The sequence below is a fragment of the Temnothorax americanus genome, unplaced genomic scaffold, assembly GCF_048541705.1.
Source record: "Temnothorax americanus isolate GAGA-0224 unplaced genomic scaffold, ASM4854170v1 Scaffold155, whole genome shotgun sequence".
In the NCBI taxonomy this organism is placed as follows: domain Eukaryota; kingdom Metazoa; phylum Arthropoda; class Insecta; order Hymenoptera; family Formicidae; genus Temnothorax; species Temnothorax americanus.
The window spans coordinates 152582-213867 of NW_027509292.1; the positions used below are offsets into that span (position 1 = coordinate 152582).

The 61286-nt window shown below is 41.0% G+C and overlaps 2 protein-coding genes, 1 long non-coding RNA gene and 1 pseudogene across 9 annotated transcripts in view; all 4 read right to left on the minus strand.

The window, feature by feature from the left end:
* LOC143895366 (uncharacterized) overlaps positions 1-2307 on the minus strand; it is a 3286-nt pseudogene extending 979 nt beyond the window's left edge. The window contains exons 1-2 of the transcript XR_013256294.1: positions 91-2307; position 1 (exon numbers count right to left, since the gene is read on the minus strand). The exon at position 1 is cut by the window's left edge and continues 979 nt beyond it. The product of XR_013256294.1 is annotated as an uncharacterized LOC143895366 (transcript). The remainder of the gene's footprint in view (positions 2-90) is intronic.
* An 8516-nt stretch (positions 2308-10823) lies between these two features.
* On the minus strand, positions 10824-14114 carry LOC143895370 (uncharacterized). Its single transcript, XM_077402434.1, has 4 exons — positions 13312-14114; positions 11597-11888; positions 11304-11508; positions 10824-11236 (listed from the first exon to the last, which is right to left on the minus strand). The coding sequence occupies exons 2-4, from the start codon at positions 11615-11617 to the stop codon at positions 11115-11117; spliced, it is 348 nt and encodes a 115-aa protein (XP_077258560.1). The 5' UTR covers positions 11618-11888; positions 13312-14114; the 3' UTR covers positions 10824-11114.
* A 208-nt stretch (positions 14115-14322) lies between these two features.
* On the minus strand, positions 14323-56513 carry LOC143895367 (uncharacterized). 5 transcript variants are annotated; one of them, XR_013256297.1, is made up of 2 exons: positions 55638-56513; positions 14323-14576 (listed from the first exon to the last, which is right to left on the minus strand). It is a non-coding gene; the product is annotated as an uncharacterized LOC143895367 (long non-coding RNA). The 5 variants fall into 5 exon arrangements; XR_013256298.1 differs by lacking the exon at positions 55638-56513 and adding an exon at positions 22861-22936; XR_013256299.1 differs by lacking the exon at positions 55638-56513 and adding an exon at positions 14705-15352.
* LOC143895371 (uncharacterized) lies at positions 47880-50317 on the minus strand. 2 transcript variants are annotated; one of them, XM_077402435.1, is made up of 2 exons: positions 49778-50317; positions 47880-48784 (listed from the first exon to the last, which is right to left on the minus strand). In XM_077402435.1, the coding sequence occupies exons 1-2, from the start codon at positions 49839-49841 to the stop codon at positions 48243-48245; spliced, it is 606 nt and encodes a 201-aa protein (XP_077258561.1). In that variant the 5' UTR covers positions 49842-50317; the 3' UTR covers positions 47880-48242. The 2 variants fall into 2 exon arrangements, with proteins under 2 accessions (XP_077258561.1, XP_077258562.1); XM_077402436.1 differs by having other exon boundaries at positions 47880-48682; positions 49778-50315.
* Positions 56514-61286: the final 4773 nt, after the last annotated feature.

Consider the following 61286-nt stretch of genomic DNA (forward strand, 5'->3'; position numbering starts at 1 on the left):
CCTATTATAACAAATCAACATAACAAATTCTATAAATATATATCTATTGAACATATATTCATTGTATTAAGTATATTAAATGATACTTACTTTTTGGCAAAAAGAAATCCAGTCAACAACCGAGTGCTGAGAAAGTTGTAACTCTGTGCACATAAACATAAGTCTCGGAGGTCTTAACATAATAAAATATGCGGTCATCCTGCATATTGTTTCCAGGCTTAAGTTAGATTTCCTGAACCATGTAACAAATCTAACACTTCCTTTAAATGTGCATTGTTTCTTCACATATTTTTTGTTTATTTTTCTCATATAATACTTTCCGACAACGAAATTAGAAATTATCTCTCTTTACCTTTAATTTTTTATTGCACTTCGGACAATATATTTCGTTGTTTATCACATTATGTTCTATTAAATAATTTATTAATTTGTCTTTATCGTGAGTCACTGCCAAAAACTCGTGCAGCTGCATTTTGACACAATAACTTATGATAAAACAAAAAAATATCATTTCGAATTATGTTACACTTCTGACTTACCAAACAGTTGTCACGCTGCATGCGCGTGCGGCCACTGAGCATGCGCATATGGCCGCAGGGCATGTTCGTAATCGCTACAGCTCGTCGGTATGACAGGTCTCATAACCTGATTCCTGTCAACTTTAACTGTTAAGGGGATTCTATAGTGAAGGCCGAACTTCCTCGATGTCGATAATGTCGAACGTTTTTAATTCCGTTCTAATTCGTTTTCTATCATTTTCTATATTACCGGCCTATATCTGCCCTTGTCTAACGAGAGGCATCTGTCCTTGTTTCAATTGCTGCGCCATCTCTCGCTACACGCAATACTGCTGGTCCGGTGTCATCACGTACATTACGTTCACGTAATCGTACTTTTCGTCTAACTTTTTTGTTTGGAGTCTCAGCCTAATTCTACAAACGGTATAATATTTTTTTATGTTTACTGAATGGACCTGCACCCTCATTTTGTAACATCAAGTTGTAGAATTTTTATACAAAGCACATATTGTTAAAGTGGATTTTTTTTTTATTATCTTATTTACTTATTTTGTTACAAAATCGGTGGTCGTCGACAGAGTAGAGCACATACTTTAATTCTGTGCAAGATTTTTTCAAATCCATAAAGCCAATAAAAAATTAAGCAAAAAGTACGATTGTCGGTATTACAGACGGCTTTAGGATCTCCTTATCTCACTTTGCGGGGCAGAGCGGCACTTTTTTCTGCCAGATTCGATCGTTTTGTGCAAAAACGCGTCGATTAAGCCTAAGTTCAACGAAATCGGTGAGGAGGCCACTATTCTTCAGATTTACCCCATCTCTCCTTCATCATACCTCATCCTCCCAATCATCGTCCTCTACCTTTCCTGCCTTTAGTCCCTTCTAATAACGCTATATTCCTAGCCCGTCTCTTTCACAGCCCTGCGCACAGTCTATACTTTGCGTGCTCCTTGCTATCTTTCTCTTTCACGACTTCCCTGCACTTCCACACGTACTCTCGCTCCTCCACTCTCTCCCTTTCACATGCACATTTCCACCAGTCCTTTCCTACGCTCTCACACACTGCCGAAAAGCACTCGCGTAACCACCACGTGTAACACTCTATCGCACCGGAAACGGAAGTCCAACACGTCCCTTTCTGTACGCCCGCTTTCTTACAAGCTTCTCGAGCGCCAACATTTTGTTTGACCGTTGCGTGAGGCCAACAACGACGCAACCTTTCGGCTTAATGGAATTATGCTCGTTTAATCACGCAAAACTACTCTTTCCGCACACGTATGTACACTCTTTTCGTCTTTGTACACTCGGACGAGCGCAACTCGAATCCTGGTTTGCACGAAACAACCGCGCCTCGTTCAGATCCGGCTCGAAAGACCAATGTTTAGTTAGTTATTGTGGATCTGGTAGGACGAGGAGAGTTTTCGGAAGCACTACACTTCTTGCCAAATACAAAAACTTTATTTGATACAAAAATAGCTGACTGTTTTCGCGAGGCGTACCACGCACATGGCTTGCGTCCGTGTTAATGGTTTGCTTTCTTCTTCTTCTGTGATTGGCCTTCAAGCAGTACTGCTCCGAAAACGGCCAGGACGAACCACTTGTCGAATTTGAGCCGTGAGGCGTGTCTATTTTCAATTGCACTGACGCAAGTATGAGCCGTGAGGCGTGTCTTTTTTCAAATGCACTGACGCGAGTATGTGTAGTTGTGTGTGTATGTCCGCGGTGTCGGGAACTCGGGTTAATGCCGTGGGTTTGTTAGGCCCAAGGAACTGCGCGGATCACTTCCCCCTGCGGCCGTTAATGGTTTGTGTCCAAACTACCCAGCTAAAGGGGATATGCTGGTCGCGGCGGCCGCGCTCGGGCAGCCCTGCGCTCGGCAAGTTTCGAGCGAGGAGAGGAGGACAGACATACGATCTGCTGTCTCAACTGTCTCCTTCTCTCTTCAGTTATGACGTAGCTGCTTTGGCACGCGCCGGTTATGCGACGTTACCACAATGTCACCCCTTTATTATTAACAATTTTTATTAATTCTATTATATTTTTTAGTCTTTTCTACCCCTATTTTATATATAATTTTTTAAAATTTAGTTAATTAGTTCTTGAGTTATAGAAATTTCAGTAAACTTGGTTGTTTTTTTTTAACATAAATCGGTAACCCCTTTATTATTAACAATTTTTATTGATTCTATTACATTCTTCAGTCTTTTCTACCCCTATTTCATATAAAATTCGTTAAGATTTGATTGATTAGTTCTGGAGTTATAGAAATTTCGGTAAATTTGGCACATACACACAAACATACATATACGGACATTTTTTTTTAATGCGATATTTCGACGTTTTAGAACACTCTAAACATATTGACATCAAAAACTTAAAAAACAATCTTTTCTTTAGTTTCTTTCACCCCTATTATATATATATCTTTTAAATTTGGTTGATTAGAGCCAACTTTATACGCAATCAAAGGTTCATATACCAATTTACGAAAACAAAGTTTTCTCTGTGAGGAAGCAATAAAAAGTTCGTGTGCGTGTGCGTGCATGCGTGCGTGTGTGTGTAAATAACGCGCAGCATATAGCGATTAAGAAATAAGAATTTAAAAAAATTAATAAAAAACAAAAAAAACCAAAAAAGACTAAAACGCAAAAAAACAAAAATCCTTTTAATGACAGATTCTTTGACGCGGTAAAAGGGAAGTATTGCTTTATATAATCAGTTGTAATAAAGCAATGTAACAAAATTCTGTTATCTATTTGTCAATTAAATATTACAAACTATGAAAAACATTAAAAAATAAGAATTTATCAAATTTTTACTCATTTTTCTGTAAATCTATTATATATTGTATAATATAAAAACTTCGAGCGAGGAGAGAAGAACAGACATACGATTTACTGTCTCGGTTGTCTCCGTCTATAGGCTCTGACAGACAGGACGCGTCAAGGGTCAAGCAGCGAGCAGCAAGCGCTGAACGCTAGCCTATAAGCATCGTCGCTATTCACACCGAAAGCGACAGCGTCAAGCGTCTGTAACCTAAAAAATTTTGACAACAATTGATTAGACAAAATGAATAATTACGATAAATATTTAGAGCTTTATCCACGACAAAGATTACTATACTATTAACGTTATTATATGTTTATCGTAAACGGCGTGGTAGAAGAAATAGACATTATTGGGTGAGGCCTATAATCCGTGAACGAATTAATCAAGGTGATGGCTACAATCTTATAAATGAAATGCGTCTTGGTGATCAAGATGCACATTTTCAATATTTTCGTAAGAGTGTGGAAAAGTTTAATGCTCTACTACAACGAGTGCAACCGCTAATTAAAAAGCAAGTGACTAATTACAGGGAACCAATTTCTGCTAAGGATCGATTATATATAACTTTTTGGTAAGTCAGTGCTACGTTAGAACAACTTTATGTTAAATCAATTTTATTATAAATCAACTTTATTACAAATCATATTAACTTGTTTAATTCTCCATTGATATAATAGGTTCTTATCATCAGGAGATTTAATGAGCTCCGTGGCTTATGCGTATAGAGTGGGACAGAGTATGGTCTCAATGATTGTACAGAAAACCTGTGAAGCACTATGGAACGTGTTACAGGATAAATTATTTAAACCTTCTAGCTCCAACTGGAAATTGCTGCTGAGTTTGAAGAACAGTGGAACTTTCCACATTGCATTGGCGTAATTGATGGTAAACACGTTGCAATCAAGGTAAATTGTGGACCGAGACACATCATAGATTTTGTAACGATGCACCCCTTACGCCAAGGCATCGTCCCCGGCTACCACCCGACGGGAGCCGCCCGACCGATTCTCCGTCGGGCGACCACAGGGCGCGGTGCGCCCACATTTTTTAAAGATTCGAAACGCGCCGTGTGTGCGGGGAATCCGCCGCACCGGTGCCTTCCCACACGACGCCGACAAGCGCCAAAGCGAGCCGATCTCCGCCGAAGCGAGCCCGCGGGATCGCGCCGCTCCCACCACCGCACCGTCGCCTGACGATCGGCCTCCCCCCTGCCAAAGCTCACCGCGCCGAGCGGTATAAAAAGCCGGCGCGCTCGACGAAAAGACACTTCGTCTTTCCCACGGCTTTCCGCTATTCCTGACGAAGCTACCTTCCGCATCATAGGGCATCACGCACAACGAGGTCCAGAGTTCTGGTTCTTGACTGAGGGTTCTCAGAGTGTTCCCGAGCTCCCTGAACACTACCCCGACGGCCACGGCACCGTGGGGTCGAGCGAGCTTGGCCTCGCCGCGAGGGTTCTTGCGACCGTGATCCCGGGATTCCGCCACCCTTCCGTAGGGCATATACCGCGTCCCGTATGTAATGTACCGCGTTCCGCTGCTGTCACCGGTATTAATTCGGTCCATATAGCCTAGCGCTTGCGTCCTGATACCTGTAGCCGCGTCCCGCATGTACTATACCGCGTCCCGTCTGTAATATACCGCGTTCCGTTATTATCACATGTATTAATTTGGTTCATATAGCCGAGCGCCTGCGTCCGGATACCTGTAGCCGCGTCCCGTATGACATATACCGCGTCCCGTACGTGATATACCGCGTTTCGTTATTATCCTTGTATTAATTCGGTTCACATAGCCTAGCGCTTGCGTCCTGATACCTGTAGCCGCGTTCCGTATGTACTATACCGCGTCCCGTACGTGATATACCGCGTTCCGTTATTATCCTTGTATTAATTCGGTTCACATAGCCTAGCGCTTGCGTCTTGATACCTGTAGCCGCGTTCCGTATGTACTATACCGCGTCCCGTATGTAATATACCGCGTCCCGTTATTATCGCATGTATTAATTTCGGTTCATATAGCCGAGCGCCTGCGACCTGCTGCCTGTAGCCGCGTTCCGTATGTAATATACCGCGTTCCGTATGTAATATATCGCGTCCCATATGTAATATATCGCGTTCCGTCATCACCACCTGTGTTAATGCGGCGCATACAGCCTAGCCCCGCGTTCTGATATCTGTAGCCGCGTTCCGCATCAAGAGACACGGTAGTGTCTCGCGCCAAGTACACGCGGAGCCAGACCGACCGTGACTCTTTTACGCGACGCGACGGGTTGCGAGTACCCGAGATGTTGAGATCTCGATAACGAGTAAACGGATCAAATTCTAAGTAGGCTTGATCGATAGCTTGGGGCCAATTAGGGGGGGGGGGGGTTTCTATCATAATATTCCGCTACGTGCCCTACGAGCGGAGATATTGCGACGCAAAGTCCAAATGCGAAAATTTATTTTTAAGATACGTCGTCTACGTCGACCGCTCTTCTTTATAACATACATGTAACAAATAGAGAACGTCACTTTCACTTTTTCGACACTGGCGGCTAGCGGCGTTTAGTATCGCAGTGCAGTGCAGTGCAGACATGCGTTCGTTTAGAGCGCTATCCTGTCAGTCAGTTCATCATCTGATCAGTTAACCTATCTCGATCGATCGAGATACACGGTAGTACGCGCGGAGCGAGACCGACCGTGTGACTCTTTATTACGTGTCGCGAGGTAAGGTGCGACAACGCGCGCATACGCGCGTACGCGAAACAGCAGTAACACCGTAATCGTGCCGGCAATATACTGAATTGAATTGCTTCGTGCTTATTTAAAGATTTCATATCCCTACATTGGGTGCGTTCAGCCGATACTCCGCTAGCCTAGCAATCGTGAGCAGTCGCTCGTTTTTGCTCGTTTCCTCTCCTTTGACCCAATGGATTAAAAGGAGAGAAAACGAGCGACTGCTCACGATTGCTAGGCTAGCGAAGTATCGGCTGAACGCACCCATCGTGTTACTATTGCTGCCGGAAAAGAAGGTTCTCTACGCTTGGCAGAAAGTGACGACTGACACGTTCGATCTCGACTTCGTTGATCGCAGAAGAGCTGAACTCAAGGTACGTTTCCGATTTGCAATTATAAAAGTATCGTGCGATGAATGTTGTACCCAATTATAACCTCAAATGAAGTTGTGCACGTTGCTGAAAGATATATATATATATATATATATCTTGATATATAGGCTACGGTCAACGCGATACAAATGCTCTGGAGCGTTCTTCTTCTCCTTCTTTCTTCATTGAAAGAAAAGAGAAGAGGAATGCTTCGAAGCATTTGTAGTGTCACGTTGACCCCGTAGCCATAATATATTAATACATTATTTTATTTTTAGATATAGGTCAAGGATTGCCATTTAAAGCTGGTACGTTTGATGGGGCTGTCAGTATTTCTGCGCTTGTGGTTGTGCTATGCAAGCAAAACTTTGCACAATCCTACAAAACGTTTATATCGTTTCTTATCAACGTTGTATGCATGTCTGTCAAGAAGCGCAAGAGCAGTGTTACAATTCTATCCAGAGAACGGTGAACAGGTTGTTGATATTATATATATCTTGATATATAGGCTACGGTCAACGTGATACAAATGCTCTGGAGCGTTCTTCTTCTCCTTCTTTCTTCATTGAAAGAAAAGAGAAGAGGAATGCTTCGAAGCATTTGTAGTGTCACGTTGATTGTAGCCATAATATCATATTGATACATTATTTTATTTTTAGATATAGGTCAAGGATTGCCATTTAAAGCTGGTACGTTTGATGGGGCTGTCAGTATTTCTGCGCTTGTGGTTGTGTTATGCAAGCAAAACTTTGCACAATCCTACAAAACGTTTATATCGTTTCTTATCAACGTTTTATGCATGTCTGTCAAGAAGCGCAAGAGCAGTGTTACAATTCTATCCAGCAGAGAACGGTGAACAGGTTGTTAATATTATATATATCTTGATATATAGGCTACTGTCAACGTTATACAAATGCTCTGGAGCTTTCTTCTTCTCCTTCTTTCTTCATTGAAAGAAAAGAGAAGAGGAATGCTTCGAAGCATTTGTAGTGTCACGTTGATCGTAGCCATAATATCATATTGATACATTATTTTATTTTTAGACGTAGCTGTTGATCCGTACAAAATTACCTTTTTAAAAGAAAGGTAAAAAAGAGCGCCAAGTACACGCATAATAGTGTATATGTATTATGTTGTTACCCTGTTATGTTGTTACCTCGAAAAAAACAAAGTGGTAGTATTATACCTCCAAATAGCTTTATCCTGTACATACTGTTTATACAATGCGTAATATACTACAAAAAGGCGTGATATCCGCACAAAATTACCTTTTTTAAAAAAAGGTAAAAAAAGGCGCCAAGTACACGTATAGTAGTGTATATGTTGTTACCTAAAAAAAAAAGAAAGTGGTAGTATTATACCTCGAAAAAACCTAAGTAACAAGTTTTAGATCTTTATATCTCGAAAAATCTCGAAAAAATCTAAGCAATAGTATCTTTATTTCCGAAAAATTATAACCCAAGTGATACACGTCACGAAATTATGTTACCTTATCAAAAAGAAGAGTCGCGCTTCAAGTGATCTATTACAATTACAAAAAGAAATGATATCTTTTTAAATTATAGCGCTAATTACAGAGAGAACATGTATATTGCCTCAAAAAATAATTGTTGCACTACTTTGAAAAATTTTTACATTGTGTCAATTAGAAAAGAATGTATAATAACAATTTTATAAGATTAAAAAATTTTATTTAAATTTAACAAGGGAATACAAGATATTTAAATACAAAGTTATCTACATGTGTATTTTTTAATAACCACAAAGAATTACAGAGGTAACAGTACAAAATAAAAATATTTTATTAAAATACATAAATTTTTCTTGTAAAAAAACTTGGCGTTGCTAGACCTTTTAAATAAATAAGGACAACAATAAATAAAAATAATTCAGAGAAGAATGTGATGGGAGTAATATTAAATGATTATCAGCGTGGATGTGGCAGTGAGTGATATGGGTGTGCGTGACTACGCGGATAATGCGGCTTATAATTAAGTATAGAATAAGTTTATTTATTTATTTAAAATTTTGAGGTCTAGCAGCGCCAAGTTTTTTTACAAGAAAAATTTATGTATTTTAATAAAATATTTTTATTTTGTACTGTTACCTCTGTAATTCTTTGTGGCCATTAAAAAATACACATGTAAATAACTTTGTATTTAAATATTTTGTATTCCCTTGTTAAATTTAAATAAAATTTTTTAATCTTATAAAATTGTTATTATACATTCTTTTCTAATTGACACAATGTAAAGATTTTTCAAAGTAGTGCAACAATTATTTTTTGAGGCAATATACATGTTCTCTCTGTAATTGGCGCTCTAATTTAAAGAGATATCATTTCTTTTTTGTAATTGTAATAGATCACTTGAAGCGCGACTCTTCTTTTTGATAAGGTAACATAATTTCGTGACGTGTATCACTTGGGTTATAATTTTTCGGAAATATGTAATATACCGCGGCCATCGTGCGTGTAATATCGAATCTTGAATAAAGTGCATGTTACTATTCCATGGCAAATTAATTACTGTCTCTGGGCCTCTCATCGAACTCCCGATCCCGTAAACCAGTCCGCGTTCGATAAAGACTGGCCGTTACAATTTTATGTGCTATTTTATCTTTAATAAATAAGGTTTTTTCAGTGTCCAGGTCATGCGGGTTCTACGTACTACAATTATAAAGGATTTCACAGTATTGTGCTCATGGCTATCGTCTCGGCCTCCTATAGATTCATGCTTATTGATATTGGTGCGCAAAGCCGGCATAGTGATGGCGGAGTTTTTTTGAATTCCGTAATGGCCCAAATGTTTCATCGGGATGAATTGAATGTGCCAATGCCATCAGTATACTCCGTTGACAGACCACCTTTGTCATATATGCTTGTGGCTGATGAAGCATTTCAGCTGAATAAATTTACTTTGAGGCCATATCCTGGAAGAATTCTAACTAAAGAACGGAAAATATTAATTATCGTTTAAGTCGAGCTAGACGAGTGGTAGAAAATGCATTCGGCATCATGGCTGCAAGATTTTGAATTTGCCAAAAACCTATAATTACATCTGTTGAAACAGCAGAAAAAATTATAAAAACAATTGTACTCCATAATTTTCGATTAACAGAGCCTGGATATTGTTCTCCACAATTGTCTGACTCCATATCTGAAAATGGAAACATATTATTGAAGGACAATGGCGACAAATGGAAACTTCCTCGACGTTCCTTAGGATAGGTCGTGCAGGCGCGGTCATGCGCATTCGCGATATGCCGCAAATATTCGCGAAGAATTTAAAAATTATTTTTTACATGAAGGTGCTGTTCCGTGGCAATGGAATCTGTGATAGTTGTAAATATTGTTAAAATGTGACACGCATTTATGTGTGTTAGGGGCGTGAGATCTATGATGATCTTTTGTTACATAGCAACGTACTTCAATTACCTAAGTTTTAGCTTAATTAAGTCATCTTACAGCTATCATGGAAGTCAGACGTATTCTCATATATGAATAAATAATTTACTTCTTTTTAATCAATTGGTGTTCTTATTTTATTACAGTATATATACATTATGTGTACTGAATAATATATATATATATAATTTCATAAGAACGATATAAATGTGTTCTGCTTGTATAAAAATATAAAGATATGTCTTAATTTCGACTTATTCCCTTTGAGTGGATCTCTCCGACGGATGATGACATATGAGATGTCTGTGGACTGAATAGAAAAAGAAACATAATGATAATGTAGCCTATACTATGTACAAAATGTAATTCCTTTTTCTTTCTTTTTACTATATACAATTGTAATTCCTAAATAAGTGATGGAACAGGTATTATTGTCGAGTTTAAAGAAATGAATTTATAAGTAGGTTATTGCTTCTCGAAATTCGATTAGCACACACTTAATGCGTAACACCAAATTTTTAGAATTTGAAAAAAAAACATGATATATATATTCGTTATTAGAGGCAATCGAGAATCCAGCACCGTCCTTACCACTCATGGATGAGGTCGGAGCATTTTGCAAGTTTTTAGAAATGCGTTTGAGAATATAGATATATATCTATATTATGATAAAGAAATTAATAGTCGTCTCCTGCATACTCTGGTAGTTCAGATTCGAGGTCCATAATTGTCTTCATTATGCTATGAGACATTCTGCGATACGTCCGGATGTCCACACTTCTCAAACGCATTTCTAAAAACTTACAAAATGCTCCGACCTCATCTATGAGTGGTAAGGACGGTGCTGGATTCTCGATTGCCTCTAATAACGAATTTTCGAACCCAGTGTCCGAGGATCCAGTGCTGCTCAATCGACGTTTCTTTAATCCTTAAATAGATATGTTAGGTTAATATCTATACTTGCACAACCTTTGGGGAAAAAAAAAAAAAAAAAAAAAAAAAAAATTTTTGCAACCGTCTGCGCTGATTGTATTGACGAGGCATCAGAATGCGGTGTCGAGCATCTAGACTGATGACCGTCATTATTACTATCCATTGCAGACGTATTTGATGAGGAAGGTTGCGGCAAGATTTTATTCGTGGAAGTTCTGAAAAATAGAAAATATGAAAATTTGTAGAGAACATAATAAAAGAAACAAAAAAATGCGTTTATTACTTCCGATAACCGATGGTTGGCTTCAAAAAGTCGAGGGAAGCAAAATATTTCCATTTTACAGTCGACGTCTGAGAAGCACCACTCCCTGATGGAACATACTTTTTTTCCTCTGCCAGTTTGCGTGCATAGACGTCACGCAACGTCTTCCAGCGTTTTTTGCAGTGCCTGGTAAAATGCCTACATAGGAAGATCATTATATGAATATATGAATGTATGGCGGAACAAGAACTTTAAATAAACGTACCTAAAGCCTCGTCGATAGCAGCCCACGATTTTGCGGTTATTGCAGGTGTTCTTAATTTAAGTTCTATTGTAGGATCCCACAGCTCGCGTCTTCTTGACACTTCGCTGATGAGAAGTTCCTCGAAGGATATTTCATCCTCATCTTCTAAAATGGGACATTCACTGCATCTCTCACCTTCCATAACTTTCCCACACATTCCACACACCTGAAATTCAGATCTCTCACATATATTTCTTAATAATTTTTCAAATTTGAAAGAATTATATAAAATTATATAAATCGTATTGATTTACATAATAATCTGATTCTTCCATTTTGCCTTTCGAACCGAAGACGCTTGTTGCTGCTTGCTGCTAGCATCAAAATCTAACAGAGTTGAATTTGGGCGACGCGTCAGCAGTGGCGTAGAACATATCGTGTCGCTGATTGGTTGCTGCTCGCTGCTTGACGCTTGACGCGTCCTGTCTGTCAGAGCCTTATGACGTAGCTGCTTCGCCGGCTATGCGACGTTGCCACGCATTTCGGGTATCGCGTACGGTGTCTCGCCGAGTGCCGAATCTCGAGTTGGCAAATCGACGAGATGCGCTACGTTACATTTATAAATATTTATAAATTATATATATACATATATATATTGTATATATATATATATATATATATTGTCACGACTTTTTGCACTCCCGGACCACTCCGGGACGTGAGCCGGATCAAAAGGACTTAGGAGAGCGGGATGGTTGGCCTCTCCAGTGATTTCCTCGCACCTCCGATACTCCACGAAATATTCCGAAGGTTGGGCGCCAGACGCGTACCTTCGCGTCCACGAGACCGCGAAAACCTAAACCTAAACGAGACGCGAAACGAAGTGTGGAGGTGCGTGGAATCGGCTAGCTTGACCTAATCACGGGCGGGGTTAATGAAGGGCGGCACGGCACTCGGCGGGGTGACACGTTAATTTCATACTCAGTCAGATAACAAAGAATATAATATTTATTGAGTACTGGTTGTCGGGAAAATAACAACGTTTATCCATCCGGCTTCGATCAAACACAAGATAATTTCGATAACTAAATCGAGAATGCCGGTGGCGGGGTGTCGAGATTCCTTTAACAGAACTAATATTACTGCGGACGCGAGACACCCACGGAGTATTAACTGGGTCTCTAATAAACCCGCTGAAGGTTCTATTCTCAAACGATTAATAATATGATATGAATAATATGAATAATAATAAGACGCTTAATATCACTCGCGAGAGTGAGATTCAACACAAAATGTCGCGAAATAAGGGTACGTCACGCTTGGATTGCGTGGAAACCACGTCCGGGACCGTACGAAAACTCTGTCGCAATAATCTTAACTTAACGCGAGATATTCGACTCGGGCGCAACGGGGAGGCGCCGAGTCATTCAACCAAGCGAGTCGCGATATCGCTAATAATGTTGGGCGCCAGGTGTGGAGAAGGCCACACCACCTTTGACTCGAAGTGCTCTTCTAATATCCACGGAACGCCAGGAAGAACTACGCAATTAACATCTAAACGCACGAAGCGTGTGAACGCCGGTAATTTCTTAACGCGAGTATAGGACGCAACGCAAGTAATACCGGACGCAAAGTTTCTCAACGCGAGAGCACAATTATCAACCCGTAATAACGAAATTCGAACACCGATCGATACGCTAACATCGACGCTCGAACATCAGAATTTCCCGACGCGAAGAAACGGAACGCAATTGACGAACTACCGGCCCGTATGCGGCCGTATACCAAGGTCGCGAGGACAACGCAATATACTCGCGATACCGAACTCATTAACGCCTATCGCGATCTCCAGGGATTCGCCACAACGCTTGTACCACGGTTCCGCGGCCACGATACCATCCCGAGGCCCTTCGCTCTCGTTATCGATCGCGAAAGTACACTCAATCTTAACCGACGTTATCCCGAGCGAGAGCGTGTACCGGAGGGCGGTGTCGTGGCTTTACATATCGCGATTTACGGGCAACCTCACCGGGAATACGCCTCCTCCTGGGCTCCTCGCCGTCGCCTTCCACCACGATCCTCGATCCTCCATACGAATATCGAAATACCCGACTCGGGGTGGCTATCGCGTATCTTACAAAACGATTCTCGCCGACGGACGACCAGAGAGTGAGAACGCTAGACCCGCTCGATTGCGGAATCGATAAGGTACCCCTTCCTGAGGGGCGCGCGAGCCAATCGGGCGCGAGCTTGCAAGCCCGCGGTGTCCCGGCGCAGTGCTGTCGATACGAGATCCTTCGGGGGCGTGCAGCGGTCCCTCGGCGGCGTGCGACTCCTCAATTCTGTCCTTAGCAGCGGACGGAATTCGGTTCTCGCCGGTGTGTCTCCGGTTTGACCCTGGGGCGGTGATCAGTCACCCCGTAGGTCGATGTTTTGTAGAGATCCTTTGCTGAAGCCGGGTGTTCACCCATGCGCTTGGGGCCCCGCTATCGGCGGCCTCGTCCGTCGCTGCCGTACGTGCCGCCCGCCTGCCGCGCTGCTCTCGCCAGCCCGCGATCTCTGCTGCTTCCGCGTTTGCCACCCCTCCCGGGTCATCGATCGTCCTTGATTTTCCTCGCCACGTACTCCCTCGAAGGTTTGCCGTGGTGTGGGTGAGGTGCCGCGCGTATTACATTGCAAAAAAAAAGAACGTCATCAGAACGTGGAAACGCAATTAATTACGACCCCTGGAGATCTCGCCGTTGCCTCCCTGGTCCGTCCCTGGGCGCGAAATTCCGCGTCTTGTGACGGCGGCGGGGCGCCGCGACGATGCGGCGAGCCGCAACGTCACAATATATATGTATGTATGTATGTATATATATATATATATATATATATACAATATATAATTATAAATATAAAGATTGTAAATAAAACAAAATAAATATTTACTAACATAAAAATTATTTGTTAACGTAATACTATTTTTATTAATTAAAAAAGAAAAAAATTTTTAGAAGTCAGAGGAACAGCTACGCATAAATAAAATATATTACCTATATGTATATTAATATTGTTATTTTATTTCAAAGTAAATTAAAAGAAGTACGTATGATATAAAAGTTATTTCTCATAATAATGAATTTGAATTCCCGTGACTTTTTTCTCTTCTCCAGCTTCGCCTTTGCCTCTGCCTCTTTCTCTACCTCCACCTCTTTCTCTGCCACTGCCACTGCCACTGCCACCGCCACTGCCTCTGCCTCTCCCTCGCATCGCGTTATATACCGCCCGCACCAACGAGCTTAACGTTTCAGGCTGTAACAAAAAATAAATATTTTAAGTAAAATTACATTTTTGTGTATATATACAGGGTGTTCGAAATAAAAGTAACCACCCGAATAGGGGGGGTAGATTGGGTCAAACTGAAAAAAAAAGTCTCGTACCATTTTGCAAAATTCGCAATACGAGTTATTAAATAAAACGTCTGAGCGAATAAACGCACAAGGAGCGATAGAGGCGGGCCTCGGCGGCTGGCTGGGCTGGCACGGTGCCCGGCGCGCGGTGTGCGGTGGGGGTCGAGAGACGAGCGGCGAGCGGGGCGTGGCGCGGCGCGGCGAACGTCGAGTGACAGATGTTATACACTGCGGCGAAAAAGTATTAGAGCCAGCCCATACTAAACTTACGATAATTCCTTCGCGTAAACGGGATTTTGTAGTAACTTACAATAATTTACTACGCGTAAACGAGTGAATTATCGTAAGTTACTACAGAAGTAACGCGCTCGCGTAAACGTAGTAACAGTAGGTAGCACACGTATTGCATAGGCATTGCCGTAGCGTCTTACGCCTTAGATAATATTAATTAGTTTAGTTTGAATTATGTGTAATAGAAACATTTAATTTTAGTAAATTTAATTATTTTGCATGTCAAAGTTTACGAGGTTTATCACAAGCTTTACTTTAACTTTTGTTTATGTTAGAATAACTTTAATGGTGCGTGTCCACCTGCGAGTAAAACTCTCGAGAGTAGCTCTCGAGATTGATTCTCGCAAATGGACATATTCCTAAAGAGTACCTATAACGGAGAATGAATCGCAGCTCTCGGCGAGCGAACTTTTTAAGACCTACTCGCAAATCGACACGACGTTATTTTACTCTCGGAGATCAGCTCGCCAAACTCGAACGCTGTTCGTATATTTTGAGAGCTACATGATGACACAAAGGAACTTATTGAATAATGCGGAAATCATGAACCATTGTAGAATACTACTGTGACAGAAATAAAAGTTTTTTTAAGTTTTATGTTTTGCAAATAAAGTGCGAAAAATTCATAATTTAAAGAATTAGATAATAATATTTTTAATACATTCTCTTATTAGTTACACTTAATTTTACATACTTTGCACGTTTTAGTTACAGCGTTAAAATTAAATAAATTTTTACATCGCGAATTAAGTACATTAAAAAAAAAAATATTTAATATTTACATGTAAAAATCTAACATCAAGGTATTTTTCAAACAGAAAACTAAATAATAATATCGCACTATGTATTCCATTTCACAATTTGTAAGTCTGTAGAAACTTTTAATTGTTGGGAATCTTCAATCTTAAGCTCTCTAATTTAGAGCAGATCCGACACCTGCGATCAATCCATTGCTTGACCCAAAAGGTCTTTTTGTTGTTATTTAACACCCTTTTTCTTTTTAAAATAATGCTAGCCACTATAGTAGCCGCAAGTCTCTTCGTTTACGAGACATTATAATGTCACCACTCTCAGAAATCGACTAAAAAAGTACGTAAGTGGACACAGTTTTGAGAGAACTCTCCGAAAGAATACTTTCTGGATTCTCACGAGATGCTCGCAAGAGTACAATGTCAGAAAAATTACTCTCAAATGGACAGTGTCAGATTAACTCTCGAGCATCTCGCGAGAATCCGAAGAGTATTCTTTCGGAGAGTTCTCTCAAAACCGTATCCACTTACGTATTTTTTTAGTTGATGTCTGAGAGTGCATGGTGACATCATAATGTCGTGTAAACGAAAAAACTTGCGGCTGCTATAGTGGCTAGCATTATTTTAAAAAGAAAAAGGATGTTAAATAACAACAAAAAGACCTTCTGGGTCAAGCAATGGATTGATCGCAGGTGCCGGATGTGCTCTAAATTAGAGAGCTTAAGATTGAAGACTCCCAACAATTAAAAGTTTCTACAGACTTACAAGTTGTGAAGTGGAATACATAGTGCAATATTATTATTTAGTTTTTAGTTTGCGAAATACCTTGATACTAGATTTTTATATGTAAATATTTATTTCCCTTTTTTTTTTAATGTACTTAATTCGCAATGTAAAAATGTATTTAATTTCAGCACTGTAACTAAAACGTGCAAACAATGTAAAACTAAAGTGTAACTAATTATTGACCAAGTAATTAGAAAATGTATTAAAAATATTCTTACCTAATTCTTTAAATTATGAATTTTTTTCGCATTTTATTCGCAGAACATAAAAATTTAAAATTTTTTTTATTTCTGTCACAGTAGTTATAAAGTATCGTTTTCCACAATAGTTCATGATTTCCGTATTGTTCAATAAATTCCTTTGTGTCATCAAAGGAACAAACTTTTGCCATCTCGATTTTTACTCTCAACATGTAGCTCTCAAAATACGAACACCGTTCGAGCTTGGCGAACTGATCTCCGAGAGTAAAATAACGTCGTGTCAATTTGCAAGTAGGTCTTGACAAGTTCGCTCGCCGAGAGCTGCGATTCATTCTCCGTTAGGTACTCTCCAGGAATATGTTTATTTGCGAGAATCAATCTCGAGAGCTACTCTCGAGAGTTTTACTCGCAGGTGCACGCACCATAAGACGTTATATTTGTTAAAAAATAATTGTATTAAAAGAACTCAAAATAATATTTAATTTCTACATGACATACGCATAAAATGTTAAGTTATCAGTTATCACGTTGACATAAATGTAACATATAAAAATGTTAAGAAAATAATAACATAGTTGTTGTTTGTGTATTTTACATTAAAGTAATAATTAAATTTTGGTAACACAATGAAATTATACACGATTTTTTGCTGCGTACGTGCCGCGTAACGCAACATTCTCGTACGTAATTTCTGTACGTAAGGCGTAAGATACTACGGCAATGTACGTGCGCTGGCTCTTAGCCTCTCGCTTTTTTCGATGGCAGGAAAATGATTCGCTATCATTTCCACACCACCTTGCGGTAGATAGCTTGGTGCGTTTTTTTTATAGTGGTTTTCTCGGTAGACCTAATCCACTCTCATTATTTAATGCAAAAATTGTTCGAAGTGGCGTCCTCTCTCTCGTATGCAGAGTTCGGCCCTTCGTACAATATTGCGCGTCGCACGGTGTGCCATGTCCGGCGTAATAGTATCGAAGGCCGCAACAATAGCTTCACGTACCTCGTTTTTTCCACCATTACGCCGCTGCTCGATTAGACTTTTTATATGACTCCATATAAAAAGTCTAATACATTTAAATCTGGCGACCGTGCCGATCAGGCGATTGGACCACCACAACTCATCCACCTATCCGGAAAACGCGCGTTTAATATTTCGCGCAGTTGACGACTAAAATGAGCCGGAGCTCCGTCGTGCTGAAAAATTAGCTGCGCCCGTACACGAAGTATGGGTATCAATAGCTGATAAACTTTCAGAGCTTGATTATAAAGTACTATTAAAAACTAATATTAGAAATCCTCGGTCTCTATACCGTATATAATATACATTACTGTAAAAATGTCTTTCCAGTCATCTTCATATGAATGTGATGGCTTTGGGCATTTAATTTGTATGGAAATGTAATATCATAAATTTTATCTCATGCACCTCTAGGTATTGATTTTGTCACTTGCCAAGGGTAAATTCTTCTAAATTACACATATTTTTCGATATCTGTTTTATTTATTTCATGCCTCACATTTGAAAGTGCATGCTTATACCCTGTCTAGACCAGAGGATAATCCTACATGTGGCTTGTCCTAGTGAGTAGTGTACATACACTACTCACTAGGAGTACATTTTGTTTCACGCACGATGTGCATAATGCATCATTTATCCTTGTTGTTCACCGAACGTTAAACATGGATAAATGATGCATTATGCATAAAATGGAATGCATCCAAGATGAGCCACAAGTAGTATCATCCTCTGGTCTAGATAGGGCAACATACAGGGTGTACCGTAAGTCGAGGTAAATCGCTCGATAGATAAATGGGGAACCAAAAACAAGAAAAAAAGTTAATACAAACATAGGTCCGAAAATGCGATGTTTTCGAGTTAATCGCCATTTTTATGTTAAAATTTGAAATTGCTTTACTTTTTTTAATTTTGTTGTCGGGTAGGAGGGTTGAAATGAATTCGTAGAGGGGAGAGAAGAGGAGGAGGGCGGTTTGACCAAGGTGCTACGGTGACGGAAGGAGAAAGAGGAAGGAGGGGAGAAGAGGAAGAGAGAGATTGATTGATTGATTGATATATTTATATGCCCGAGCATAAGCTAAAGGGCAAGAACAGTATACAAACTACAAAAAAATATAAGCATTACTTCCGCATACATCACTAAGTGAGTAACATAATGATACTTAAAATTAACTTAAAAAAAAACTAAAAATAAAACTAAAACTAAAACCAACCCTAATACTAAACCCAGCAAGTACGACCCGACCAGTACACGTAACACTCAAATTCAGAAGAGAACAGATGAGCACGAAGAAGACTTTTAAAGATTGAAAACAAAGACGCCGATGTAATTTGAACAGGAAGAGCATGCCAAAAATAAATGGACGAAAGATGGAAGGAGTTCCTGTAGGTAGTTGTTCTATGTAAGGGAATGTGGAAAACATGAGAAGAAGTGGTCAGTCTGTCAGATCTTCTTAGTAGTGGATCAAGTGGGGTGAAAAGTTCACGTAAATACACAGGCGAATTCATGTAAACAATACGATACATTTGACACCCGATAAAATACAGTCTTCTGTTCTCCACTGAAAGCCATCCGAGGCGACGTCGAAACGGCGTTATATGCTCGTCACGCCGCAAGTTGTAGATGAATCTGACACAACAGTTAACCAGTCTCTGCAATTTACTATTCAAATCACCACTCAGGCCATGATAAACCAAACAGCAATAATCAATATGGGGTAGAACCAGAGTCATAACAAGCTTGATCCTCAACTCAGTGGAGAGAGAATTCCGGTTAAATCTTAACTTGTATAAAGCACCATGGACCTTCTGCGAGACAAATAAGATATGTTTTCTCCAAGAAAGATCAGACTCGAAAAAGACTCCCAAGCTCTTCACCTCACTCACATATGGTAAGGGTATCTGATTAACCATTATCGGTGGAAGAAGATTGAGATCTATATTGCTAACATTGGCCCTGCTGCCAAATATAATCACCTTAGACTTAGCAGGATTCAGATTAAGACCATTCTCCTTTGCATAATTAAAGATGGCATTAGCATCCTGAGAGATTAGCTTAAGATTGTGAAGTAGATCGGAGAGTAGACTTAGGCGATATATCTGGATATCATCAGCAAAAATCATATGCTCAGAGTAGTTCAAGACTTTACCAATATCGTTGATGTAGAGGGAGAACAATGGAGGACCAAGTACAGATCCCTGAGGCACACCACTAAGCATCAACAACCAAGCCGAAAGACATCCCGCATCATCCACCACAGACTGAGAACGGCCTGTAAGATATGAATATAACCATAAAAGAACTGAGTCTGAGAATCCTAAGATCTTGAGTTTAATAAGAAGTCGAAGATGCGGGACCGTATCAAACGCCTTACTGAAGTCAAAGAGGATCATGATCACGAGAAGGCCATTGTCGATTGCCTTTTTAATATCATCACAAATACGCAGAAGCGCAGACTGGGTGTTGTGGCCCGAGCGATACGCAGACTGTCTAGGGTTCATAAGATTATATTTGGTTAAGTAAACTGAAATCTGTGAAGCTACAATTCTTTCTAATAATTTAGATAGTTCTGGCAGATTGGCTATCGGTCTGGTATCAGACGGGGACAAAGGGATACGTATCTTAGACAAAGGGCGGATAAGCGCTCGCTTCCACTGGGACGGAAACGAAGAAGTCTCTAATGAGCGATTGAATAAAGCTGTTAGACACAATGATATAATAGGCCAAGCCATATGAAGAATATAAAGTGGTATGCCATCAGACCCTGATGAATAAGAATGACGAGGTTGCTCAGAAATAAGCCGAAGGACAATGTCAGGTGTTATAGCAGAGAATACAAACTCAGGATAATGTGAGGGACGAGTAACCGAATTAATAGCAGAGATAAAGTCATCATATGAGCTGGGTGACTGAGTTTCAGAAACTGATACATAAAATAAGTTTAATTGATCAGGAGTGAAAAAGTGAAGTGGAGAAACCAAAGTAGATTTGACAAGACCAAGTAAAGCAAGTTCTCTCCAAAGTTTCGCGGGGTCTGCGATGTTTTTAAGAATGTCAAAATGAAATTGACTTTTGGCTCGTTTGATATCTACGTTCAGCTGATTACGAAAAAGTCTGTAAGTAGCATAGTCAAGAAGATTATTTGATCTTTTTGCCTGCTTAAATAGCTGATTTCGAGTATGGATACGAGTTTTAATATCAGTAGTAAGCCACCGTACTGGAGGCCTTTTAATGACTAACACACGATTAGGAGCAAATTTGTCGAGTGCCTCAAGTAAGCCTCCAGACAAAACATCACAGAATCCGTCGACGTTAACCTCAGATCCATCACCAATAGCAGTCTGCACCACACCAGCAATGGTCCTGAGGTAATCCAAGAACTCAGTATGATCAATGCCTCCGTAGTTACGTCGAGTTATAGAGCGCTTAGATATCGGTCCTGAGCCCAGTGACAAAGACAATTCGATTAGATCATGGCCCGCAATAAAAGGACTCTGAGATTTCGTAAAAGATAAAACTTTGTCAGCATCATCCACAACCAAAACATCAAGCCATGAGTCTGAAGTCGCAGTATGATAAGTAGGTTCAGAATCTACAATATGCAACGACAAGCTATACATAAGTTCACGCAAATAATTCGATTCATAATTAGACGACGACAGATTACAATTTAAATCTCCACTAATAATAATGTTTTTATAAAGATGTGAATGACTAGTAAGCGACTCAACAAAGTCATGCAAGAGCAGGCCTTTAGGTCTTCTATAAATAGACGCGAATAGAACTGATTCGCCATGCGGCAGACGTACCTCAAAGATAAGATATTCCGGCGCATTGTTACAGGTATTAGCAGAGGTAGCAATAAGATTTAGCTTAAGTGATTTGTGTACATAGCATGCTACCCCTCCTCCCATACGACCAACTCTGTCATGCCGAATCAAAAAATAATCCTCCAGGGCTACAAGTTGATCGGATACACTTTCATTGAGCCACGTTTCTGATACAGAAATAATGTGATGGAAACCAGTATTAAAATGTAAACGAATAAATTCTATGTGTCCACGAAGGGAATTTGCATTAAATTGCGCTACATGAAAGTGCAATAGCCCGCCATTAGAACAGTCGACACTTAATGTATTAGGTCTGATTGGTCAAATAAGTTTAACGAGATCAGAAACATTGTCAATAAAGATAATAGGATCGCCATTCGCACGCCTGACACATATGCGACCATCTCTTACCCAGACATACTTATATAATTTTTCTCTTGCAGCACATTCCGCTTGCTGCAGAAGATCATATGTAGCCCTAGACAAGAACTCATTTACATGTATATTGCGATCAGAACTGCCCCCGCACACCTCGCTCTGTCTAAGTACACGTTTAGCTCGCTTTTTAGCAATGACTACGTCGCGAACAGCTCTAGAAGTTAGCGTAACAATAAGCGAGTTCGTATTGTGAGAGATCGAGGGAGGGAGAGAGAGAGAGAGAGAGAGAGAGAGAGAGAGAGAGAGAGAGAGAGAGAGAGAGAGAGAGAGAGAGAGAGAGAGAGAGAGAAGTGCGGTCGGATAAAGAAGACGAGAGGGCGGTGCAGAAGGAAAAAAAAGAGAAGGCGATGTAAAAGGCCGCACATGGCCAGAACGCGAGGAGAGGAATTAAGTATTGTAATTATGTATTATGTATTGTAAGTAATAGAGAAAGAAAAGAGTGGCAGGGGATACACACACACATACGTAAACACACGGGGGGAGCAAGGTGGAGGATTGTGGAGAAGGCGAGGGAGGAGAGAGCAAAGGGAGGAAAGGTTAGGATTGCGGATGGGGGGATTTGGATGGACGATGGAGAGTGGAGATGGGACGGGGAGAGGGAGAAATGGGAGAAAGAGTAAGATAGGAAGGGAAGCCGAGGCGAATGGGGCGGTGAGGTAGAGAGTGAAAGGGTAGTGGACGAGGAAGGGAGGGAGGATGTAAGTTTGTAAAAGCTACAACATGGGCCGCAACATGACCAGGACGCGAGGGGGTGAATTATGTAATTAGAATAAAGATGTAGGTTAAAATTTTTGTACAGGGTTGGGTACGTCCCTATAAAACGCCATAGTGTACAAGATTGTAAACCCTACGAGGAAAGCAATAAAATTATACTACTACTGCTACCGCTACCGCTGCCGCTGCCGCTGCCGCTGCCGCTGCCGCTGCCGCTGCCGCTGCCGCTGCCGCTGCCGCTGCCGCTGCCGCTGCCGCTGCCGCTGCCGCTGCCGCTGCCGCTGCCGCTGCCGCTGCCGCTGCCGCTGCCGCTGCCGCTGCCGCTGCCGCTGCCGCTGCCGCTGCCGCTGCCGCTGCCGCTGCCGCTGCCGCTGCCGCTGCCGCTGCCGCTGCCGCTGCCGCTGCCGCTGCCGCTGCCGCTGCCGCTGCCGCTGCCGCTGCCGCTGCCGCTGCCGCTGCCGCTGCCGCTGCGCTGCCGCTGCCGCTGCCGCTGCCGCTGCCGCTGCCGCTGCCACTGCCGCTGCCGCTGCCGCTGCCGCTGCCGCTGCCGCTGCCGCTGCCGCTGCCGCTGCCGCTGCCGCTGCCGCTGCCGCTGCCGCTGCCGCTGCCGCTGCCGCTGCCGCTGCCGCTGCCGCTGCCGCTGCCGCTGCCGCTGCCGCTGCCGCTGCCGCTGCCGCTGCCGCTGCCGCTGCCGCTGCCGCTGCCGCTGCCGCTGCGCTGCCGCTGCCGCTGCCGCTGCCGCTGCCGCTGCCGCTGCCGCTGCCGCTGCCGCTGCCGCTGCCGCTGCCGCTGCCGCTGCCGCTGCCGCTGCCGCTGCCGCTGCCGCTGCCGCTGCCGCTGCGCTGCCGCTGCCGCTGCCGCTGCCGCTGCCGCTGCCGCTGCCGCTGCCGCTGCCGCTGCCGCTGCCGCTGCCGCTGCCGCTGCCGCTGCCGCTGCCGCTGCCGCTGCCGCTGCCGCTGCCGCTGCCGCTGCCGCTGCCGCTGCCGCTGCCGCTGCCGCTGCCGCTGCCGCTGCCGCTGCCGCTGCCGCTGCCGCTGCCGCTGCCGCTACTGCTACTGCTACTGCTACTATTTGTGAATTTTGTTAGATGCTGAAGATGGTCTGAACTGAAACTGAAACATACAAACATATAAATATTGATTGAATAAATCTTTCGCACCGTGAACAGCAAATGGCTCTTATTTAGCCCGGTTTCCTTCACGATTAAATTACCAACAGAGCCTTTTTTCAACGATTAACATTTTATATTTTGATTAATATAAATATTGAAATTTGTTTACCATATCATTTATTACAATAAATGTAATAAATTAATGTTGCGGAAGTGTAAGTCATTAGACATAATCTAAAAAGTTTTTTTAGATACCAAAATATTTAATTTTATATAGAGATGTTTGTAAAGGCTGTGGTAGGAATAAATAAGAATACCATGTTTATCAAAGTATACAAATTTTTATTTTTTTTTAGTTTTATTCCAAGTTAAAAAATTAGAAATTTGCACTTGGCTTCCTCATCAAATTGAGATGTGCGATTTGGAAATTTGCACATAGCAAAGTCACAATTTTAATTGAGAGAAAGTAGAAATTTAGCAAATTAAATCCACAACGTATTGCTACGCGCTCAAAGCTCCTCTATGAGGAATTTTGTATTTTATTAGATGTATAATTTTTAGTTTGGTTTTCTCATAGAAAAAGCTTTTCGCACGTAGCACGTACTTTGTGGATTCAATTTGCTAATTTCCTACTCTCTCTCATCAAAATTGTGACTTTACTATGTGTAAATTTCTAAATCGTACATCTCAATTTGATGAGAAAACCAAGTGCAAATTTCTAATTTGCACAAATTTAATTTAATGAGGAAGCCAAGTGCAAATTTTTCTAATTTGCACAATTTTTTTCAAATTTTTTCATAAAATTTACAAGTTGCATCTTCTTCTTGCTTCTTTCTTGAAAGTCTATCTTCCTCTATCCTTCCTTAACTTTCTTTAATTATACTTAAATTTTGTTTTGGAATAAATCAAATATAAAAAATTATATATGAAATAGAAATAGAAAAAAAAGACTGAAGAATATAATAAAATTAAAAAAATATAAGGAAGCAATAGACCGATATCTTAAAATTTGCGAAAGTTAGGGCTATTACAGACATTTTTCTAAAAATTAAGGACCTTTGATTGCGTATAAAGCTGGGTCTAATCAACCAAATCTTAAAGAATTATATAAAATATGAAATAGGGGTAAAAAAGACTGAAAAATATAATAAAATTAGAAATAGATCGATATCTCCAAATTTGCGGAAGTTAGAACAACCACAAACATTTCTACCATAATTCTAAATTTTATTAAAAAAGAACCGCTTTACCGATCATCGTCAAATTCAATCTCAACCTTTTTTACATGATACTTTATCGATTAAAAAAAATACATCCCGATATCTAAAAAATTACGGAATTTATACCATAAACAAAAAAAGGATACACACACACATACTAGGGTGAGTCAGTAAATAAGTCGCAACCATATGCTGCCATCTGCTGGCAAAATGTGCTCGTAATTTAAAACGGTATAAGGAAAACTGACGTTTGCGACTTATTTACTGACTTGCTCTCGTACATACATACACACAGACATTTTGTTCAAAAGTGATTTTTCGACGTTTTAGAACATAAGCAACACATTGGCATCAAAAACTCAAAAAACAATCTTTTCTTTGGTTTCTTCTACCCCTATTTTATTATATAATTCATTAACATTTGGTTGATTAGATCTAATTTTATATGTTTATATGTGTTAGAAAACTTGTATTTAGCGTCTCTTCGCGATTAACCATCAAAAGTTTATTTATCGCATTACGGGTATATAAAATAGAACCGTGAACTATGTCCGTAATTGTCTTTTGTTTGTAACATCTCATCTGTTTGTCTTTAACGTCCTGTGTGTGTAAAACGTTTATTTGAAATAAACTGATGATTCTTTGTATTTTCTGGCTAAACTGTGTGGACGCTTTGTGCATATTTCATCAATATGCGATCAAAGATCCATATAAGAAGTTTATGAAAACAAAGCTTCCTCTATGAGGAAGCAAAAGTAAACAGAAAAATTATGATATATGCAAAGTTTTTAACTATTCTGGAAACAGCTCGCGGAACATCTGCATTCTTCGATCTATTATTTGATTCCTACTTCTATTAACATGTAAATTATTAATTTTGTAATTGTCATCCGCGGCATTATCTACAAGAAAGTTATTAATGTCATCAGCAAAGAATTCGTTCTCATCATATTCTTTTATAGCAATGTTATGCATAATACAAGCGACTGTTATTAATTTTAGAATGAATTGAATATCAAGTAATTCTAAAAATCTTAAACGACGGAAACGGCCTTTTAAGTAGCCAAACGCTCTCTCTAACTGCCATCCGTGTCGAAGAGTGCAAGAAATTGAATTCAGACTATTGTGCTGTTAAATGGCCGTTATCTCTGAATGGTGGTACGAGCTACGGTAGCAATGGGTAGGCTGAATCTCCTATTATACACGTTTTATTAGGGAAAATATTTTCAAAGTCATTTTGAGCAGTATCATAAAGTAACGACCTTCTTAAAATACGGGCATCGTGCAGCGAACCCGGTTCTCCACAGTAAATGTTCGTGAACTTCATATCTGCATCTACAACACCTTGTAATACTATAGAGAAAAACCTTTTCCGGTTGCAATAGTCTCTAGGGTGATCAACAAAGCTGTCGAATGGCGATATGTGTACCGTCTATTACTCCGATACATTTTCTTATACCTTGTTTTGCCTCGAATTTTTGGGATGTTACAAGAATGGCGTCATTTCCATCTGGCCACTTTATCTCTTCGTCCAGTCTTGATAATAGTGTTGTGCCCCTTTTTGGAATAAGGACACCGGGGATCTTTTTATCCACGGAGGAGGCGGAATGACTGTACACGGCACTTTTAAATAAAAACGATAACTTTAATTAACTTTGGTTACAAGAAATGCCCGTTACTGCTCTGCTCCCTGACTCACATTGCCCTCTCGTCTCCTTTTGTCGCTTCCTTTTGTATCCTCGTTCTGTCCTTCGATATCGCTGAGTTGCTCGATTGTATGTGGGCCGATCGCGCAACTCATCTCTTGCTGGTTCGGCTTTGCGTAATTCTTTCGGGCTTTTACGGTCGCGTTCCCTGTTGTTCTTCTCGATCTTTCTTAATACTATTCTTATTTAATTATTATTACATTAATTGGGGCCGCAACATCCCTCCCCCTTTGAGAGAAGGAAACTACGGTCTGTAGTTTTCGTTACAATTTTTTGTTGCTTATCCTATTTCTATTTCCATTAGAGTGGTTTATTTTTTTTATTTTTTTCTGCGGTTACATTTTCCTTATTTTCTAGTATAACATCGCTGAGTCGCCCTGTATTTGCGGTCGGGCGCTTGCTCGTTTCATGTTTCTTTTTGTTACATAGATACTTATTCCTATTACGCTTAGTATTATTATTATCGTAAGTGTCGATCCTACGGGATATATGACATAGGGATTTTTTATTAGGGTGTCTTGGGATTTTTCCAACTCTTTATTTATGTCGGTTATGTCTAGGCTTAATTCTATTAATTTGTTCGGATTCCTAATTACAAATTCTAATCTAATTTCTTTTTTTGCTTGTTCGTTAGTATTTTTATTTTTGTTTGTTAGCGTCAGGTTAAAATCTGCTAAGTGTATTTCTATCTGTTTCATAGTCGTTTGTCTTTTTGTTTTTATAATAATGTCGAGTGTGGTTAGTTTGCAATTTTCGTTTATACTTAGTTTTCCTGTTCGTTCGATTTCTACTTTTTGTTCCGCCTGATCGTTACATTGAATCGTTAGCTTTTGCTTTTTTGGTGTTGAGAATAGCCACGTTTGTGGTTCGCTTAATGTTATCCATAAGGTTACGTTTGACATTATTTGACGTTTCTCGCAGGTGTTTACATATCGTGGCGTTTTTACATTAACCTTGCACCTCGCATGGTGCGTCGGCTTTTATAAAGTATACCGGGTAGTTTCGGTTACATATGTATTTTATTCCATTTTGTTTACAATCCTTTAAATCGCGTTCCTCTAGCGTTATATAATTATGATTCTCTTTATCTATCGCTAATATGTTGTGAGTAATTCTTAAAAATGTAAAAATATTCGCGTGGTTGTGGACAGGTAATGGTGTCGTTCTTATTATTTCGTACACGGGATATGCTACCACGGGAAATTTGATTATTGTATAAATGTTCGGGTTATCGTAATACGTGTTAATTTCTACGTAGCTTTGTATATCGTTCCAATTTTCTAGTCTAACTTTAAATAAGAAATGAGATCCTCGCGTCAATTGTAACGTCGCTTTTTTTAATTCTGTTATTATTTTTTCTATCGGTAATAAACGAGTGAGTATAACTCCTTCTCGCGAATATGTGAGGTAATCTATCGTGTCTTTCACGTCCTCTATTAGATCCTCCGTAATTGTAGTTAGTATTAATAACTGTTCGTCTATTTCTTCTCTTCTGGCGTACAGTGCTGTGTCCAGCTGTATCCGTGTCGTGACGTTCGTCAGCAGTTGCTCGTTATGATATAACGATTTTTCTAAGGCCTCCATGTGGCCTATTGTGGCATTTATCACCTTTAATTGACTTTTCGCGGTGTGCCGTAGAGTCTGTTGCTGATTTTGTATCAATTCAAGCTGCTCCTGTATGTGTTTTGCCTCGTCGGCATCCATAGTGCCGAACAGCGTTTTGCTGATCATGTCGATCGCATCTATTAAACCTCATTTATTATTGTTTGTTTTATATATAGACTGTAATCGCGTTAATAATTGCGTTAATTTTTCGTTATCTTTCTCTATCGTATGGAGAATGTTTTTGCACGCCCGTTGCGTGTCCTTTGCGATTATCGTTTCGCATAACTCTTCGGTTTGCCGTAGAAATTCCTGAAGTTGGTGATATCGGTTTCCTAGGGCTGCTACGTCGATTTTGATCGCTAGTTTCCATGTAGCTTCTACCTGTTGCAATTGTCCGGTTCTCTCAAAGTATATTCCCGGCTCGCTGCTGAATTGTCGTATCTCGTACGATGGTGCTGTCTCGGGTTTCGCTTTTTTTCGCGAAGTGCTGGACGACGATCAGCGTCCTGTAAGATAAGGACTCATGTTACCTTTCTTCGAATTTTTATCTTGGCTTGGTTATGCCTTCTTCTTGCGTTTTTTCCCTCATCGCGCGTTTAGTTGCTCTTGAGACGTAGCCCTGAGCACTTTTATTAACTCGTTAATTTGTACGACACCATCAAAATGAGGTGCATTCAGTGCAATTTGTACTTCGCGCCGGCGTCTTGCGACGCCTGTATGCGGTCGTACTGGCTAAGGGCGGCGCGAGCGGGTGCCGTAAGTTTGCGTGGTGTGCCTACTAGTGCGCGTGCGGAGCCCTCCTCGTCTCGCTCGCCCCTCTCCCTTTTACGTGAAGGCGGCCTTAACACCCCCGGGCAAATGGGTGCTCATCAAGCCTTTGGAGGTCACGGTGGATGTGACCACCGGTCGACGTGTGGTGCGGATGGTCCGCCGTGCTTGATATTTGGTAAGTACTTATTATCTTATTTTTCTTATTTTTTACTATCGCCTACTTTCTATCGCCTACTTTCTATCACCTACTTTCTATTGCCTACTTTCAATCGCCTATTTTCTATTGCTTGTTCTTTTGCGCTTTTTACTGTTCTATAAAGGGCTTTAAACGGTTTACGTGTACTCGCGTGGTTTTCCGTCCCTTTTTGATCGTGTAATTGACGTACGATCCTATCCACGGGGATTCTAATTTTTTCGATCTCCCTTTACGCACCGTTTCGTCGTGCAAGAGAACTTTGTTTCCCACTCGGAAATTGATTTCTTTAGTCTTCTTATCGTACGTCTCCATGGCCTTAGATTTTTTGTTTCGCAAATGTTCCTTTGCAACTCGTTGTGTCGCTCTTAATTTTTTTTTAGCTCTTGCGCGTAATCGTCATAAGTATACGTTGGTTTCGGTGATTGCACCAGTGCCGTTGGTAGTGTCACTCGGTGGCCGTATACCAATTCAAAGGGTGTAAACCCGGTCGCCGTGTGTGGCGTCGTGTTATACGCGAACATTGCGTATGGCGTCCATTCGTCCCAGTCTATCTGGTCCGCGTTAATATAATGTTGCAAGTATTTCACTAATGTCCTATGAGAGCGTTCTAATGCTCCATTGCTCTCAGGATGGTACGCCGTTGTTTGAATCTTTTCGATCTTCAATAATTTACATGTGCTTTTAAATATCTCGTTAAGGAAATTCGTTCCTCGGTCAGTCAGTATTTTTTCGGGAATACCGTATTCGAAGATTATTTTCGTGACAAATTCTTTTGCAATCGTATTCGCTTCTTGATTAGGTACGGGTATCGCTTTACTGAATTTCGATAAATTATTCTGAAACGTGAAGATATTGTTACTCTCGTCGAGTAAGCTCGCCGCCGTAACACTATCGCGCACTCCACACTCGCGCACGTATTTCGCGGAACTCGCAAAAGGAAAAAAACTCAAAAGAACTTAAGAAATGCGTTTATTCCAAACTCGTAAAACAGAACGCGTGCGGATTCCAAAAATCCGCCAGACCAAAAATCAATAAATCCATCAACAAACTCCCGTTGTCAAGGAGCGCGCTTCACAGCTTTCCGCGACTTCTCTACTCAGTGTCCAGCACGGGCGTAACATTGTCCCCCTCTCCTTAAGTTGTCGTCCCGACAACTAGAGGAAAGTTACAAGCAGTTTCTTTTTCTTAGATTTCCGGGAACTTGAAACGCTTCCTGCTCTACCTCGAGCTAAGCTGCGAGTTAACGAACTTCGTTTCTTCCTTCAATCCAAAAACGCTTCTTTCCACGTGTGAACCTCTTCAACGTCGGCTTTCCTTCTGTTACCAGCGCTGTCCTCTTGAGAGTCTTCGGACTGGAGGGGGAAGCTTTCGTGGACCCTGCGTCTCGCAAGACTCCCCAGTCCCCGCCTTGGCATTTGCCCTAAGTCCCACGGAAAAACCACGATCAAAAACCGTGGGCAAGGCGGTCTTCTTTCAGCTAATATCTTCGCCTGATGTTGTTCGGCACCATCTTCTCAGAGAAGTAGCTGAAAGTAACAACAACAAAAATATTTTTTTCTTAAAAACCTAAAAACTAATTAAATAAATTGAAATTTTTCGGGCTCCGCGCTCCGAATGAAAATCGTGATTTGAAAGGAATTACCTCTCATAAAAAGTAGCTAATCTATCTAAATGAACGACTTTGTTCTTATGCCGTTTAAACCTACGAATGCAATAAACAACATCATTTATTCTTTTAACGACTTCAAAAGGACCTTCCCAATTACTTTGTAACTTAGGAGTTACTCCCATTTTTCTTCGAGGATTAAATAAGCAGACCCTTTGCCCAGGCTCATAGCACAATTGTCCATTCTTCCGATCATAAAGCGCTTTGGCTTTTTGAGACTTAATTTCCATACGTTGACATACAATGTTATGAATGAGATCCATTTTTCCTTTCAAGTGACGGAAATATTCTCTTTCCGAAGGAATAGTCTCAGAACCAGGAGGATGTCCGCGAAGTAGATCCAAGGGTAATCTTAACTCCCGACCTAAATGCAATTCAGAAGGAGTGAAACCAGTAGTTTCATGTTTAGAAGACCTATACGCCAACAACCCTAATGGAATCTAACGATCCCAACCTCGTTGATTTTCAGCAACAAACTGCCAGATAATTTAACAACGTCTGATGTTGACATTCCACCTGACCATTGGATTGAGGGTGAAATGGAGTAATTCTTGTTTTTTTAATTCCCAATAACTGAGTTAGTTTCACGAATAATCGAGATTCAAAATTTCTTCCTTGGTCAGTATGTAATTCCGAAGGAATGCCGTATCTAGAAACCATTTGACTCAAGAAAACTTCCGCAATCGTTTTAGCCCTAATATTTCCAAGCGGAAAAGCTTCCACCCATTTCGTGAAACAGTCCGTAATCACCAACAAATATTTATTTCCCGAAGAAGAAGTTGGAAAAGGACCAAGAACATTCATTTGAATTTTTTTGAAAAGCGCCCTGACATTGTAAATTTGCATAGAAGACTTTCTTTTATCAGATGTCCCTCTCTTTGAAACGCAAACTTTACAAGTCCTACACCAATGTTCGACATCCTGCTTACAGATAGCCCAATAAAAATGTTTCCGGATCTTCTCTAAGGTCTTATTGACACCAAAATGGCCACCTGTGGAAGAATCATGAGCTTCTTCTAAAGTTCGCGAAATCATTTCTCCAGGAACTATAGTTTGAAAAACAACGGAACATAAATTTGGAGACTCCCATTTCTTACACAAAATCCCGTCTTTAATCACCAGGAAATCCCATTGGAGCCAATAGTCCTTAGCAGTCGAATTTCTCTGAGCTATTTCTTGACGAAGAAATCGCCTATTCTCCTCTTTTCCACGATAAATTTCTACAATTGAAGGATCCTCCAATTGCATTCTTTTCCAGTCCGCAGATTCAATTTCTTTGAAGATTATTCTTCTAACATGTCCCCTTACAATACTTTCTTCCCCTATCTCTACTTTATCACAATATCTGCAGTTTCCTTCCGCACATGGACGCCTAGACAACGCGTCAGCGTTTGCGTGCACCTTTCCTGCTCGGTGCTTGACTACGAAATTAAATTGTTGTAGGCGTTCCATCCAACGTGCTAACTACCCTTCTAGATTCTTAAAAGACATCAACTAGCGTAACGAAATATGATCCGTTCTAACCGAGAATTCACGTCCATATAAATAGTGATAGAAGGTCTTCAAAGCCTCCACCAAAGCTAACAGCTCCCGACGAGTTACGCAATAGTTCCTTTCAGACTTGCTCACAACCCGACTATAATAAGCTAAGACCCTCTCCCTACCATCCTGAATTTGAGAAAGTACCGCGCCCAAACCGTGATTTGAAGCGCCAGTATCAAGAATAAATTCCCCTTTTTCTATTAGGAAAGCTAAAATAGGAGAAGAAATTAAGTTTTGTTTAAGTTTCTCAAAAGCTTCCTGACAACGCCCATCCCACACAAATTTTCTAAGATTGTTAGTTAAAGAAAATAATGGCTTAGCAATAAGAGAAATTTCTTATAATAAGAGCAGAGTCCCAAGAAGCTTCGCACTTGCTTCTTATTTTGAGGAATAGGCCACTTTTGAACGGTCTTAATTTTCTCCGAATCAATGGAGATTTCTCTTTCTGAAACGACATGGCCTAAGTATTTTACTTCTCTCCCGAAGAAAGTACATTTTTTGGATTGAGTTTTAAATTTGCACCCCGTTAACGAAGAAATACTTCCCTTAAATTTACCAGCATTTTCTCGAAAGTTTTACTATAGATGATGACATCATCCAAATAAACCATACAGATCTTATTCAATATCTCACGAAGAACCTGCTCCATCAATCGCTCAAAAGTAGCAGGAGCATTACATAATCCAAATGGCATTACAGTAAACTGCCATAAGCCATTTCCTATAGAGAAGGCCGTTTTCTCCCTATCCTGAGGACGAAGTTTCACCTGCCAATAGCCGTTTTTTAAATCTAAGGTGGTGAACCAAGAATTTCCGGATAAACGATCAAGACAATCATCTATCCTCACTATCCTGGGAATAGGATAAGAATCTTTTTCTGTAATAGCATTGAGCTTTCTGAAATCGATACAGAATCTAATCGTTCCATCTTTCTTTTTAACTAAAACAGCTGGAGAAACCCAAGCGCTATGAGATTCTTCGATGACACTACGTTGTTCCATTTTGTTTAAAATCTTTTCCACCTTTTCTTGCATATGCAGTGGAATTCGCCTAGAAGCCTGTTTAATCGGAGAAGAATTTTTTACCCTAATAACATGCTCAACAACGGAGCAATTTCCTGCAACCACATCTTCCGAAAAGACATCTTGAAACTCGATCACCAATTCAGCAAACTGCTCCTTTTGAGAAGCGTTGAGTTTCGGAATTTTTCTCAAAGAATTCCTTAAGAAAGAAAGGAATCCCCCTATCCAAACTACAAATTCGGGAACAGCAAAAGTTTTCTTGACTCTCTGACACCGTTTCCTCAAAAACCGAAGAGAAAACGCTTCCTACCCCTATTTTTGAAAGAAAGTCTGTTCCTAGAATACACTCGTCTTTTATGGCCGCTATGATTACCGGAAAATCCAAAGAAAATTTCCCTATTTCGATTCCAACCACCACTCTATGTTTTACAGGAACCGTTTCTCCCGTTGGATAGATCAAGAAATATATTTCTACAGGAGTGGGTGATTTCAAAGGACCTAACAAATCTTCCCTAAGTACCGACACATCGGAGCCCGTATCTATTCGAAAGACGCAAGTCCGGCCATTAACTCGGCTGCGAAAACAAAAATCACTTAACCCGCTACTTATCCTACTTAATTTCGCAGGGCTTTGCACCCCTGAGCCGAACATGCCCCGCTGAGCTCGGCTATTCCGAGTTTCCCTTCTCTTCGATAGTTAGAGAAGGACACTCCGACCGAAAGTGCCCTTTGGCACCGTACTGCCAGCACTCCTTTTCCTCACGCCCGAATCTCGTCCTGAAACCCGAATTCTTCTTGAAATTTGCAGATACTTGCGGCATTAGCATTTTGACCGTCTTCTCCGTCGTATTTAATATGCTTGCCGGACATAGAAAATTTTCTGGCATCACTAGGCAATTTCCTATGAAAACTCCTGCATTGTTTCTTCTGCCTGTATTATTCCTAGTAAATTTTTATCGGTTGCTACTTGTACTATTGTCTCGCTTCGCGGTTTTAAAACCATTTTCTTATACGGGTATAATTTTAATGTACTATTTTAATGTACTCAATACCTATGCGTTTTGAGCTCGACTCGTAACTATATGACGCTTGATGCTTCTTTATAAAATCTACGTCTACCCTTATAAAAATGTGCCCTTGAGTGCTCAATGGCGGTCAGTGGGAATGTATGGTTGCCCTACAGTTGCAATGTCAATTATATGGAAAAGTTAATGGAAAATATTGAGTGGCAATAAGATAAATGGAAACGCAATGGCAAGATTCGAATGACAACTTTTTCCATACAGGCGTAATGGAAACTGCTAATGACTTATGAAGGTTAAAACTTGTGTATGGAACTTGCAATACGAATTATATGGAAATGGAAAAGTAAATGGAAAATATTGAGTGGCAATAAGATAAATGGAAACGCAATGGCAAGATTCGAATGACAACCTTTTCCATATAGGCGTAATGGAAACTGCCAATGACTCATGAAGGATAAAATTTGTATGGAATTTTTCTACCTTCAACTAATGTTGTTCAGTGTAAATTGTAATAGAAATTCGTCAATGGTAAATGTGGCGGTTTGCGCCACCGTGGTACATAGCATCATCGCATCACGCCCGCGCGGTAACTGTATTACCGGCAGTTCGCATCGACGCCGCTAGGCGTCGCATCGTTAATGCATCCTCTCAAATTCAAGGTTCGGCACGGACTGGTATATGTATGTAACGGCCTGTCTTTATCGAACGCGGACTGGTTTACGGGATCGGGAGTTTGATGAGAGGCCCAGAGACAGTAATCAATTTGCCATGGAATAGTAACATGCACTTTATTCAAGATTCGATATTACACGCACGATGGCCGCGGTATATTACATGCGGAACGCGGCTACAGATATCAGAACGCGGGGCTAGGCTGTATGCGCCGCATTAACACAGGTGGTGATGACGGAACGCGGTATATTACATATGAGACGCGATATATTACATACGGAACGCGGCTACAGGCAGCAGGTCGCAGGCGCTCGGCTATATGAATCGAAATTAATACCGGTGACAGCAGCGGAACGCGGTACATTACATACGGGACGCGGTATATGCCCTACGGAAGGGTGGCGGAATCCCGGGATCACGGTCGCGAGAACCATCGCGGCGAGGCCGAGCACGCTCGACCCCACGGTGCCGTGGCCGTCGGGGTAGTGTTCAGGGAGCTCGGGAACACTCTGAGAACCCTCAGTCGAGAACCAGAACTCTGGACTTCGTTGTGCGTGTTGCCCTAGGAAGCGGAAGGTAGCTTCGCCAGGAATAGCGGAAAGCCGTAAGAAAGACGAAGTGTCTTTTCGTCGAGCGCGCCGGCTTTTTATACCGCTCGGCGCGGTGAGCTTTGGCAGGGGGGAGGCCGATCGTCAGGCGACGGTGCGGTGGTGGGAGCGGCGCGATCCCACGGGCTCGCTTCGGCGGGGATCGGCTCGCTTCGGCGCTCGTCGGCGTCGTGTGGGAAGGCACCGGTGCGGCGGATTCCCCGCGCACACGGCGCGTTTAAAAAATATGGGCGCACCGCGCCTTGTGGTCGCCCGACGGAGAATCGGTCGGGCGGCTCCCGGCGGGTGGTAGCCGAAGACGATGCCTTGGCGTAAGGGGTGCATCGTTACACCACCCCTCCCCTTATATGTGCCTGAATTGAGAGGCACAGGGGTACGGTGTCCGGCTGGTTGAAGGTGCCGGTCGGCCGGGTGGTCCCTTAGGCGGGCTGGCTCCGGGACTTCTCCTTTATCCAACGGACGAATCCGTCCCCGTTGAATTGGATGTGCCAACGCTGGCTCCCGATCGTCGGGAGGGACCTCCACTATCACCCCGGGCTCGACCTGCACCGGGATCGGAGGTGCGGGCAGCGGCCCCATTACCCGTGCGGGTTGGAGCGTCGGCCGTGGTCGTCGAGGGGCCTCGGCCAGTGGTCGTGGGCGTCGTGGCGGCGGCGGCGGCGGCGGCGGTGCCAGCAGCCAGGCTTGCTTCGCCCGATTTGTCGCATCGGACCTCTGGATGATCGTGCCGATTTTCGGCACGGGTTTTGGCGGAATCGGTCGGGCCGGTGGCGGCGGTGGCGGTGCCGTCTCGGGCTAGCCCCGGTAGAGGGTGGCCCATCCTCGCCCGATCCCGGGGTTGGCCGGATCGTATTTCTCGTCATCCTCGCCGAGAATTCTTGCGATCTCCGTCAAGATATCGCGTTCCTGCGGCGATTCTTCGTCCGTCATGGCTACGGTCGTTCTGACGATCGGCTTGCCCTCGCCTCGGTACGCCGGGTAGCTCGGTGCTTGTTGTCATTTTGCGACGGTTAACAATGTTTTGATCGCGGTCGATCGCGTAACAACAGTTTGTTCGTCGGCGTTTTCGTTTCGGCGCGTGTTTTTCGGCCGCGTACGGTTGAACGGCGGCAGCGGTCGGCGCGAGTGCGTCCCCCACGCCGAGGTCCGGGCCAGGTACGTCAGGTGGTGCGTCGGTAGGGGCGCGCTTGAGGTCTTGCACGTGTACGTGCCGATACCATTTCCCCGAGCGGCTGCGGAGGTCCACGATGACGGGCAAAATAACGCGGCGTATTTTCAGCGGGCCCAGAAACTTTGGCGCGAGCTTGGCGTTAAACGCTTCTTTGTTGGAGAGCGGCCGGTCCCGCTTCCACACCCACTTCCCGATACGCGGTCTCCATTCCCTGCGACGGAGGTTATAATGTTTTTCCTGGTGCTGAAACGCGCGGGCCAGCTGAATTTTCACCAGCTCGTAAGCTTCGGTCAGGCGGCGATGCAGGTGCGTCGGCGGCGTCGGTTCGTCGCGCGGCGCATCCTCCCCGGGGCGGCGTAATTCGCGGCCGTAATTTAAAAACGCGGGCGTGTAGTTCGTCGCGTCGTGGGTCGCGGTATTATAGGCGAACTGGAGTTCTGGCAGGTGTTCGTCCCAGGTTTTGTGTTTCTTCGCGTACTGCGCGATCATGGTCTTGATCACGCGATTGGTGCGTTCAACGGGGTTGCAGTGGGGCGGGTATGCCGGCGTGAAGCGGTGGCGGATTCCACAGTCGGCGAGGAGTTTAGCGAGCTGTCGGGATTTCAATTGCGTGCCATTGTCCGACAGGATTTCGTCCGGACATCCGTGTCGGAGGATGATGGCTTCCGTTACGTTTTTTACGATGGCCGGCGCGGTGGCCCGTCGTAATGGCCGGAGCTCAACCCACTTCGTAAAACGGTCCTGGATGTTAAGGAGCCAGATATGGCCGGCGGCGGATCGCGGGAGCGGGCCGACGAGGTCGAGGGTGACCTGTTGCCACGGGTGGCCGAGCGCGGTCGGATGTAACTGCCCGGCAGGCTTTTCCTGCGCGACCTTATGGGCAAGACACGTTGGACACTCGCGGACGTAACGGGCGATGTCGCGGAACATCCCGGGCCAGTAATACCGGTGAGCTATTCTCGCGATGGTTTTTGCTATTCCGAGGTGGCCGGCGGTCGGTGCGTCGTGATACTGTTCGAGGAGCGGTCCTCGCTAGTCTTTTGGCACGCATTCTTTCCAGTGCTCGGCTGCTGGGGTGTCTTTGAAATCCAGGCTGTAGAGCACGTGCTTCCACAGCCGGCCTTGGTCGATCCTGAAATCGGGCACCTCGTGGGGCGTATTTTCGGCCGCGTGCCACATGCGCGTATGCCATGGGCACTTAGCTTGTGCGACGACGAGGATTTCGGGTCGTCGGGATAACGCGTCGGCTACTTTGTTGAGCGCCCCTTTTCGGTATTTGATCTCGAAGTCATACTGTTGTAACTCGAACGCCCATTGTTCCAACCGGCCGGACGGAGATTCTAGCTTTCGTAGCCATTTTAGCGACTGGTGATCGGTGATTACCGTGAATCTGTACCCTTCAAGGTAGCCGCGCATCCGTCGGATTCCCCATATCATGTGGCTGAAGCTAGCAGCGGGAGCTAGCAGCGGAACGTCCCGCGGACAGGGCCGAATATCATGTGGGTTTCTCAGGGGGTCCGAACGTATCGTAGGTTAATTATTATTAGCCGCTGGGCTTTTCTTAGATATTATTAATTAATGAAAATTAAATTCATCTATATATAAATATTTTTTACAATATTCAAACTGTTTTTTTATCGGTTTGATATAAAAACATGTTTTAATTATTATAGATTATTCGATAAATAATTGTAGAACATAGCAAAGAACGATTTTCTTCAAATTTTTAGGGAATCACGTTCTTGTAACAACAAAACGATTTAGAAGGTATTTGCAACAATCCGCGGTTCTCCTTAATTGTTATTAATTTTTTATTGATAAATTATTCAGCGGCGACCAATCGCAAAGAACGATTATCTCCAAATTTTTATGGGATCACGTCCTTGTGATAACAAAACGATTTAGAAAGTATTTGCAACAATCCGCGGTTTCCCTTAATTGTTATTAATTTTTTATTGATAAATTATTCAGCGGCGACCAAACGCAAAGAACGATTCTCTCCAAATTTTTAGGGAATCACGTTCTTGTGATAACAAAACGATTTAGAAAGTATTTGCAACAATCCGCGGTTCCCCTTAATTGTTATTAATTTTTTATTGATAAATTATTCAGCGGCGACCAAACGCAAAGAACGATTCTCTCCAAATTTTTATGGGATCACGTCCTTGTGATAACAAAACGATTTAGAAAGTATTTGCAACAATCCGCGGTTCCCCTTAATTGTTATTAATTTTTTATTGATAAATTATTCAGCGGCGACCAAACGCAAAGAACGATTCTCTCCAAATTTTTATGGGATCACGTCCTTGTGATAACAAAACGATTTAGAAAGTATTTGCAACAATCCGCGGTTCCCCTTAATTGTTATTAATTTTTTATTGATAAATTATTCAGCGGCGACCAAACGCAAAGAACGATTCTCTCCAAATTTTTATGGGATCACGTCCTTGTGACAACAAAACGATTTAGAAAGTATTTGCAACAATCCGCGGTTCCCCTTAATTGTTATTAATTTTTTATTGATAAATTATTCAGCGGCGACCAAACGCAAAGAACGATTCTCTCCAAATTTTTATGGGATCACGTCCTTGTGATAACAAAACAATTTAGAAAGTATTTGCAACAATCCGCGGTTCCCCTTAATTGTTATTAATTTTTTATTGATAAATTATTCAGCGGCGACCAAACGCAAAGAACGATTCTCTCCAAATTTTTATGGGATTACGTCCTTGTGACAACAAAACGATTTAGAAAGTATTTGCAACAATCCGCTGTTCCCCTTAATTGTTATTAATTTTTTATTGATAAATTATTCAGCGGCGACCAAACGCAAAGAACGATTCTCTCCAAATTTTTATGGGATCACGTCCTTGTGATAACAAAACGATTTAGAAAGTATTTGCAACAATCCGCGGTTCCCCTTAATTGTTATTAATTTTTTATTGATAAATTATTCAGCGGCGACCAAACGCAAAGAACGATTCTCTCCAAATTTTTATGGGATCACGTCCTTGTGACAACAAAACGATTTAGAAAGTATTTGCAACAATCCACGGTTCCCCTTAATTGTTATTAATTTTTTATTGATAAATTATTCAGCGGCGACCAAACGCAAAGAACGATTCTCTCCAAATTTTTATGGGATCACGTCCTTGTGATAACAAAACGATTTAGAAAGTATTTGCAACAATCCGCGGTTCCCCTTAATTGTTATTAATTTTTTATTGATAAATTATTCAGCGGCGACCAAACGCAAAAAACGATTCTCTCCAAATTTTTATGGGATCACGTCCTTGTGATAACAAAACGATTTAGAAAGTATTTGCAACAATCCGCGGTTCCCCTTAATTGTTATTAATTTTTTATTGATAAATTATTCAGCGGCGACCAAACGCAAAGAACGATTCTCTCCAAATTTTTATGGGATCACGTCCTTGTGATAACAAAACGATTTAGAAAGTATTTGCTTTCAAAATGTACAGAATAAGGTTTTTGTGCTCATCTTTTTTCACCGACAACAAACCTTCCTAAAAGTGAGCACTACTATACTTAAAGTGTAAAGTGCTTACTAACATAACAATTCATTTCCAGCCTATTGATTATAAGCTGAAAATGTTTTTCTACTTATTTTCGTGCATTTAATTGCTTTTAAGATATTCTTAATTGGATTTTGACGAGATTATTGTATAAATATAATAGCTATTTTTGAAATAAATTATAAGAAAATTATATTATTAAAATGTTACATATATTTTTAGTGATATATATTATGGAATATTGTGTCTACATTTTTTTTGCATTTCTAAGTTTTAAGTTATAGGTAAAGTTTTTAGAATTTTATAAAATTCGAGGTTATAAATGTAAATAGATGTCTTTTATGTAATATATTTATTCCGGTTTATTTTACGTAATAGCTTGAAATTTTATGAAATTAATGAGTATTATAAACATAAATGTTTCTTTTATGTATGTGAACATAGTTTTGTCCACGTCCTCGTCATAAGTACAAAACTCTTATTCTACATATTTTGAAAGCACATAAATTAAGGAACATTTTAAGACTAAAACCAATTAGCTATCTGTATTATAATTCATACTTTACTCTTGTACGTATGGGGTACTAACGTTTGAGTCAGCCGAAAGGGATGAGCATAGAAATCTCGTTGTGCATATTTTGAAAGCACATAGATTAAGGAACATTTTAAGACAAGAATTATTTTGTTTTTTGTATTTTAACTGATACTTTACTCTTATATCAGTAGTATATAGATCTTTTTTGCGTTTACCTTTTAAACTATTACAGATAGACTAATTTTGTTTGAGGCATTTGAAAGCACATAAAAAGCACATAATTCTAGCATATTGAGTTTTTTATTTTATATGTAATTTTAATGACTGGGGATGCTAGCTTACGTTAAGCCAGCATCCCCACTTTCAATTGTGATTTCCCACAAAACCTCTCAAGCACAAAAATTGTGAATAGAGCATAATTAGCACATAAAGAGCACTTAATTTCTGCATATGTGTTATTCCGGTTTTGTGTGGAGAGATGCTAACTTAACAGACATGTTTGCAGTAAAGCATTGATGTTGTTTAAACGAAACAATAGTTATATTAATGCGATAAAGAATGTCTTTTGTTTCAAACAATTTTTTTATGAGACAAATACGATTGTTTGATTTTTCTATCGTATTTATTGAAACAAAAATTTGTTTGAACTATTCCAAAAGATAAATTTGTTTGAATTTAATAAAATTTACTAAAACCAAAGAAACCGTTCTCTCTGTGTAGTCATTGTCAGCGCCTCATATAATTTTTTCACGCTTTGAGAGATGTACATTAATTTCTTTCTTTTTTTTTTTTTTTTTTATTTAGACGGTTATAATACGATCCTCGCCCAGCGATGAGTAAGAAACAAAAAGTATTTGTTACGCCTGCTATGATCGCAGACGCAATAGTCAAATTGTATCCATTTCATTTTTCACGCGATGTCAGCAACAAGCAGTTATTCGATTTTTTAAAAACCGCATCCTGGCAAAAATCAAATTGCATTTGGGAACAGATTTGCAATTGTATATTTCCGGATAGAGACCCAAGAACAATCAAGTCGTATGTTTGTAAATCATATAAAACTTTTTTACGACATTTTAACGATATTTGCAGGTTATTGGAAACACGTCTGAAAGTAGTCACAGATGATAAAAGCTGCGGTAAAAATATTATTTCTACAAGTCACCACGAATTTCGGGATTTTGATGTTGCGTCGAGTTCTGATAAATTGATTCTTGTCGATGTATCAGAACTCGACTGTTCCTCACAGACGGAGGGCTCATATGACCTTCAAAGTTTACTTACAAAATCTCCATCGCCAATAAACAATACCACGATTTCAGGTCCATTATTTATTCAACGAGATGTAGAATCAAGCGCACAAAAGGAAAATTTAGCGACATTTTCTTGCTTTCCTACCGAAATTACTACAAATGTGGTGGACTGTGAATCTTCAAACTTGAGTTTGACATTGTACCCCCCCGATTCATCGGTTCTAGCTAATGACGATCTTCAAACAAGTGGTACAGATGTACTTCATGACGCTCGCGACAAAATTATTGAAGAACAGGAAAATTGTTTTTCACCCTTACCGAAATCGGGATCGAGTGTTCCTAAAAATCCAATTTTAAAAGAAGAGATATGGGTAACAGTACCATCGACATTTTGGCAAAAGTTTTGGTCAAAGGACTTGAAATTACGTCGAGGATGGACTGATGCTTTGTACGACATTGTCAAATCCTCGCTGATTTGTAATTTGTCTTTCTGCTGGCACAAATGCAATATTCCGAAATCAAAAACATTTCCATCGTTTCAAGCGTACGCCATTTGTACTTTTTCGACATGCACAAGCTTTAAATTTTCGACAACAGATCCCATATTTTCCCCATTCCGTGACATACGCGTTCGAATAGTCCCGACGGGAGTTATACACCACGTAAAAGGTGAAACACATCGATGATTTGTTACTGGCGAAAAACGTTTGGCCTTATCAAAGACATTGCAAGTAGAAGCCCCCAGTACGGTTAAACAGGAAATGATGACAGCTGCGAATACAACTTTACTAGAAGCTGGAAATCTGAATGACGTATGCAGCCTGACAATATTGCAAAAGATTTCGAGTGATAATAACTCGAAAGACGATCTGGATCCTAATTATTATATTTTTATGCGTAAATTAATACAAGAGACAAAAGAAAATTGGAAGGGCAAACATATTCATGGTTTTATACAGCAGTGGTCATTGGAACCTTTTTATGTTGTGTTGTTTACGGAAAAACAGCTAAATGTATTACTGTCCGTTGAGAAAGGTATGGCATGTTGCCATTTAGATGCCACGGGCAGTATAGTTTTGCCTCCTCTTGATGTCAATAAACGGATTTTTTATTATTCACTGATTTTGCCGGGTAACAATGATTGTGGTCAATTTCCTGTAGCAGAGTTCATATCCAGCATGCACAACACATTGTACATAAGTCACTTTTTGAAGCTGGTCGCTATAGCTTTAAAAAAGCTAAGCACTCGATCTCCGGCGATTGACAAAGTTGAAACCGATTTCAGTTTAGCACTGATGCAAGCGGTTATGGAAGGGTTGAATGACATTTCGTTGCTCGAGTATCTAAACCGTTCGTATGAAGATATGATAAACGGGACACATACCGTAACATCACTAACAATTCTGCATATCTGTTCTTCTCATATGATTCACACCATTAAGAGGAAAGGTTCAAAAATATTTCGAACAGAATCGCAGTATCGTCTTGCGGGGATGGCAATGACGAAACTGATACATAGTAATAATTTAAACGCGGCTGATGAAATATTTACTCACACCGTCAAAATTTTTGATTTCGAAACAGCGCTAGCAGGCTTGGTAGATAGCGTCAATTTCATTCTCGAGACCGAAGATTTTGACGAAATACAGATCAAAACAGAGAGCACACACGTCTCGCTATCTAACCATGACACTAACCATGCAGCAACTAAAAAATCGCCATTTTTTAAATTTTTTAGCGACACATATCAATCTGTTAAGGCCAAAAATATAGAAACAAGCACGGAGTCAAACGAGTACTATTGTCCGGAGTTCATTGATTACTTGCTGCACTATATACTACCTTATTACCCACTTTTTTCGGCGACTCATTTGACAGAGTTTGACTTGAAACGTGACTCTAACGCATTGGTTGAAAGTTGGTACAAAGTTGTAAAATGTCTTTGGCTGAAAGGTAAACGATATCCGGTGCCTAGACTGATTCAAAAAATGGCATCTATATTGAATGGGCGAGTGTTTGAAAGATCATACACCACGAAAACAAGTCGCCAAGTCCGAGGAAAAAAACGAAAGAGCACTGCAACCAAGTTCGAAGAACTGACAGAGAAGTGGAATAAGCGAAAAAAAGACAGACACATCAAAAACACCAAACGTACTAATTCGTTTTTCAAAATGTCGAAGAAAAACGAAAGACAAAAATCGAATAATAGTACTGATCCGTCAATCATTATACGCAGCAAATCTTCTTCCCGTTCCAACAGATCACAGGAAAGGTCTGTCTCGTCGAATGAAGTCACTGAAGAGGAACACGAAACCACTGATCTTTCGTCTTTGACAATTAATTCTACCGTTTTTTCTAGGGTACCAAGCACAGAGGTCAATGATTTTTTTTCAGCAAATTTATCCTGGCCTATTGGCTTTCCGAATTTATCCAAAAATATTGCAGGTTACGATCTACAGCCCGCGAATTTCATGAACCTTCGTTTCGACGAGTGGTTTGACGACAGCATAATGAATGCTTTCTTTGCAGCGATAACGGACGATGCAAGAGCCCGAGGTTCTTCAGTAATATTTTTTTATATCTTTTGTACCCTGCGAATGTTAGAAACAGGTAAAATAAGTGAAGGGTTCCAAAAATGGTTGTCACGTACCGGTATTCTTAATTACAATGTATGGCTATTGCCCATCATGAAAAATTCTCATTGGTCACTACTCATTATCAGTTTCACAGACAAATTATTTTTATATATAGACTCACTTCATGGCCGTCCACCACAAATTATAATTGATTCCTATATTTCTTTGATTGATCGCGAAATGTTAAATGTACAGAGGACTCCTCCTGATTGGAAAGAGTGGCAGTTATACTGCCCAAACGATATACCGCATCAGAACGTGACAAATGATGGAAGAAGAATTCCATCTGGAGACTGTGGAGTTCACGTTTGCACTTGGGGGTACACGATAGCGACTGGTTCTTTGCACGTATTTAGCAGCGATGATATGCCGATCGCGAGGAAAAGTATAGCGCGATATATTATAGCCGCTGCAGAACCGAAAAAAGTCGAGTAGGCACAGTCAGAGTATACGGCCTATCTCACCGATACCGACGACGCAAAAATAGCCAAAAGTCGAAATATTAGTTTCAATACTAAATCACGAATGGTAAGAGGTCCACCAAGTGGTTTTTCAAGCACACTTGAATACTGCGCACAACTCTGTGCAAAATCTAATTTACAATTGATAAATATGAATTAAAACAAGTATGCAAATTATAAATTTGCATATGCGTTCGCGAAATAATTTTGTGAAGTCGTGAACTGCATTTGTTATTATATAATGTTTTTTTATGTATTTATTGTTCAAAAACTTTTTGTTAAATTAGCGTTCGCGTATTATTCACAAGTGAAATTCAAATCGTGAACTGCAATTGATACTACGCAATCATAAGACAAAACAGTAGTAAAATTAATAATTAATAGATCGTTCGCGGAATAATCTTGTGAAGTCGTGAACTGCATTTGTTATTATATAATGTTATTTTATGTATTTATTGTTTAGAAACTTTTTGTTAAATTAGCGTTCGCGTAATATTCACAAGTGAAATTCAAATCGTGAACTGCAATTGATACTACGCAATCATAAGACAAAACAGTAAAATTAATAATTAATAGATTGATGAAGAGCACTGAATCACTATTATACTAAAGCGTTCGCGCAATGACTGTATAGGAGCGTGAACTGCTGTATTTACTTGCTTATTTTGCATATAATGAGAGTAAGAAAATAAAGTGTAAATAAATGAAATAAATTTGTACCTTTTTATTTATGCTTTCATTTATACCTTTTAATTTTATTCTTTCTATTGATTGAGATAAATATATAATAATATAGATAATATAATAATATAAAGATTATGATATTATACATTTCTATACTTTTTTCTATTTTAAGTTATATATACATAAATTAATACATATTATTATTAGCTGGTTGTAAAATATTATTTCAATAATCTAATTTATATTTTTCATTGCATTTGTTTTACTATACTGTGACAATAATATATGTTTTAAAAAATAAAAATATATGATTTTGATTTAACTTAAAGTATATATATGATTATTTATCTAATTTTTATTATATACTTTTAAATTTATTTGCGAGAGAGAGAAAGAGAGAGAGGGTGGGAGAGAGGGAGTCGTAATTTTATATAATATACATTATTATTGCACCGATATCGAGACGAAATATGCATAAAACACCTAGGAGAATATGTAATGCATTTAAGCTTGTTATACCCGATTGCTCATATATCATTATTTTCCGCCAAAGAATGAGAACGCCGCGTTTCTGAGATCGGCATCAAGGACAAATGGTAAGATATATATGTATAAAGTTGATAACATACTTAAAATTAAACGTTATTTTTATGTTTATTTAATTCTTTTTTATAATTAATATTATTATTGCCCAAAATATTGAATTTTCTCTCAAAAATAGCATATACGTTTAATAATATATATATAATTAATTATATAGATTTAATAAATAATCACTGATAATACCAAAAACAAGCTAATTTCAGTAATTATTAAACGACATATAGCCCAGTAAAATGACAAAATGAGAAAATAATACTGACTGGACTGAAACTTTGTAAACAGGCTTGTTTTAGGGCACTATTCAACATATTAAAAGTCTCCACGTGTAGACGCTACGTTGCGAGGAGGAGAGAGTCCAAAAGGCCCCAAAAATCAGTTTTTCGCAAATAACTCGGAAAATATCGACTTTACAGAAATTTATGTAGATATAAAAATTGTAGCTTATAAAATTCCACACAATTTTATTTTTTATTCAAGTCTGTACGACCAAATAAAGCAGAGATAGAATTTTTTTAAACACCGGTAGTTTTGCCTCAATTTGAAAGTCCATTTTCGAGATATTAGCGAAAAATGCGCGACGTGCGTATGCGTTAGCCTCGATTCGAGAGTCCATTTTCGAGATATTAGCGAAAAATGCGCGACGCGTGTATGCGTTTTTATTGCGTCGCAAAACTACCGGTGTTTAAAAAATTATATCTCTGCTCTATTTGGTCGTACAAACTTGAATAAAAAACGAAATTGTGCGGAATTTTGTAAGCTACAATTTTTATATCTACATAAATTTTCGTAAAGTTGATATTTTCCGAGTTATTTGCGAAAAACTGATTTTTGGGACCTTTTGGACCTTCCACTCCCCGCAACGTAGCATCTACAGGTGAGGACTTTTAATATGTTGAATAGTACCTTAAAACAAGCATGTTTACAAAGTTTCAGCCTATTCAGTATTATTTCCTCAAGATCGACAAATTTCTTGTCATTTTACTGAGCTAATATTAAAATGACTTTCTTGATACTTATATTACTACTTGTTAAACTATAATCTTTGCAAATATAATATTATTACTTTATTTAAAGAATACAGACTAACACTGTTTTTCTTTTTCTATTTAGATATACTGTAAAACAGAACGTAAATAAGCTATCATGTAACAAATATAAATGTGATTTTAACATGAAAAAAATGACGTAATAAATTAATTGAAACGATAAAGTATAAATAAAATAACATTACAAGAAAATATAAAGTTTAAAATTATAAAAAATTGTATGAACCGTGCAAGCAAAACATTTTTATTATTATATGCTCAGTTTCAGAAACTGTAAAGGAACCAATCTCTCTTGCGAGATTTTTTATTTCAGGGAATTATTTTTTTCTTAATTTTACCTATAAAATATTTATACAAGAAATACACACAATTACATTTTAATAATTTAGTTTAATAAAATTTGAAAAAAAAAGAAACAGTTTATTACAGACACTTAAAATAAAAATATTAGAAATATAAAAAAATGTTTATGTATTTTATAAATAATTATTGGCATTTTGTTGGTATATTATAATTTTTTGAGTGCCATGGCCACGTCCACGACCACGGCCATAATCACGACCACGACCACGACCATGACCATGACCGTGACCACGACCACGTCCGCGACCACGACCGCGAATATAACCACCATAATAATAATTATATCGGCCTCGTGACTCCTCTCGTATTTGTTTTTGTACTTTCTCTAATTGTTTATGCAGCTCCGACATGCGCGCATTTCGTGGTGGCAGTTGCGGCTGCAGTTGCGGCTGTAGTTGCGGCTGCAGCTGCTGTTGTTGCGCCCATAATGGAAATTTCCACCATGGTTGTGCCTGTTGTTGCGCCTGTTGCGCCTGTTGTTGCTCCTGTTGTTGCTTCTGTTGCTGCTGTTGCTGCTGTTGCTGCTGCTGCTTTTGAGGCTCCTCATTATTTTCTGTAATTGCAGCAAGCAGACGTTGTTTTCTACGCTTTTTACATTTAGCGCGTGAGCGCTGCAATGCCGCTTTTCCCGGTCGACTCCGTAAAAATGTTATGCCTATATTGGACATAAATTATAACATATTTTAAGTTTAAAAAAAAAACAAAAATAACGTCTAAAAATGTGATTAATGAAGTAATAAACGTAAACTGATTAAGTAAAGTGTACACGAAACTTCTATAATACGTAATTTATTTTAGAAATTTGCATAGATATATAAAAAGTGCGATTAAAAGACTTTTCTTTGTATTTTGAGTTTTGTAATAAATAATATAACTAAATTAAAATAAATTAAAACTTATTGAATGAATACAACCCAATAGAAACATAACATTTAAGAAACCAAAGCAACATGCTATACACAACATAGATAATTATTTATAATAATTAATCATCAAAAAATCGAAAATATAATACTGAAACGATGCAAATTTACACAGGCCCACCACCACATAAAAAAAAATTGTCTGCGCCATGGACTAGATCATGGTAGTCCCATGTATTTTCGCCTGCTGAAACCAAATATGACCTCAGTTTTGCCCCTACACGTCAGGATTATTTTTTACAGCCAAAAACAAGATGTTTTGCCCTTACAAAACACCCTGTTTTTGCATGTAGAAAAAAAATTGTAACGTGTAGAGGCAAAACTGAGGTCATATTCGGTTTCAGCAGGCGAAAATACATGGGAATACCATGGTCTGGTCTACTCCATAGTGGAAGGAAATAAGGTGTTACTTGTTCATAAAAAAGACATAAAATTTAGAAAACAATAAAAGTGGATAGGGACGTCATTCGAAATTCTAAAAAACATTCATTGCTAGTTAAACGGCTGTACGTTCCCGATTCAAGCAACGGGATTGGTCGAAACTTTACTGTTACTGTTACAAAAAAAGATGGAGGAAACTGTGCGGATCCCCAACCCTGAACTGCGCAGAACAGATCAAAACTTGTCACGAGGATTGCTTCACCTTATTTTCTTCCACCATAATCTAGTCCATGGCGCAGACAACTTCTTTTTGTGGGCCTATATTATTAATATAACATATATACCTTTATCATTCATCATGGATTCGTCATTCCAATCAACGGAATCCGTGGCATTGGCCTTGGCCATGATCAATTAGCTTTATCACCTTCGACGTGTTGCTCTTGCTTGCTTCTTCCTGTGCACTCGCTTCCCTGTAGGGGGCACGATACGGCTGGCGATCTTCGCAATAAAAAGTCGATAACGCAAGGCACAAAAAGTCGCTCTTGCTTGCTACGAATCAAATCCGTCCGCTACCGTCCGCCATTAACGAGAAATTGCGCTGCACGTGGCGACCATCGAAAGAAGCAGCCTCCCCACTCTTCTTGTACTTCGGGATATGCTGTCTCACTCCCACTAACTTCTCCTAATCTGACTCTTACTAGAGGAACACTACAGCTACACCGACCTGCGCGCGGCAAGAAGAAACGTAGTAACCAATCAACGTGTCGCTTTTTCGTAAGAACCAAAAGTCTATTGGCTACTGTGTCGTTTCTCGCGCGGCACATGTTTCCGCGTCCAATGAGTAAAAACCGAAACTCGTCGGTAGATGAATACGCCATCTATAGATAGAGCGGTGCTTTTAGCATTGTAAGCGTGAATCGGATCGCAGCTTCACAGAACCGAGCAAAAACCGTAAAAATGACACTGTATCGCACGCGCGTGATGAAAAAAAATGATTTTAACATATAACAATAATTAACATATACATAAACATACTAAACAATTTGTACAGTTAGTATTTATGACATACTATAAAACACTTATAAGTAGTTATGTTGTAATTATAATTATATTATGCAACTGTAACTATTATTTCAAAGATTATTATCAAAAATGTATTCACGCTATCTTGGAGCAACAAAAAATGTTTGTTTGTACACATATACATATATTTATGTATGTTAATAATTTTTTATTAACAATTTATTCTCTAGTGGTCGTTCTCGATCTTTATTATCACAAGAACGTGATCCCCTAAAAATTTGGAGAGAATCGTTCTTTGCGATCGGTCGCTGCTGAATAATTTATCAATAAAAAATTAATAACAATTAAGGGGAACCGCGGATTGTTGCAAATACTTTCTAAATCGTTTTGTTATCACAAGGACGTGATCCCCTAAAAATTTGGAGAGAATCGTTCTTTGCGTTTGGTCGCCGCTGAATAATTTATCAATAAAAAATTAATAACAATTGAGGGGAACCGCGAATTGTTGCAAATACTTTCTAAATCGTTTTGTTATCACAAGGACGTGATCCCATAAAAATTTGGTGAGAATCGTTCTTTGCGTTTGGTCGCCGCTGAATAATTTATCAATAAAAAATTAATAACAATTAAGGGGAACCGCGGATTGTTGCAAATACTTTCTAAATCGTTTTGTTATCACAAGGACGTGATCCCATAAAAATTTGGAGAGAATCGTTCTTTGCGTTTGGTCGCCGCTGAATAATTTATCAATAAAAAATTAATAACAATTAAGGGGAACCGCGGATTGTTGCAAATACTTTCTAAATCGTTTTGTTATCACAAGGACGTGATCCCATAAAAATTTGGTGAGAATCGTTCTTTGCGTTTGGTCGCCGCTGAATATTTTATCAATAAAAAATTAATAACAATTAAGGGAAACCGCGGATTGTCCCAAATACTTGCTGAATCGTTTTGTTGTCACGAGGACGTGATCCCCTAAAAATTTGGAGAGAATCGTTCTTTGCGTTTGGTCGCCGCTGAATAATTTATCAATAAAAAATTAATAACAATTAAAGGGAACCGCGGATTGTTGCAAATATTTTCTAAATCGTTTTGTTATCACAAGGACGTGATCCCATAAAAATTTGGAGAGAATTGTTCTTTGCGTTTGGTCGCCGCTGAATAATTTATCAATAAAAAATTAATAACATTTAAGGGAAACCGCGGATTGTCCCAAATACTTGCTGAATCGTTTTGTTGTTACAAGAACGTGATTCCCTAAAAATTTGGAGAGAATCGTTCTTTGCGTTTGGTCGCCGCTGAATAATTTATCAATAAAAAATTAATAACAATTAAGGGAAACCGCGGATTGTTGCAAATACCTTCTAAATCGGTTTGTTATCACAAGGACGTGATCCCATAAAAATTTGGAGATAATCTTTCTTTGCGATTGGTCGCCGCTGAATAATTTATCAATAAAAAATTAATAACAATTAAGGAGAACCGCGGATTGTTGCAAATACCTTCTAAATCGTTTTGTTGTTACAAGAACGTGATTCCCTAAAAATTTGGAGAAAATCGTTCTTTGCTATGTTCTACAATTATTTATCGAATAATCTATAATAATTAAAACATGTTTTTATATCAAACCGATAAAAAAACAGTTTGAATATTGTAAAAAATATTTATATATAGATGAATTTAATCTTCATTAATTAATAATATCTAAGAAAAGCCCAGCGGCTAATAATAATTAACCTACGATACGTTCGGACCCCCTGAGGAACCCACATGATATTCGGTCCTGTCCGCGGGACGTTCCGCTGCTAGCTCCCGCTGCTAGCTTCAGCCACATCCCCATATCACGGCCAGCACTCCAGTTCGGTCGCGCTATAATTCCGCTCGGCGTTATTTAGCGTGCGGCTGGCGTAAGCGATAACGCGCTCGCCCTCGGGGAAGTATTGCGTCAGCACGGCCCCCAGGCCGGTGGTGCTGGCGTCGGTCTGGAGGTGAAATTGTCGCGAGAAATCCGGACACGCGAGGACGGGCGCGGTGGTCAAAACGGTTGTTAGGGCGGTGAATGCGCTTTGCTCGGCTTCCCCCCACTTCCACCGGGCGTGCTTCCGAGTTAAGGCGGTGAGCGGTGCGGCGAGGGTCGCGAAATTCTTAATGAAGCGGCGGTACCACGACGCGACCCCCAGGAACTGTCGGATCTGGCGGATGTTTTGTGGCGCGGGCCAGTTTGCGACGGCGCTGACCTTGTCCGGGTCGGTTCGGATACCGTCGCGGTCGACGAGGTGGCCGAGATATTTGATTTGATCGGCGCAAAACCGGCATTTCTCGGAGTTAATGCGGAGGTTGGCCTCCCGGAGCCGGCGGAAAACTTCGCGCATAATACGGAGGTGTTCGTCGAAGGTTTCGGTAATGATAACGATGTCGTCTAGGTAAACGAACACGTATGGTTCTAGGTCCGGGCCCAAAAGAGTATCGAGTAGGCGTTGGAACGTAGCCGGTGCTGAATGCAGCCCGAACGGCATTACCCTAAACTGCATCAGCCCCTTGCCGGGGACGGTAAAGGCGGTCACGAGTCGACTTTCGGGCGCGAGTGGCACTTGCCAATAGCCGTTCTTTAAATCGAGCGTGGACAGGTAGCGAGCCCCCCGCAATTTGTCCAGCGTCGCGGTGATGTGAGGTAGGGGGTACGCGTCTTTTTCGGTGGCCTCGTTGACCAAGCAAAAGTCGATGCAGCAACGGAGTTTGCCGTCCTTTTTTCGTACGATAACGACCGGCGAGCTCCACGCGCTGTGTGACGGTTCAATAATGCCGTCGCGGAGCATTTTCTCGACCTCCGCGTCGATGATTGTCTGCATGGCGGGGTTTCGTGGCCGGTAACGTTGCTTGATTGGTCGGTCGATTTTTACGCGGATAACGTGCTCGGCACGGTCGGTGGAGCTCCGCACGGCTTCGAATTGCGCCAATTCGTCGGCCAAAAAACGGCGGAGGCGTTTGTCCTCCGGCTGCGCGTCCCCCTCGGGTAGGTTCTCTACGGCGGCGGTCCGCGTCTCCGTGCTCGGTGCGGTCGGGGACGGTATGGCGAAGTTCAATTTCATCCATAAGTCGACGCTGATGAGCAAATCGTACTCGAGCGTTGGCATTATTTGAAATTTGTGCCAGAACATCCTCCCTTGTATTGTTACGGGGAACGTGATCAAGCCCGGAACGGTGGTGCTTAACCCGTCGGCGAGGTACACGCGCCCGTCGACCGGTTGGATCGGAAAGTCTACGCGGCTACAGGCAGCAGGTCGCAGGCGCTCGGCTATATGAACCGAAATTAATACCGGTGACAGCAGCGGAACGCGGTACATTACATACGGGACGCGGTATATGCCCTACGGAAGGGTGGCGGAATCCCGGGATCACGGTCGCGAGAACCCTCGCGGCGAGGCGAGGCCAAGCACGCTCGACCCCACAGTGCCGTGGCCGTCGGGGTAGTGTTCAGGGAGCTTGGGAACACTCTGAGAACCCTCAGTCGAGAACCAGAACTCTGGACCTCGTTGTGCGTGTTGCCCTAGGATGCGGAAGGTAGCTTCGTCAGGAATAGCGGAAAGCCGTGGGAAAGACGAAGTGTCTTTTCGTCGAGCGCGCCGGTTTTTTATACCGCTCGGCGCGGTGAGCTTTGGCAGGGGGAAGGCCGATCGTCAGGCGACGGTGCGGTGGTGGGAGCGGCGCGATCCCGCGGGCTCGCTTCGGCGGGGATCGGCTCGCTTCGGCGCTCGTCGGCGTCGTGTGGGAAGGCACCGGTGCGGCGGATTCCCCGCGCACACGGCGCGTTTCGAATCTTTAAAAAATGTGGTCGCACCGCGCCCTGTAGTCGCCCGACGGAGAATCGGTCGGGCGGCTCCCGGCGGGTGGTAGCCGGGGACGATGCCTTGGCGTAAGGGGTGCATCGTTACATGTATAAGGCCCCTACGGGATTGAGGCAGATATTTTCAGGCTCTAGTCGCCTAAGGCAAGAGCTCCTATTAGATTGTCCGTTGAACCAAAAGCAATGGGAAATAAAAGCATTTATATTAAAGACAAAATAATACCATTTATTAAAACATGCCATTGAATTCTTATTGTTCCAGGCGCAATAAAAATAAAGGCATTTTTGCCAAATATAAAAATTTCCACACAAAATCCCACTGGTATTGCCAGTGTTAATACCAATGGCAATACCAACGGCAAAACCAGTGGCAATACCAATAGCAACACCAATGGGATTTTGTGTGAAACTTTTTATCTTTGGCAAAAATGCCTTCATTTCCTTTGCGTCTGAAACAATGGGAATTTAATGGCATTTTTTAATGGCAATGAAGGGCATATTTTTTTATAAGGGTAGTATCCCGTCGTATTCAATCGGGAAATCGTCTTTGACGACATATATCGTGTGCTTGATTTTTCTGTCTCTCAAGTCGATAGTCGCCGTAAATTTTCCAATAGTATAAGCTTTATGACCTGTTACTCCTGTAAGGGCCATTTTATCCTCTTCTATCATTGTTTCGCCTTTCAAATGTTTTACTTTTATTATTGATTCGGCCGCTCTGATAATGCTGTATAGATTTTATTTTTCGTATCTTGATTTGCGGCTTATTGTTAATTATCAAGGTAATTACTAACAGTTTATTAAAGATGAAAATCTTGCATAATTCTTTCGTGCTATTTGTTATTGAATATGATTTTTTCTATAGCATATAAATTTAAAGTTTAGATGGCGTTCACTTAATATTAATATGTTACGAAGCAGTTATCAAGGAAATAGAGGTTATCAGCTGTAACAAGCAGAAAATTAATCCCGGCACGGTGTTTATTAAGTATAATAACTCATTCGCAATTTACAGAGCAAATTTTTCACCGTTGACCTCTCCCGTGCGCAATTATCTGCTGATCTATTTGCAGGTTTTATTTTACGGTACGAAATCTTAATCCCTAGCGTTACGACTATCTAAAAGAATAAAACAGAGGAGAAAAAAGGGAGAGAGAAGTAGAAAGAATCGCGATTATCCGCAAATACACGTGCATTGAAACGAAATGCGGCGTGGATAGCGCAATTCTCTCCTCGTTTTGACTACGTTCCGTCGAGTAATCGAATTAGGTATTCTTTATGGGCTCAGCGGGAAACTTCGTTTGATAACGGTCGAAAACGCGCTGTGTACTCACCGTATAATCGAATACTACTCTCAACTTCGCCGAGGGAATTTTTGGCCGCACACCAATACGTTCCCACGTCGTTTTTCTGCAAATTCCGGATTATGAGGCTCATCCGAACCTCAAACGGTGATTTCGTCGTCATCTGGACGTTGGGCCTGATGCTGGATATTATCATCGCACCTGGAGAACAAAGTAGAGAGCATACTCGATTATTCCAATTCCGCCGGCTAGAAAACTACATATTGTTTTTCCTCATGTTTGCGTATTCAGCATTTTATACAGAGCGCATACTCTAGGGCTACCCGTTATACTGATCCGTATGTTTTTGGCTGAATTCGGGGAGACGCGTAACATGTGCATATAAAATTTTCTAACATACTTTTCTCTTATACTAAAGCTCACAGCTCATTTCTGCAAGCACAGAATTCTTCATTATTGTATTTCCGTAACGGCTGCAAGGTTTTTGTATACGTACACAGTCTAAAACTTTTATCTGCAGCAAATGTTGTCATGAGTCGACCGCAGAATCGAAAATAAAACTGTAATTTTCTAATTTTTTTTCGTTTTTCATACGCAATTGGTGCCTGCCGTCTTCGTTATTGTCCATACTTTAATTTTGGACAAAAAATTTTTTATTCGGTGAAATCAATCAAAAGATTTTTGTGTCTGAAAATATCGCGGTAAAACAGACCTGTCTCCAGCATCCCCTTAACAGCCAACATTCTTCGCGCATGTGTCCTGCTTTCTTACAATTATATCGGTGTTTCTTAATACTATTCTTATTTATTATTACATTAATTGGGGCCGCAACAATAGCCATTCCACAACACAACGTATTACACGAAAAATTGAAGATATTGATACATCGAATCTATCTCCCAAAATTCGTAATGGCTCATAGTGGAGGCAAATTTGACCAAAAAAATGCGTTATCTCGGAACCGGTTAAAACTACTCGGATTTGAACGTTTTTTTTTAAATGTAGGTAATTAAAAACACTACAATGTTTATGGGTTAAAAATTGACGCTTTAAGAGGGTCCTAAAGCCGTCTGTAATACCGACTTTTTTTCTTAGCACTAATCTTTTAATTGGCTTTATAGAAATGCGAAATTCTTGTCTAGAATTAAAGTACGCATCAAAATCTAGGTCATGGTGGTCGAATTTATATCGAAAACGAGAAAAAATTAATATTTTTGTTAATTTTTGGTATACGTGACGACAATATTTGCTTTGTACAAAAATTCCACAATAAATATTCACAAAATTAGACCGGCATGATTTAGGGACAACATTTAAGAACAATATCGTGCAATTAGATCTAAGATTGAAAGCCTAGAAAAAAATATTAGTTTAAATAAACTTTTATATGTGCAAAAGCACATTCAGGTTGATGTTGCGTGTAGCAAGAGATGGCGCAGCAATCGAAACAAGGACAGATGCCTCTCGTTAGACAAGAACAATATAGATATATGACATAGAAAACAGGATTATAAATGTTGACATTACCAACGTCGAGGAAGTTCAGCCTTCACTTTAGGATCCCCTTAATTTATTAAAGAATTATTAAATAAAAATTTATTAAATTGCGTCAATTTTTAACCCATAAACATTGTAATGTTTTTAATTACCTACATTTAAAATTACCATATTTAAAAAAAAACGTTCAAATCCGAGTAATTTTAACCGGTTCCGAGATAAAAACCTAATTTGCCTCCACTATAAATAATTTGTTTGTTTGCAGTTAGGGACTAGCAACAAAATCATACGTTGCATATTCTGGTAGGGCACGGTCCATAGAATCAGTATTTGCGACATATCAAAGAAATATGAAGAAACTTCACTCAGCAGAGATTTTACGCATACCAGGCGAATGAGATGGTATAAAATCTGTTGGAGATCGTAAATATGACTACGTCATTGATTGAGTGAATCTATATTATTTTTTGTTTTATAAGGTATATGGCGGTTGCCAACCGCGGTGCTATGGTCGTACTGGAGATCCGCTAAGCTAAGCATACACGTGTATAATTTCTTTCCTGCGTATATTAAGGATGTTTTATATAGTTAGGCAAAATGTAACGAAGTTGATGAAAATTTAATATTATATTCTGTATACTCTTTCAAAGTTCGTGGCTAAATTTCAGATCAATTCACAATTTAGATAAAAAGTTATCAATTTTTTAATATTCGAGTTTTAACATGTAATCTTATGGCAATACAGAGAAAAATGTTAAAAAAAACATGTAAAAATGTAACGAATATAGTGATATTTTACACACAAGTAGATCATCAATAAACAAAAATATAGCAACAAAATTTGAAACGATTTACAACATAGTTTTGAAGAAATTGCAAAAAGATTAATGAAATTATTGACGGATCGGACTCGTGATCGGACTATCGGCGCGCGCAGTATGGAAGTGTGGCAACACCGCAATCAGCTGGTTTGTCCGTAAAGCATGTATACTCGAAAAATAAGTTTGTAATTAATTTTGTTAGCTTTTGAGACAAGGACTTTTCAATAATTACACAATAGTAACGTAGACACTCCGTGTTTAATTGGAGAATCACAAATAATTAAAACAAAATGCAAATAAACATTTTACATAACGACAAACAGAAACTCTTTTTTAATATAAAATAAATTATACTCATAAATTATATCCATTTTATAAACATTAGCATTTTATGCATTTTAGCATTTTTTTATAAACATATTTCATAAACATTTCTTTTATCGTACCTATACAATATACTTTCTAATAATCTTATAATTAATTTTTTTAGTAAGAAAATCGATAATTTTTTTAATTGGTTTTCCGTGAAAATGGACAGATGTAGAGTACACGTTTTGCAAACTGTTTAGGCTTATTGCAGTTTTTGCCAATTTTTTACGAGTCGCTGCCCCTAAGATTTTTCGAGTGGTGCTAGCATTACAAAGTTTTCTTTATCTTAATCTTGAACGTTCCAATCGTTTATTTTTTGATCGTATAACGTGACATTTTGTAATATTTTGTATAGTAAGGATACTTTATTTACCCCAAAAGGGCCTTAAAGGGCGTTTTTATGGAACGTTCCCAAACCATTACATTCGGCGTTTTGAAGGGACGTACCCGACCCTGTACACGCTCACCCTTCCTCCTCTGAATTTATACAATGCTATATTATAACAACCAAACCTTTTCAATCTGTTAATCTTTTAAATCCGAAGGCTAATTCACCAACATCACACTCCGATTATATTTGTCGTGAATCTCGTCCGACTGCATTCTCCTCCAACCGCCTCTCTCCTCCTCCCACTTCACCTCCCTTCCGTTTATCCACATTCTTCTATTCGTTAATACAACTGCGTTGCCCCTCATTCTTTCCTCTCTTGCTCCCTCCACCAGCTTATGTCTGTATGCTCTCTCTTCTAGTGTTAGTTTCTCGTCGACACTAATTTCCCATCTTCTCCATATCTCATCACATCTTTTTATCACCTTTTCCTTGTCCTCTTCTGCTTCCAATTCCGTGAAAATTACAATCTTTCCATCCACGCCAGTCACCTTCCACGCTTTTCTTATCAGTATATTTCTTCCTGTCACTTTTTCCTTTATCGCTTCCAGCATCTCCCTTCTTTCTTTTGGCCCCTCTCCTGCCACTCCCCTCCAGATCAGACTCTTTTTCCTCTTTTCAATTTTTTCTTTTCTCTCTCTCTCTCTCTTCTTTTCTCTCCACCTCCTTTTCTCTCTTCTCTCTTCTTCTTCTTATCTCCTCCTCTCTCTCCTCTATCATTCTCCTCAGCTTGCTCCTCTTCTCTTCCTGTTCCTTCCTTCTGTCGCTTTCCGGCGGTTTTCTCCATTCCTTCTCGCTCTTCTTTCTTCCTCCGTCACCTTTTTTCTCTGCAGCCCTCGTCCTTCCTTGGTTATCTTGCTTAGCTTCCCAATTCTTCTTGTCCTCACGACTATTATCAGTCCCTTCCATGATCCTTTAACCTGAGTCTGTCGATCCCTCGCTCCAATCCCTTCCCCATCCCTCGCTCCACCTTTCCTTTCCTCGCTTTTCCTTTTCTTTCACCATCCTCTTCTCCTCCACTTCCGGTTGGGTTTTTAGCATTCTCAGTTCCTCTTTGACTTCCATTTCCGTTTGAATTATTTCCTCATTAATTTCGCGCCCGATTTTCCTTAGCTCCCTCGTAATTTCCTTAATCCATCCCGTCTCTTCCCTCTTTCGTGCTGCTCTCTGTGCCTCTTCTTTGTCTGTCACTGTATGCGGATAATAAATTGTGTTACTTATTGAGCTGGCCTCCTTCTTTTCCTCTTTTTGTAAACCCTAACCTTGCAGCCGCGCGCATCACCGGCAGGGACCACGAAGAAGGAGGCGAAAGGGCCGGACTGGACGGGAACGATAGGGCGTTTCAAACGCGGAATTCGGCTATGGGCGGTCGCCCGATATGGCGTTTCAGGGTTTGGGGCCATGCGCAGCGAACCGATGGACCGCGGCCGCGGAGCAGCGAAGGTGGAGTCTCGGCGGCGGTCCAAGGACCGTGAGGGCGGAAATGGCGCGCGGAAGTAAAATGGCGGACCATCCGGGAACTGGCACTAGGTGCGTCGTCTACGGGAGTTGGAGACTCCCGACGTCTAAGGGCACTTCGCCGAGCCCACGAAACCAAGTCCCGTCGAGATCCGTCGGTCGGGTAGCAAAATGGCGGACCGTCCGGGAACTCGCACTAGGTGCGTCGTCTACGGGAGTTGGACACTCCTGACGTCTAGGGGCACTTCGCCGAGCCCACGAAACCGGATCCCGTCGATATCCGTCGGTCAGGTAGCAAAATGGCGGACCGTCCGGGAACTCGCACTAGGTGCGTCGTCTACGGGAGTGGGACACTCCCGACGTCTAGGGGCATTTCGCCGAGCCCACGAAACCGGGTCCCGTCGAGATCCGTCGGTCAGGTAGCAAAAAAGTGGACCGTCCGGGAACTCGCACTAGGTGCGTCGTCTACGGGAGTTGGACACTCCCGACGTCTAAGGGCACTTCGCCGAGCCCACGAAACCAAGTCCCGTCGAGATCCGTCGGTCGGGTAGCAGAATGGCGGACCGTCCGGGAGCTCGCATTAGGTGCGTCGTCTACGGGAGTTGGACACTCCCGACGTCTGGGGGCACTTCGCCAAGCCCACGAAACCGGGTCCCGTCGAGCTCTGTCGGCCGGGTAACGAAATGGCGGACCGTCCGGGAATTCGCACTAGGTGCGTCATCTACGGGGAAAAGACGTTCACGATTGACGGGGACGCCCGTATGAACGTCCAGATCCGGTCGCCGTCGAAATCCGACGACCGGGGACAAAGTTAGAAAACCGTCCGCCATCTCTCGACCTGGACATCTTCTGCGGGGAGAAACCGCGGGAATCGTGATACCAGGTTCGGAATAGGCGTCAGGAGGGGTCGGCGTTGTCGGCGAGCCCGGTGCTCTGCACCCGGACGTCTTCTTCAGGGAAGTCGCCCGGATAAGGATCTTAGAGGGGGTAATGGGCCCGGCGCACGGGTCGGCGTCAACGACTGAGCGAAATTTCAAAATTTGGAAAACGACTACCCTGTTGCCAGGACGGAGCGACCGCGCGAGCGCAATAAGCGTGGAAATTTCCACGGGGTTCGGCGCGATCGGCGTAAACACCCGCGTGGAA

Bases quoted from the DNA above. Each gene is read 5' to 3' on its own strand.
- LOC143895370 (XM_077402434.1), bottom strand. From the start codon at position 11,617: ATGGAAGAATCAGATTATTAT. The intron at 11,509-11,596 runs GTAAATCAATAC...TCTGAATTTCAG, and splicing joins TGGAAGAATCAGATTATTAT to GTGTGTGGAATGTGTGGGAA. The intron at 11,237-11,303 runs GTACGTTTATTT...CTTCCTATGTAG, and splicing joins TGCTATCGACGAGGCTTTAG to GCATTTTACCAGGCACTGCA.
- LOC143895371 (XM_077402435.1), bottom strand. From the start codon at position 49,841: ATGGCCAAGGCCAATGCCACGGATTCCGTTGATTGGAATGACGAATCC. The intron at 48,785-49,777 runs GTATATATGTTA...TGTCCAATATAG, and splicing joins ATCCATGATGAATGATAAAG to GCATAACATTTTTACGGAGT.